A 72,089-nucleotide genomic window follows, 5' to 3' on the forward strand; every position below is an offset into this window, starting at 1 on the left:
AGCCATGGATGTAATTTTAAGTTTTCTAGTATCCATATTTTTTAAATGCAACTAGTTTTAATAAAACATTTTTTTCAACTCAACCTATCCAAAACATTGTCACTTCAACATATAGTCAATATAAAAATTTGAATGTTATATTTTATGTTCTTCTTTCTTTTGTACTAAGTCTTTGAAATATGGTGTTTATATTACACCTAAAGCACACTGCACTTGGGCTAGACATATATTGAATGCTCGGTAGTCACAAATGGCTAGTGGCTACCATATGGGACAGCACAGCTCTGGATAGCAGTTCCTTGAAGTTAAGATCTGTACCTTATTTATTTTGTTCTCTTTAACAAATAATTAATGAACATATCTCTAGTTCTGAGCAGAGACATATATTAAAAATGTCTTCCAGCTGAAGAGGTAGAAATGGATAGTTACATATTCTTTACTATCATTTGCTACTGCATGCCACATCTGCTGCATTTAGGGTTTGTTATAATGTTAAACGAGGAAGTTCTTTAGTTCTAATTGAAGATAGTATTACCAAAGGTATTCTTTGCTTTGAGAAAATAAGGAAGTGACCAGGCTAGTGATAGAGTAGGAAGTCTGTCATGAATTTAGGCAATAAATGTAATAAGAAAGTATTTTGAGGTAGGGGCAAAATTGAAATGATCCCAGAAAGAAGCCCTGAATAAAGTTTAAAAAAAAAAAAAAAAACCTGAATAACACCCAAACTGACAACTGGGAAGCTTTAAATCAAGTGACAAAAAAAATCTCACCATAGCAGAAAATGCTGATGCTTCATGCTTATCCCCTTGGCAATAACCATGTCTAGGCATACCTATCTAACTTCCAAAGAGAGGCACCTGTAACTCTTTGCCCGAGAGCTTCTCTCTGACTTCCAAAACCTGCTCTGCCCACACACTGGGCAGCCTGAACATGTCCAGGAATTAACACCCTTCCTGAGAGCAGCCCTCAACCAATGACTGACAGTAACAAAGGAGAAAGACCTTAACTCACATGTACCTCCACTAGGATAACTCAGAAATAGTCCACCCTGTCAACCCCAATCTCCCTGTAGGATTAAGAGCTAGATACCCTCAGTGACATTTTGCCTAACAATCTACCCATCACTGGCGTCTTCCCTCTCTGGTCTCAATTGCCTCTCCTCCGGCACACCGTGGCATTATATCACTAAGACTCTCACTGAGGGTTAACTGTGATGTACTGCGAGAGAAGGATGCATTGACTTACATGCCATCTAAGCAACTGAGAGATGGAAACCAAATGGCAATTATAAGGAATGTGGTTAGTTGTTGCTTTCCACTACCATCAAAGTAGTGGAAAGGGGAGAAAATGACAGAATCGAGTCAGCCAGCTATTGACTCGGGGCACAATGTGAAGTCAGAAGACCTCTTCGGTGCATTTGAGGAGACCCTTACCTCCTACAGGAGGGCAGCCCAGGATAAACTGTGCTGAACATCACATGAGTGAACATGCTCACTGTTAGCGGAGCAGAACAACAAGAAGCCCTAATTCACAGCTTGGTAGATACCCTTCCCTGAGAGGGAAGGTGTAGGACCCTGAGACTTGGGATGGGGACATTCTGTACATGGGATTGAAAACCTTGAACCCCCAGATGCCTCCCTCTCCTCCCCCCCCCCCCCATATTCCTATGATTCTGCTTTGCTGGAAGATAGCAACTCCCTTTGCCTGGAGCCCAGCTCAGGCCTTACATTGCAAGATGATGCTTGTCCTCTTAAGGATCTACATTTTTTAGTTACTTCTAGATTGATAACTAGGTTCAAGTATGTACTTGGGGAAAATATTTTCTTTCATTTAGAAAAGGAATTATTAACCAGGAAAATTACAGGATCTACCTAATATGTATGCCAACAACTGGGAAAACATGCCTGAGCACAAGGCTTGACTGGAGATGGTGGTATGGAACACGGAAGGCTGGATAAGAAAGAATCTATTTTAAGGGGGCACTGTCCCGCCGCTCAAATTTAAGATCCCAGCAAAGACCTAGAGCCAGTCTTAATAACACTGTTGAAATGGTTCATTGAAACCACAAAAAAAGATGCCTTGAAGTAAATAAAATGTATTTGCTACTTTACTTTGAGAAGCAGTAAAAGGAGGGAGAGGGTGGATTGTATGAGGTTAAAGGCATGCTCAAAAGAATATGACTAAAAAAAAAAAGAATATTACTATTATGATTGATTGAAGCAGTAAAGAATGTTCTAGTGATGAGGATACTGGCCTCATGGATAAGCTCAGAAGTAGTTGTATGCTAAAGGCCACGGATGGTGGTGGGGATGTAGTTTTGAGACAGGGCTTCCTAGTGCCAAGAAGTAGTGGAGCCTGGGAAAAAGCACTTAATTAGCATAGGCAGGGCATACGTGATTGCCATAATGGCAATTAAGTCAACATGGCAAATGGGAGCCAGGCAGGCAGGAATCTGAGACAGAGGCTAATAGATCCTTCTAGTTCCCTACAGCAAGAAAGACAGGTAGTGAGTGAAGATGTGTTTTACCTTTACCATCAAAAATGATCAAGAGTAAGTGATCCAAAGCAATCAGCTACTGCTGTGGGAGATCACAATCCACCACCTGGTTCCCAAACCTATATCTGGAATCTCAGACCCACATCCAATCATTCTAGAGGGAGGAAGTACCTGTAATGCCACAGCAAGCATATAAAATCATGATTTCCCTGACCCTTTCTCAAAGGGCCGGGTGGACATTTATCTCAGTTACTGCACATCAGAGGAATGGAAACATTCAGATCTCCTGATGACTGATGAATACAGTCTAAGCTGGCACAACCACAACACCCAAAGCACACTTGTGGCTCAACCTCTCTATAAATTTACTTATCAGGTCATCAAAGTTCATACTTTTTAACAACTTCATTTTCAATCTATATAATTGAAGCTTGTCGAGTCACTCTTACCAAATTCAGTATCACAAATAAGCTTTGATAATTTTAAGTTTTGAGACTTTTCTGCTGACACAACTATTACTAGAGTTGTGATATGTATTTTATAGGCCTTGACAGCATTGAACTAAATATGATAAATTATTCCATAATGTAAATTATAGTACACCTAGAACTGATAACTTGCAGAATAACGTTCTAAAAAAAAATTAACTCTTTGTACTAGTCAATTCTGTGTAAGTCCGAATTTGGTTTTAAATGTAAGGGTATGCAATGACCTTTTAATGGTTTGATAATACCCCTGATCCATCTCTGCAACAGCAGCCAGTTGCAACCATAGTGCAGGCCAGATGTCCCTTGGGAGCCCTTCTCAACCAATGACTGATAAGTAGATAAATGTCTTAACCTCCTCCTGCCTCAGGTGCAACAACTCCAAAGTATGTTTTATGCTGTCTGCAGCAACAAACTCCAGTTGCCTTCACTTTGTAACCCTGGATTTGTTTCCTGCCCCTATGGTCTACTTCTACTCCCTTACCAGTATTTCCTGGAATCACCTGGATTTGTTCTATCACAGGGTCTACTTTTGAGGAGATTCAACAACTTAAAGTCAGTCAACAACCTAAATCTGGCTCAAGTAATAAAAAGAATTCCTTGATTTTTCAAGTTCTCAATAAAAAACAGCTCAGCAAAAGCCTGGGGGGGAAACCCTCCTCCTCCCACACTAAGAAACTATTTCTCACAGCTTGTCACAGGCTTGTCACAGGTGTGACCACAGAGCTGAGGATGTTAAGAGAAAATGAAATATTATTTATTTGTACAGTGCATCAGCAAACAAAGTAGAGAGTAGAGCCATCATGCACCAACCAGATTGTTCATGATTTACCCAGTGTAGCAGCTGGGTTGGGGCCCACTGACTTTCCCAGACTTTCAGACCATCAGTCAGGAAACATTTTCTGTAAAGGGACTAATAATAATACTTCCAGCTTTGAGGGCCACACAGTCTCTGTCACAACTGCTCACCTCTGCCACTGCAGCTTGAAAGCAGCCACAGATATGAGCGTGGCTAGGTTCCCAAAAAGTTTTATTTATGGACATTGAAACTTGAACTTCATGTAATTTCCACAAGTCATGAAATATTGTTCTTCTTTAATTTTTATTCAACTATTTAAAAATGCAAAAACCCCTTGTGGCACTTTTGTACAAAAGCAAGTGATGATGAAAAAAAGAAAAAAAGCAAGTGATGGTCCAAATTTGGCCCCTGCTGTGGAACATTGACACATACTTTCAGTAATGCCGTTGATTATGGCTGCCCTCCAACCCCAACACACACACTACATTGTAAGCCCTTGTGAAGCTTGAGAGCTTCCCAGAACTTCTCACCATGATTTTTCATGAAGCCTATCCAGGGTATGGACAGAATTTCCCAACATTTCTCCCTGTTTATTTGCCTAGGCTCTCCTGTTCCCACCTCCCAACCTCAATCACCCTCTTCCAGGAGTGAAGAACTCTTTAATATGAGTGCTCTGAGCAAGGAATTCTTGGGCCACATTAACTCCTGAGTAAGGTTACCACATCACAAGGGTGATATCCTCAGGGGCCTGTCCACCTTAGCTTAGACAGGGGTGGCCCCTAGTGGGGAGCCTGACAATCTAGTGGTTAATAATGAAAGCTGATTTCCAGTTTGTGCTTACTCATCTAAGGCAGCCTTGTTTGGCAACTCCTTTGGAGAAGAGGGGACCAGCAGAGCCAAACTCGAAACAGTCTTGTGTCCTTGGATGTGAGACATCAATCACTACCTCTCCCAGACTCCTTTTTTTTTTTTTTTTAAAGATTTTATTTATTTAGGGATCTCTGGATGACTCAGAGGTTTAGCGTCTGCCTTCAGCCCAGGGTCTGATCCTGGAATCCCAGGATGGAGTCCCACACCAGGCTCCTTGCATGGAGCCTGCTTCTCCCTCTGCCTGTCTCTGCCTCTCTCTCTCTCTCTCTCTCTCTCTCTCTCTTTCTCTGTCTCATGAATAAATAAATAAAATATTAAAAAAAAAAAAAGAGAGAGACAGAGACAGAGACATAGACAGAGGGAAAAGCAGGCTCCCTGTAGGGACTCCATCCCAGGACCTCAGGATCATGACCTAAGCCAAAGGCAGATGCTCAACCACTAAGCCACCGAGGTGCCCTCCTCTCTAAGACTCCTAATCAAGATAGTTACTACTGACTGAGTATATAAATTTGTTAAGTAAACAAAGTGTAAACATTTAGGACAAACTCAGTAATTAAGGACATAAATCTTTGTATGTATCGGTCTCCCTACCTGGAAATATTTCCAACCCTCCTATGTCTCATTTAGCTAAATAACCCTTATCTTTCCCATCTCAATTTATAGATCACTTATCTGGGAAGTCTCTCTTCTCTGATACTAGACTAGATGAAGCCGTCCACCATGCAATCACAAAATACCCTGGGTCTCCATCATACACATAAAAATAGGGAGTGATTATTAGTTTAATCATCAGTTGGTGAGGGTCAGGAGAGTCTCTCTTTTCTCCTGCCCCAAACCCCTGCACCATGTCCCCTAAATTCTTTTAACAGCAGCAGTGACAAACAAGAACTTCATTCTGATTGTAATTCTATACAGATCATTGTTTCACACAGATTCCAAACAACTTTAATATGTTCCTCTGAGAGTTTTTAACTATGTGTTAGTTATTACCAAATAATAAAATTTTACAAGAATCATCTTAGAGTTAATCACGTCACATTTCTATAACAAAATCATGGCAGGAGGTATAAGCCAAATTAAACCCCTTCTGCTTCTGTACAAGGTAGAAATGCACATACTTCAAACAGCTTTTCAACATGCATTTTTCTCAAATAAATAAGTCACTTCAGTGAAAAGTTTGGGTAATCTCGACAGCTACCCTTTAATAGCTACATGATAATATGACTTTCAAAGGACAAAAATACCATAGCAATGAATAAATATGCTTTAGAGAACCTGCTGCAATCCATATCTTTTATAGAAAAAAATGACGATATTTCTGAAATACTAAGTAATTTAATAGATATACATCTCTTATTACAGGGATATATCTTTAGATAGACTCTACCAAGAAATTACAAAAACATAAGGCTTTAAGCAATGAATGATTGTATTGAAATAAGCAACATTCAGATTCTACAACCTGCTTCACTGGTTATTAATGTGAATATTCAGAAGCCCCGCCAGGTCTCAAAAGGCAGTTTCCCAGTTTCAACAATAGCTGTGCCCTGCTGGCCAGCACGGGCTTTCGGTATACCCTTTTCTTTGGTGCCAAATCCTCTGTGAAGTGTGAGGCTGGCCTTCGTGTTTCACAGGACTGTCAATTAGTTTCTAGCAACTGCAAAGTTTTCGATGAAGATGCATTTCTATGAGTTGCCCTCTCTGCACTGGGGAATTACAGACAAGACTAAATAAATAGAAGAATGAGCACTAGTTGCTGGATCAGCTCTGCTTTGAACTGCCCCATGTGGAGTAGGGTCACAAATACTTCTCAAATTGACACTCTCTATTCACTTATATCTACTTGATTCCCTTTGCAAACCTCAATTTTCACTATCTTGTGAAAGAAGGAGTCAAGAAAGATGGTTTTCACTTTAGCACATGTCTGCTTCTGCACTCTACTTTTGACATATTCATTAAATATTGGTTTGCTGGGGCCACCAAACAAAATATGAATTTTAGGCAGACACAGGTAGTCCATAACAATTGTGTTCAAGGTGAATTTCAAACATGTAACCTATCAGGAAACCAAGATGCGATCACTCCCTTCACGTCTTTGAAGACCATCAGAAAAGGGTCGTCATGCTTTTTTGATAGAAGAAAAAGAGCATTTATGAAAGTACTTAGCTCAGTGACTACTGCATAGTAATCTCTGGATCTAGAAAGTATTGTCTTCCTAGATAGTGTTTATTTGGATCACTATCATTACTCCTGTAGTAACTACAATAGTAGTTACTAATGCTTGGCACAGTGTTCACTTACCTGCCTGACACTACCCTGGGTTCTTCATGCACAGGAACTCATTTTATTCTGAGCCCTTATAATCCTTATTTACAATGAGACCTCAGAGACATACATGATCTACCCAGAGCCATGTGGCTAGCAAGTCATAAAGGCAAGATTTGGGCCAGATTGTGAAGCCCCAGAATCCATGCACTTAGCCACAATGTTGGGCTTCCACCCCACTTGCTTCCCCGGGCTATTGTGATTTATAGTAAGAAATATTTGGTCTTCCTCCCATTCCTGGCAAAAAGCTCCTAAAACCTTTGGAATTTCCTAAATGTTGAGAAGGGTTAGGTTGTCTTTTCTTACGTTAATGGGGTAACTTTTGAACCACACCTAATGGTTGCCCAGGGAAGCCAAATAAATAGTGCTTGGCAGGTTGAAACTTTCACTCCCATCCCTTGACACCCAGGGAGGGGAAAGGGGCTAGAGATTGAATCAATCACCAACGGCCAATGATCTAATCAATCATACCTACATAACGAGGCCTCCATAAAACCCCAAAAGGATGAAGTTTGGAGAACCTCCAGGGAAGTGAACATGTGGCACCATATGGGGAGAACAAGATTTGGAAAGGGCATGGAAGCTCCTCACCCCTTCCCTATACCTCAACCTAAGTGTCTCATCTAGCTGTTCCTGAGTTCTAGCCTTTGTATTAAACCATTGATTTAGTAACTAAATGGATTTTCTGCGTTCTGTGTACTGCTCTAGCCAATTCATTGAATCCAAGGAGAAAATCATGGGAACTCCTGCTCTACAGCTGGTTAGCCAAAAGCACATGTGACAACCTGGACTTATGACTGGTGTGAAGGGGGTTAGGGCATAGCCTTGTGGGATGAGCCCTTGACCTGTGGAATATGAATGTATCTCCAGGTGGATAGTGTCAGAATTCAGTTGAGTTGTAGGTCACCCAACTGGAGTCAGAAAACTGCTTGGTGTGGGAAAACAAACAAACAAACACGTATTTGGTGATTAGAATGCCAGAAGCGAAGTGTTGTACACAGGAGAAACACAGGAAGAGGAGTATGGGATTCTTCTTTCTATTTCTCAACCCTGATAATCTTTTAAGTGCAGTATCGATGCCTTCACATAGGAACTGCTCACTGGGTCTTGGCTGGTCAGGGTGAAGCACTGTGACAAACACAAAGACAAATGGATAAAGACTCTGTCCTCAAGAGAGACATAAAAACAAATGCATTTGAAACTGGAACAAACAAACATCAAGAAGGAGGTGAGCAAAGGTACAGGATCCGGAGGCTCTGGTTCAGAACGGGGAGCTGAGAGAAGGTACCTGGAGAGCATAGAGGGTCTCTGAAGACATGAGACTAGAAAGGCAGTTTGGGGTCAAGTAGAAAGATCTTGAATATTAGATTGTAAAACATGGGCTTTATCTTGTACTGATACTCAACTAGAACTGATGCCGTTCAGATCCTAGTTTATGGTGATTTCACAGAAACCCTGGGGATGCCTGGGTGGCTCAGTGGTTGAGCATCAGCCTTTGGCTCAGGTCCTGATCCCGGGGGTTTTAGGATCCAATCCCGCATCAGGCTCCCCACAGGGAGCCTGCTTCTCCCTCTGCCTGTGTCTCTGCCTCTGTGTGTGTGTGTGTGTGTGTGTGTGTGTGTGTGTGTGTGTCTCGAATAAATAAATAAAAGAAAAAAGAAAAAAAAAGAAAAAAAGAAAAAAAAAAGATGATTGCCCTGGCAATGTTATAGAAGTTAGGATGGAGGGATGCATCAGAAGCAGGGAGAGTGGTCAGAAGGCAACTCTATGTTTGAAATCAGCATTTTAATGTGGAAAAAGTTGAGAACCTATGATTTAATGATTCTGTTATTGATTGCATCCCTGATGTCAAACAAAACCTCATGTGCTTAAAAATATGAATATGTGTTTGAATATTGAGAAAGAGTCTGCTACTTTGCATGTTGTGTAACAGAGGGTAGCTAATGCCTTTTCCTAATTTGAAGGTATTGTTTAAGATTTCTCAAGTGAGGGGTGCCTAAGTGGCTCAGTCGGTTAAGCGTCTGCTTTGGGCTCAGGTCATGTTCCCACAGCCCTAGGATGGAGCCCTGAGTGGGCTCGCTGCTCAGCAGGGGGTCTGCTTCTCCCTTCACCCCTCCCCCCATTTGTGCTCCCTCTCTCTCTGAAATAAATAAATAAAATCTTTTTAAAAAATGAAATAAAAGTTCCCAAGTGAGTAGGTATTATTATTTTTATTCAGAAAAGTTTTTTTTTTTTTTAATCAAGCATTTTTTTTTCCACAGAAACCCATTTACTCACTAGATCACTGGCAGCATCTAAAGAAGTCACAGGCCAGTGTGCTGTGAGTAGTTGTGCAAGTTGACTGGTAACCCTGGCAACCCAAAGGCGGTGAACACTGTGTTCTTAAGCCTGGTTCCAGAGACGCCTTGGCTGGAGCTCCCATGGGATTAGCCTGAGTAGCCACTGGCCCTGAGACAGACTGTGGACTGGAAGTCAGTTGGGGCCTTTTCTCTTCTTTTTTAGGTACTCAAGGTCTTATGGCACTTGTCACCTTCCCCCCTGTTCCCTTAACCCACACTAGTAGTATATTGTACATTTCAGATGTTTTATTGACGTATAGCATAAATACAGAATCATGTGTTATATTTGAATTTTTTTAATGATGCTTTTAATCTCTTTTACCATCCTTGACCTCCTTCAACAAAACGTACATGGAAAGAAAAATAAAAGGCATCTGGCTGGCTCAGTCAGTAGAGCATGCAACTCGTGATCTCAGGGTTGGGAATTCAAGACCCACGTTGGGTGTAGAGTTTACTTAAAATAAATAACTTTTTAAAAATGTCATTAAAAGAAAATTAGGGATGCCTGGGTGGCTTAGGAGTTGAGCATCTGCCTTCGGCTCAGGTTGTGATCCTGGAGTCCTGGGATCAAGTCCCACATCAAGGTCGCTTCAGGGAGCCTGCTTCTCCTTCTGCCTCTCTCTCTCCGTGTCTCTCATGAATAAAAACATGAAAAAATCTTTTAAAAAAAGAAAATTAAAGAAAACTAAATAATCACCCACCCTGCATTTTCTTCTCTGAAGCCCAGTTCATCAGCATGTCCATCCTCTCATGAAGACCCATGTGGTGTGTTCACTTTGTCCCAGGCATGGCTGGGCCAGGGATGCAAAGATGGGTGATCTTTAATGAAACCACAGTCCCAAACAATGACAAGACAGTGGAGATGGACCATGTTAGGGGAATTCACAGGGGGGCTGGGGGATAAAGAAGTGAAGAACAACCAAGGCTCCATGGGAAAAGATGCCAGAGGATTCAGTGAGGAGGTGATTCTTGAGGTGGGTCTTTTTTTTTTTTTTTTAAAGATTTATTTATTTATTTAGAGAGAAAGAGAGGCAGAGACACAGGCAGAGGGAGAAGCAGGCTCCATGTAGGGAGCCCGACGTGGGACTCGATCCCGGGTCTCCAGGATCCCAACCCGGGCTGCAGGCAGCACTAAACCGCTGCGCCACCGGGGCTGCCCTTGAGGTGGGTCTTAAATATGGTCTCCCAAAGTACGGCAGAGCAGGAAGGGCAATCAACACAGAGAGACATGTTCAAGACCCCTAGGACTGGGAGAGTAGGGCACATCTGGGTAATGACAGCTACGCGGTTTGATGGTGCCCGGCTGGGTACAGCTTCTTTTAAGAAGCTAACAGACACCACACTTACAAACCATACCAGTGGCCATAGTAATGAACATCCCACCACATGCCAGATCTTCTCAGATTTCACTCCTCTCCATTCTTTCTCCCACTGTCCATTTACTTAAACTATTTGGAGCCACCCAGTTCCCAACCTCACCCACTCCCTGTGTAGCAGTACCCCCAGGGAGCCCCAGAGTGTCCTGGCTTGGAGGAAGGAATCTACTGTTCCAAGGTGCCTGAGTGTCTGCCGGGCACGGAAGGTGGAAAGTATGACATTAGCTTCAGGAAGCAAACCCAGCCGGTGTCCATATCCTAGGTAAGAGCCGTGCTAGGAAGTCTCAGATGGTCCAACATGTTAGGTCTAAGAAAGCCCCAGAGCAAAACTGGCATTTAAAGAGAAGAGTCAACACCAAACAGAAGTTCTGTTTCTTATCTGGCACTCAGGACTCAGCAGTTGAGTATCGGCCTTGGGCTCAGGTTGTGATTCTGGGGACCTGGGATAAAGGACTTATTCACTGGATATTTAGTAAGCATCTATTACGTGCCAAGCAGTGGGCCAGGAGCTGAAGATACAGCCTGTGCATCGCTGCCGCAGCTGCTGTTGGCAAGCACCCCACAGCCGGCCAAGTGTTAAAGCTAGTGGCCTTCCTGCCTAGTCCACTGGGTGTCTCCTCTGATTGGCCAGGCTGTGCCACAAAGGCTATGTTTTTAATGCCACCTTTGGTCCCTGGCCTTGTTTTTAACAAATGTATAATTACAAAGTGAAAAAAGGAAAGAAAAACAAACACACACACACTGAACCTGACCTATGTTGAGAAGTTGATCAGGGAAGGCTTTATGGAGGAAGAGAGACCCTTGAGCTGAGATCCAGATGATGAGACACCATCATTTACTGGGGGGAAATGGTAGACACAAAAAGTGGAGGTGGTGACTCAAAGCGCTATCTGCGGGCTGTGCAGCGCCTGATGCTCTGCACTGTACTGCTGTAGGTACAGAGGTTAGAAAGAACGTGCACAGCGAGGGGCCTCACAACCAGTGGGACAAGCCCAGGCAAGCGGCCATGCGGCCCTGCGCACACGGGCAGAAGCGGCCCTTCTGCATGGGGGATGCTCTCTTCACCAATGCAAAGCCGGATAAACTATCAAAACATGGACACATGGCTGAGCCAAGTCACCTCTTCCCTTGGCCTTTGGCTGGGGAGAATTTCAATTAGAATTGAAGGTTGATCAGTCCAGATGTGGAAGAGAATCCACTCCAGCCAGTTTAAGCAGAAAGCAAGCATAGAATCTCCAGGAGAGCCACGGAAAGAAACTTCCAGACTGTGAAACCCCAAGGCCAAATTAACTATCTGACTGCCCGGCAGAGATCCTGAGCCTGCCCCTGGGCATGGTTGCAGCAGCCATGGCAGCACTAAGACCCCACTGCCACTACCCTTCCCCCTGGACAGTCTGACTCCTTGGCCACATCTCCTTCTTACCTCTCCCCTGAAGGGAAGCCTCATAGGTGTACACCTGACCGGTGAGCTTTATGTCATGTGTCTGTGTCCCAGCTTCAAGGGCTACTGGGAAAGCAAGCTGTTAGTTTCTTTCTTGGGAAAGTGGACTTAGAAGGTAAGAAAGCCCCCAAGCATATGAAATGTGGTCCAGTGGAGCCAACAGGGGTGTTTTCACCTGTTGTGCTGGAGACCTATAGTCAACCCTGGAGGAATCCTTTTCTAGGATTGGGCACAGCTAGTGCCTCCATTGTTCTGTTTCTTATCTATGAAACAGAGCCACCTAACACTAAATAAAATGCCTTGTCTGGCACTCAGGACCAGCTACACAGTTTGCAGGACCCAGTGAAAAATATAATTGCTGGGCTCCTTGTTCAGAAATTTAGAATTTAGGGATGCCTGGGTGACACAGCAGTTGAGTATCGGCCTTGGGCTCAGGTTGTGATTCTGGGGTCCTGGGATAAAGTCCCAGGGACCTCCTGCAGGGAGCCTGCTTCTCCCTCTGCCTATGTCTCTCTCACTCTCACTCTCTCTCTCTCTCTCTGTCTCAGTCTCTCATGAATAAATACTTTTTTTTTTTTTTTAATTTAGAATTAAGGGGCACCTGGGTGGTTCAGTTAGTTAAGTGTCTGCCTTCGGCTTGGGTCATGATCTCAGGGTCCTGGGATCCAGCCCAGAGTCAGGCTCCCTGCTTAGTGGAGAGTCTGTTTCTCCCTCTCCTCTGTGCTTGTGCTCTCTCTCGCTATCTCTGTCTCTCTCTGTCTCTTTCTCTCTCTCTCAAATCAATAAATAAATAAAATCTTTTTAAAAATTTAGAATTTAAGGACAGAGACAGAAGAGCATGAGACCAAGCTGGACCCTTCTGAGCATGAGTCCTTGTGCACCTGCACAGATCACATGCCTTTGAGGCTGGTTCTGCTTCCTCCTTCCTCTGCAGCCAGTAATATAGTGTTGTGTGAACACTTGTCAAATCTAGTGTTGCTAGACACAACAGGAAGAGATCGGAACTTAAATGATGTTCTTTTTTTTTTTTTAAGATTTTATTTATTCATGAGACATACAGAGAGGGGCAGAGACATAGGCAGAGGGAGAAGCAGGCTCCCTGCAGAGAGCCTGATGCAGAACTCGATTCCAGGACCCCAGGATCACAACCTGACCCAAAGGTAGATGCTCAACCACTAAGTCACCCAAGCATCCCTCAAATGGTATTCTTTATAACACAATATCTAGTAAGGTCTGGATCCTTCTAGAAACCTATTAGAGTTCATTTGGGGGGCATCACGTTGCAACCTACATAATGAAGAACAAATGATAAAACTCCAAGGCTAAACTGAGAAAAAGAGTTGCTTTGGCAAGCTTGGTCATCCTGCCTGTCCTCATAACAATGCCCTCCTGCTTGTCATGGGATATGATTTGTCATAGTGGGTGAACTAAGGCAGGATTTTGAAATTACAAAGGTTTTCTTTCTCCTTTCTTTCCTTCCTTCCTCCCTCCTCCCACTTTCTTCCTTCTTTTCTTTCTTCCTCTCTTTCTTTCTTTCTCATATAAACTTTGGTCAGTTATATCCTTTGAAGCTAAAGTAAGACATCCATGGACTGATATTGCATGCCAACAGCTACAAGTAGTTACGACTTATGTAAAAAGAGAAAACGTCCCAAAATTCAGCCATTAAAATACCAGGGTTCTCGAAAACTCCATAGGGGGATGCCTGAGTGACTCAGTAGTTGAGTGTCTGCCTTTGGCTCATGGTTTGATCCCAGGGCCCTGAGATCATGATCTGAGCTGAAGGCAGATGCTTAGCCAACTGAGCCACCCAGGCACCCCTAATTGCCATGTAAGTGTAAGTCTAATTTCTGCCTGCAGTGCTCAGGTGGTTTGAGTAGGGGGTATAACAATGTCAGCCCTTGGAAGTGAGATGGAAAGCAGGATGTTACCCTGACAGGTGTCCTTAAACATGCTGAGACAAGGAGGAGAGATGCAAGATAGAAGGGAAGTCCAGTATGGGGACAAGAGAGACTGTCTTGTGTCAAAGTGCAAGAGAGAAGCAAAAGCAAAGATGGTATACGGATAGCAGGGTTGGAAATCTCACAAAGATTGAGAACACTGATAGAGGAAGGAGTCTGTTTAGATGGTTCTGGAACACATTCAAGGATTCTTAACATTTGTGGGGTCTTATTTAGGACAGCAGATTAGTAAAGCACTCCAACTCTGGTTGCAAAAACTCCCTTCCACTTACTAGCTTTGTGACCTTGAGGAAGTGATTTGTCAGGCCTGTTTCCTTGTCTACAAAATGAGGATAGTGATAGCGATAGTGATAATTCTATGGATGATTAAATCATTTATCAAACATTTGTAACACTGCCCAGTTGATGATAGGAACTCAATGAATACTATCTGTAGTCGTGATAGTGATGGTGATGGTGATGATAATGAAGGTGGCTGATGATAGTAGTCAAGGAGGTTCTCTGGTCTCTCCTGCCAGAGCACCAGGGTGCAGCCAATGAGCCTATGGATGCCACAAGGGTGGGGTAACAGTGGGAGAGGAGGAACCAGGGGAAAAGAGATGGAAGGCACAAGGAACTAGTCAAGAGGTCCTGGTGTCATTCCCAATGAGAGAGACTGAGGCCTGCCTAGGGCAGTGTCTGAGATACTCTAGATATTCATGGGGTTATGTTATGCGTGTGTATGTTATACACAGCGATCATCAAGCTGTGCAGTTTTCCAACTTTAGAGCAAATATTTGGTACTGTCAGGAGGGCCTGACAGAGAGACAAGGTCCGTTAGAATAAGAGAGAGCCCTGGACTCGGGACTGCATATTTGAGGAATGGCTCTGCTACCCTTGGGCAATCTCTTTGCCTCTAGGGAGACTTACAGGCTCTCCAGGAGGTGAAAAAGCTCCCACCCTCTGCCAGTTTCTGGCTGCTTGGGCATCAGAAGCAGTGAGTTTTCATATCTGAACTTCCCTCACTTGCTTTACATAAGGAAACAAATGAGAACAGAGAGGTGTCTGTGACAAGGTTTTTTTTTTTTTTTTTTAAGATTTTATTTATTTATTCATGAGAGAGAGAGAGAGAAGCAGAGACCCAGACAGAGGGAGAAGCAGGCTCCATGCAGGGAGCCCAATGTGGGACTCGATCCCAGGACTCCAGGATCACGCTCTGGGCCGAAGGCAGGCGCTAAACCACTGAGCCACCGAGGGATCCCCCTGTGACAAGCTTTGGGCTGGTTTTTGTCTTCTGGAAATGTTTTGTGTCAGTTCAAATGATCACACATATAATGATAGGTGCTTGTGTGTATGTGTGTGCATATTTCTCTTTTTCTTTTTTTTTAATTTTTTTTAATTTTTATTTATTATTTATGTATTATAGTCACAGAGAGAGAGAGAGAGAGAGAGGCAGAGACACAGGCAGAGGGAGAAGCAGGCTCATGCACCGGGAGCCCGATGTGGGATTCGATCCCGGGTCTCCAGGATCGCGCCCTGGGCCAAAGGCAGGCGCCAAACCGCTGCGCCACCCAGGGATCCCCTATTTCTCTTTTTCTGATTATAAATGTAATGCATGCTCATTAGAGAACATCTGGAAAATACAAAAAGCCAAAAGTCAAAAGTAGGAATCATTGATAAGATCACTACCCAGAGATAATTGCTCTATCTTTGGTTTATTGCTTTTCCTTTCTTTTTTTTTTTTTTTTTAAGAATTTATTTATTTATTCACGAGAGACACACACACACACACAGAGAGAGGCAGAGACACAAGCAGAGGGAGAAGCAGGCTCCACACAAGGAGCCCCATGTGGGACAGATCCCGGGTCTCCAGGATCACACCCTGGACTGAAGACGGCACTAAACCACTGAGCAACCCAGGCTGCCCTATTGCTTTTCCTTTCATCCATTTACAATATGTGTGTCATACAAACACACCTACCTAATAGAATGTAACATTTGTATTATATTTTAGGTCTTATATCTTATTTCTTGCATTATTTATTGTTGACATTTTCCTATGTGATTAAATGTTCTTTGAAAACATTTCAGTTACATACAGAGAAATTTATTCTTTTTGATGTACAGTTCTGAGTGTTGGCAAATACATAAATTCAGGTTACCACCACAATAAAGATACAGGTCAATTTCTTACTGCCCCAGAATTCCCTCACACTGCCCCGCTGTAGTTATTATTCCCCCTAGTCCTAATCCCTGGCAACCACTGATCTATTCTCCATTCCTACAGTTTTGCCTCTTCCAAAATGTCATATAAGTTGAATAATACAATACGTAGCCTATTGGTCTGGCTTCTTTTATTTGCACAGTGCATCTCAGCGTTACTCATGTTGCTGCATATACCAATAGCTGTTTACTTTCTATTGATAAATATATAGAGAGTGTTGCTGAGTACTGTTCAGATGTATCTCAGTTAGTTCATCCATTTACCAACTGAAGGATATTTGGGTTAGTAAACATGACTTTTACCAGTTGGATGATATTCCATGCTACGGATATACCAAACCATATGAAGACGGTTGTCTCTTATCAGACATTGTGAGTTTCTCCCCAGCCCCCACTCTATTATAAATAATCATTAAATGAACCATTTTTTAAAATTGAATTATTTATTTATTTGACAGAGAGAGCAGGGGGAGGGGCAGATGGAAAGGGAGAACGAGAAGCAGACTCCTTGCTGAGCAGGGAACCCGACACAGGGCTCGATCCTAGGACCTGAGGTCACAACCTGAGCCAAAGTCAGACACTTAATTGATCAAGCCACCCAGGTGCTCCTAAATGAACATCTTTATACATAAATCTTTGTATGCCAAATATATGCATATACACATTTATATAGCTCTATCAATAAGCATGCAGTGTGCCCTGCTGAGGATAAAGGAAAATACAGAAAAAATACAAAATTTAGTTCTATTAGAATTTCCTAAAAATACTTTTTATACAGCAATAATCTGGGTCTCAATGCTTTGTACTATTATGAAATAAGAAACTAATAACTTGATTTAATTCTAATCCAGCAATTTTAACCTATTAAATAGGACTAGATGAATTTCTTGTCTCTGAAATTTCGAGCATGTGTATCATTGAAAACCCCTCTCAGGATATTATTTTTCCAGTAGTAAGTCCCATCAGACAGCGGAATCACTTGGTATGCACAGAACAAGAAGGATGAATGTGCAAAGGGTAGGGTTCAGGGCTGGGGGATATTAGGGCAGCATAGCTGAATTTCTGGTTACAGTTGAATAGCTGAAGCCAGAGCCACTAAGAAAGGAGTGATAAGGCTGCCACCATATTCTGACCAGAGAGGTGGGACTTCTCTTTGAATAGATGCTGCTGCTCTACAAATCAAAAAGGAAATAAAGAAAATTTCAGTATTGGTGTGTGGCACCTACTGTCAAAAATATACATACACGCACACTGCAGAAAAGATGAAATAGTAGAGACAGCATAAAATGAAAAGTAAAAGTGCCTTAGACTCCCCATTCTTACTTTCCACAGAGAATCACTGTTGACAATTTGAGTTGTCTTCCAAGGAATGTGACATCTATGCATACATTGTGCAAGCACCTACACACACTTTCACATATCTTTTTATTTAAGCATAAATGGAATCTGCAACTTGTTTCACCTGACATCATATTTTGGATATACATCCATATTGTACATATTAATTACTTCATTCTTCCTCATGGATGAATTCTTACTGTATGAATATACCATAAAGCTACCAACTTCCCTATTGATGAACATTGCATCATTGGAGTTTAACCGACAAGGAAAAACCTATCTTGACATAAAGACACCAAGAGAGGACCCGGCCAAAAATGGACTCTGGTCATAGCAAACAGAGTCTGATAACTGACTGGATGTTTTAAAATGGAAATTACTGAATTTTTAAAAGACAAAAGATACATTTTTTAAAATCATGAAACAATCTAATGTTGGCTTGGCAATTTATCCCTCCAATCGAGGGCTGATCACCCATTTCTGTTCATGTTTATTGCAGCAGTATTTACAAAAGCGAAATATGGAAGCAACCTAAGTGTCCATCCATAGACAAATGAATAAGGAGGACATGGTGTGTACACACACACACACACACACACACACACACAGAGGAATATTACACAGCCATAAAAAGGTGAGATCTTATAATCTGCAACAACATAAAAGGACCTAGAGGGTATTATGGTAAATGAGGTAAGTCAGACAAAGAAAGACAAATACCATATGATTCACTCCTATGTGAAATCTAAAAGAAAAAATCAAATGAATAAAAAAAAATCAAAAAGCGGAGTCAAACGTGTGAACATAGAGAACCAACTGATGGTTACCAGATGGGAGGAGGATGGGAGGATGGGCAAAATGGTGGAAGATACAGGCTTCCAGTTATGCCACAAATAAGTCACGAGAAAAAAAGCTCAGCATAGGGAATACAGTCAATGATACTGTAATAAACTTACCTGGTAACAGGTGGCAGCTGCACTTGTGTGAGCACAGCATAGTGTATTAACTTGTTGAATGACTATATAATATGTCTGTAACTAATGTAATATTGTGTGTCATTTTATTTTATTTTTTTTTAAAGATTTTATTTATTTATTTATGATAGTCACACAGAGAGAGAGAGAGAGGCAGAGATATAGGCAGAGGGAGAAGCAGGCTCCATGCACCGGGAACCCGACGTGGGATTCGATCCCGGGTCTCCAGGATCGCGCCCTGGGCCAAAGGCAGGCGCTAAACCGCTGCGCCACCCAGGGATCCCTGTGTGTCATTTTAAAAATTAAGATTTTACTTATTCCTGAGAGACAGAGAGGCATAGGCAGAGGGAGAAGCAGGCTCCCTGTTCTGGAACTTCATCCCAGGACCCCAGGATCATGACCTGAGCCGAAGGCAGATGCCCAATGAACTGAGTCAACCAGGTGTCCCCAAGAAATTTTTAATAAAAATAAGATAATCTTAAGCAGCCCACAACTTTGTACTAGGGCTCCTCCTGCTGGACATTTTCTACAATTGCACTTCTGATTCAGTTACTATCTAACTCGATTTACTCAAAATTGATTTTTTTGTTGTTTTTAAAATAATACAAGGATATATTTATTTTATTCTTTTTGAAAAAAGATTTTTAGGGGCACCTGGGTGGCTCAGTCAGTTAAACGTATGTCTCTGGTTTAGGTCATGATCTCAGGATGCTGGGATCCAGCCCAGAGTCAGGCTTACTGCTCAGAGGGAATCTGCTTCTCCCTCTCCCTGCCAACGGGGCTCTTGTGTGTTCCTTCTCTCTCTCTCTCCTCTCTCTCTCTCTCTCAAATAAGTAAAAAACAAAACAAAACAAAAACCACAAAGAAAGAAAAATCCCTATTTAATTCAAAAAATTGAGAGAGAGAGAGCACACGCATGGAGGTGCAAAGGGAGAGGGAGAAGGAGAGCACACTACCTGCTGAGCACGGAGCCCAATGCAAGGCTCGATCTGGCAACACTGAGTTCATGACCTGAGCCAAAATTAAGAGTCGGATGCTTAACTGACTGGGCCATCCAGGCACCCCTCTGTTTATTCTTTTAGAAAAATAAAATATTACAGAACAAAACACAGTTATAATGAGGACCTCCATTCTTTTCCAGTTCTCACTCCCTTTCCTAGAAGGAATCACTGATAACAATTTGAGTTCATCTCCTTAGATCTATTCCATCATTGATGTCCATTATCATGGACAAATAGAAACATACGGTTTTGTTTTCCTTTGCTTTTCATGACTGGATTCATGTTCTGGGCATTGATCTGTCACATTTTAACTTAAACTTTACCTATCCACATGCTTGAGGGTAGCTTTCATGCAAAGAAAAAACACTACTTGCAGTTACTTTGGTTTAAAATTTTTCTAGCTATTAAACTTATAAATCCAAAACCCTGATTTCCTCATACATTTATTTCATTTATGAATCATATTTTTCTATTTAAAACCTGGGGGTGGGTGGCATCTGATTGGCTCAATTGGTAGAGCATACAACTCTGGATGTTGGTGTTATGAGTTCAAGTCCCACACTGGGGCTAAAGCTTACTTTATTATTTTTTTTAAGATTTTATTTATGTATTTGAGAGAGAAAGAGAGAGAGAGAGAGAAAGAAAGAGAGTGAGCATGAATGGAGGGTGAGGCACAGGGGAAGCAGACGCCCCAGCTGAGCAGGAAGCCCTACTTGAGCTCCATCTCAGGACCCTGGGATCATGACCTGAATCAAAGACAGACACATAACCAACCGAGCCATCCAGGCACCCCTAAAGCTTACTTAAAAAAATAGGGACTTCTGATAACTTTTTTTAAAAGATTTTATTTATTTATTCATGAGAGACACAGAGAGAGAGGCAGAGACATAGGCAGAGGGAGAAGCAGGCTCCCTGTGGGGAACCTGATGTAGGACTCAATCCCAGGACCCCAGGATCCCAGGATCACGCCCTGGGCGAAAGCAGATGTTCAACTGTTGTGCACCTAGGTGTCCCTGATAACTTTTTTAAAAAAGTAATCTCTGTGCCCAGCATGGGGTTTGAACTCAAGAGCCCAAGATCCAGCTCCAGCTACAGACTGAACCAGCCAGGTGCTCCTGAAAATAACTTTTAAGGGGACTTCATTCTTACTCAAATTTCCTTGCATATTTTTAACTCGGGTTATTTTAGGCTAAGTTATTTTAAATTTATCTTTTTAAACATTACATTTTCTTTTTTAAATACTTCAAATTACTTTCAATGAGCAACATCTCAAATACTTGATTCTAGTAAATCTATTAAGTGGACAAGATTTCATCTTAATTCTCTTAAACATTACATTTCTGGCTAAAAACTTAGTAAAATCTCATAACTTTCAACTAAAAATCCAAGTCTGAAACAGTTATTTAATGGTTACATATACATTTGGAATCATAGGGCTATTCCAATAGCTATTTTTATATGCTCAATCCTATAAAATGTTGCAACTAAAATAAATACTAAAAAATGCAAGTCATTCCTAAATTTACCACATAAACTATTAATAACATGAGTTGAATTTATATAAGCAGTTGTTTTCCATTCTAAACTTTTGCAGATTAAAAGTCTTTTACTCCACTATTCCTAAACAAGCTGAGCTTGGGATGCCCACTTCTGTGTCTTGAAGTGTATTGGGAGAGGAGGGACAACTCATTTTGGACAGAGAATTCAGGCCAAGATGAGAGATTTGATGTTTCTCCTTGACCCTGACTGACACAGTGAGTCCTATTTCAATAACATAAGTACATCTATTTTTCTCATATCATCACCAATCCCATAGATTACCCTTGTACTGAATTTTTGGCCAAAACTTTAGCCTATTAGCCTTTAAGGTTGTTTCCTACATATTTTTTCATTTTAATTGTTCATGAGAATTTCTCCATATTGCTGTATGATTATCCCACCACTGTTCTTCCCAACTCAGTTTTATGGAGATATACTCTACATACAATATTTACATTCTATTCCATCCAGTAAATGTAATCCTTTGATGTAACCACTCATTTCTCATTGGATATTTAGGTCCAGCTTCCAATGCTTGAACTTTGGATTCAGAATTATAAACAATGCTTTCATGAACATCTTTGAGCATATAGGTTGCGCCCACATTCTGAATCGTTTCTTTAGAAGAGGGTACCAAGGGCACCTGGGTGGCTCAGTCAGTTAAGTATCTGCCTTTGGCTTGGGTCATGATCTGGGGTCCTGGGATCTAGCCCCACATCCAGCTCCCAGCTCAGTGGGGAGCCTGCTTCTCCCTCTCCTGCTCCCCCTGCTTGTGCACTCTCTCTCTGTCAAATAAATAAATAAAATCCTAGAAAACAACAAGAACAACAAAAGAGAGTATCAGAAGTATCCTAAGGTCTGACTTTAGGTCAAAGATCATGAATATTTTTAAAATTCCTGATATATATTGTCAAATTGTTCTCCCAAAGCAATTTACAAACTTACAATGGCATCAAGCATTAAATAACACTCTTAAAATATTTTTTCACTATTTTTGGCTAAGGTACATCCAAGATGTTGAGGTGAAAATTGTACCTCATTAAATTTGCATCTCATTATATAAGAAAGATGAAATAATTCTCCATATTTGCCATTTGGGGGATCATCTGCAAATCATGCATCAATATTCTTAGTTAAGTTGTTTAAAAAAGAGATCAGTGTTATGGGCATTAAGGAGGGCATGTGATATGATGAGCACTGGGTGTTACATGTGATTGATGAATTACTTATCTCTACATCCTACATCTGAAACTAATAATGTACTATATGTTGGCTAATGGAATTTAAAAAAAAGTTTTTTAAGTAAATGAAAAGAAAAGAAAGAGAGAGAAAGATAAGTAAAATTCCTTCCAGGATAAAGAAAGTGGAAGAAAATCTGGCAGAGTGAAAGAGGGTTTTATTCTTGACATTCAATGGAATTGGGAAAGAACTGTCATGAATAAATCTACTCAACAATTGCTAGAAGAATGCCCAAAGTAAAGAGTAGATTGGGTACTTTAAATCCCTTCCTTATCTGCTGTGGTATGAACCACAATGACATCTTGAGGCAATGTGGTTTGGTGGGAAAAACAAGGACTTGACATACAGACTTGGGCTATATTTCTGGCTCTAGCCAGTCCTGAATGACTTTAAGAGATTACTTAACCCATGGGATCACATTGCACACCTTCCAGGAATGTGGTTGGAAGGAAACAAGATGATGACTTCAGACTGCCAGCCTGGAAGCCTGACATGTCCAAAGTCCTCAGAAATTCCTGAGGACAGGTAGGGAGAGCCACCCTCATTCACCTGACACGTTCTGCACTAGAGGAGGTAAACTGAAGCACAGTGTGCCAGGGTGGCACCACCTGCCTGTTTCAGCAATGGCCGTGTAGGGTGCCATGGTTTCACAAAAAGAAACTTTGCATGATCTGTATCTGTAGAAAGCTGACAGTCTACTTAAGGAGACAAGGAATAAAACCATAAAGACCTAAGTTACAAAAAAAAAAAAAAAGACCTAAGTTACACTGTAACACTAAGGATATCTACCTCCCCAGGCCTTTTGAAGAAGTCCTCAGCTCACTGGATTGCCTATCCTATTAAATCCCTCCAACAACCTTTTTCCTCTTCTCTCCACCTAAGTGAGCTATTAGTTTCTGTTTCTTGCAATCAAAATCTGCAATTTATATATACAATACTAACCAGATGTGTCTCCAAGTCTTATAGGACATTTGTTATTCCTTTCAACTGCCTGGCTGAATTGAGACATTCTTTGTCTCAAATCCATGCCTCCTCAGAGTTAAAACCAATCATTTGTTCATTTACTCATTCATTTCTAAGTGCCTACCTGGTTACAGGCTACGTGCTAATCTCTTGGGGCATATCCATCAGTGAACAAAACAGGTAAAAGTCCCTGTTCCTTCTGGGGCTTACGTTCTAACATGTGGGAGACAGGCAGTAAAGAATAAACTTAATGAGCAGGTATGTCGGAAGATGATAAACACTACAGAAAGAAAAATAGAGCATCATAAAGGGTTTCACAGAACAATCTATGGTGCAGGCTGTAATTTCAAGTACCGGGGTCAACATAACTTCATGGAGGCAAGATAGGAGCTAATAAAGTAGGTGAGAGACCCACATGGACAGAGAGGGGAAGGATTTCCAGGCAGAATGGACACTGTAGGCAAAGGCCCTAGGGCAAGAATGTGCCTGGCATGTTCCAGGATACCACTGTGGCTGAGGGGCAGAAAGCAGAAGGGAGCAGGAAAGAAGTCTGAGTGAAATGGGCCAGGGCAGGATGCTCTGCTCTGACTCAGCGAAGGAACAACTGCAGAGTTGTGAGCAGATGAATCACATGACTAAATTGTTAAAGAACTACACTCTATGTGTATGTTTGGAAGTTTCCCTAATAAACAATTAAAATAAAGGCTAGGGGCACCCGGGTTGTTCAGTGGTTGAGCATTTCCCTTTGACTCAGGTCATGATCACGAGGTCTTCGGATCGGGTCTTGCATCAGGCTCCCTATCGGGAGCCTGTTTTTCCCTCTACCTATGTCTCTGCCTCTCTCTCTGTCTCTCGTGAATAAATAAAGTATTTTAAAAAATAAAATAAAAGGCCAACTCTAGCAGCTGGGTTTAAAAGAAGCCATGAGGGATGGGACAAAGTGGAAGCATGGAGACTCATTAGGGTCTACTCAGTAATCCAGGTAGGTGATGGCCGGGCTGGTCCCAGTAGGTGACTGTATATTTCTTCCTTTTCTCTCTGCATCTGTCTCTCTCTTTCCAATGGCTAGTTATAAAAATGAACAAAATATTCTATGTAATGCACACTACACAGTGTCTCGCATGCAGCCCTGATTAATACTCTTCCTCTTGTAGATGACAGAATGGGTCCTATGGACATGAGGGAGCACCCACAATCTGTAACTGCTGCATCAGGGCAGGCTCTGCTCTGCCAACATGGCAGGAGTTCAGCTCACTTGGGCACATGTTCATTTAAACCTGCACTGATCCAATGGCTCAGAGAGACTGCAAAGTGCAGTGCAGAAGCACAAAACTTACTCTGCAGCCAGGTTATTATAGGGCATGGGTGTGAAGTCATGCTGCAGTTCATCCGTGTTCTGTAGAAGGAAAGGCCTAGTTATCTGGAGGAAGCAAGGAAGTTGGGTCAGACATCTACTTACGATTTCAAGGCACAGTCAGGATGAGTGCTGTGGTCTACACACTTCAAGAGCTTCACTGGTCTGCAGAATGAAAAGAAATAGCTAAGGGATTATTTAAGTGACTTTCACTCACTAAACATTTATGGTGGGCCTGCCAAGTACTAGGGATACAAAGTATCAAGGGATACCTTGAAGAACACACAAACCATTTCTTCCTAAAAATATTAGCCAGCATTGACTGAGCACTTATTATGTACCAAGAAACCTGATTATAGATTTTACACAGACTATGTCATTGAATCCTCACGACAACCAAATGGAGCAGGTATTACCATTCCCAATTTACAGCTGAGAAAGCTGATCAGAGTAACTTGCCCAAGTATACACAGTAGCAGTTGTGGAGATGAACTTGAACCTTGAAGCTCACGCCAGAGTCCAAGCATGGAACCACTTCTGTAAGGATGTAAAATCTCTCTTGGAAGATCCTCCTTTTTTTTTTTTAAGATTTTATTTATTTATTCATAAGAGACACAGAGAGAAAGAGTGGCAGAGACACAGGCAGAGGGAGAAGCAGGCTCCATGCAGGAAGCCTGATGTGGGACTCGACTCCAGGTCTCCAGGATCACACCCTGGGCTGAAGGCAGGGGCTAAGCCACTGAGCCACCCGGGCTGCCCTTGGAAGATCCTCCTGATGAGGTCTTTGGCCAGAAGGTTGAACTTGAAGCCCACGGGTGATGACTGGTGCCCAGGCTTCAGCAAAGAAGCTGCTCAGCGTGGAGTCTGCTTGAGATTCTCCCTCCCCTCCCTTTCTGCCCCTTCCCACTTGTGCTTGCTCTTTCTTCCTCTCTCTCTTCAAAATAAATAAATAAAATCTTAAATTTCCAAGAACCAGGAAAACCCTCAGGCAACACCTGATTATAAGTACATAATGTGTTTAGTTCATAAAGAGCTCGATCAAGGTTAGCTGTTATTATTTTCCTACTGGTCTACCAGTAAGATGTCTCTCTCTGTAAAAACCTCAAGCAAACCCACCGTAAGCACCTATATTGGGCAAGGATTCATGGCATCCAAAGATGCAGGGACCCCAGTGCTTCTTCTTAGGTTACTCACCTGCCATAAGCAAGGGTGGGGAAACAGGACATGCATGCATGAAAGGAGGTTGCTATTTGTCCTTGAAGCATCTTTACAAAGGCCTCTGGACAAAAGTGGGTGGGACCCAGGCAGAGCCCTGGCCAGAAGGGACTCCCAGCCCTCACACCCACTGACAGCCCAGACCACACAGTCCCATGGTCCTCAGAGCTGATCCCATTCAACAGCCCCTTGTCCTCCAAAATCACTGCTCCACCTTTGAAATTGCACACTGATTATGATATACCACCTACAGGTGATCATTAATACAGCTGTACTGAAAACCCATTTCCTTCAGTCTCTCTTCCAGGATTTTCACACTGCCTTCTCCACAGGATTCCCTAAAATAGAAAAACATATAAGTAAAATTCAAGGAGAAAAAAGGAAGCTGTTTCTAGACGAATTAAAATTTCCTATGACCACAGGCCTCCCCGGTTATTTTACTCTCTGAGGAAACACAGGAAAGTGACCTGAAAACTGCCTCTTGTGTGGAAACCCCTGGCATCCCAGGAGGCGGGATGCTGAGGACCAAGGTTTGCGGATGCAGCGCACTGGGAGGTCCCAAGTTGGCGCATGCACAGTGCGCCACAAGGTGCATCACAACCCCACCCATGAACACAGTTCAGGGACGCCCCAGGGCAGCACTGTGCTGCCTACTGGCAGTGTGAGATTAGGCTTTAAGTGAAAACAAGAACATACAAATCAAAAATTATCAAAAAATGCAAATAAACACAAGGAAAAAAATCACCCCAAATTCGCACATCAGTAGAGCTAACTGCTAACATTTTGATGTGTATTATTCTAAACTTTTGAAATACATTCATTCCCACAAGACTTTGGAAATATAACAATAGACTTCTGCTGTCCAATACATTTTGTATTCTGCTTTGGCCCGTGTGTGTGTGTGTGTGTGTGTGTGTGTGTGTGTGTAGTTCTCTGCCATTATTTTTAATTCCTGCATGGTCTCCCTTACATAATCAGAACATGATTCATAAAACCAGTCCCCTCTTGTTGAGGATTAAGGTTGAGTCCTATATATATATTTTTTAAGAATTTATTTATTAATTCATGAGAGGCAGAGACAGAGACAAAGGGAGAAGCAGGCACCATGCAGGGAGCCCGACGTGGGACTCGATTCTGGGACCACGGGATCGTGACCTAAGCCGAAGGCAGATGCTCAACCGCTGAGCCACCCAGGCTTCCTGAGTCCTATATTTTGATGTCACACTAAAACTAACCTTTTTACAGTTTCACTTTCAAACACATCCTTAATTATTTGCTTCCTTAGCATAAATTCATGGAAGTAGGTTTTCTGGCACCAAGGTTTTGAAAGCAATTTAAGGCTCCTTGATAGTGTTAAAGCACAAAAGTTCAACTAAATAAATTTGAAAATCTAATTAGCTTCATTCAATGAATCAGGAATAGAGCACATCCCTTCTAGTAAACAGACAAGCACTCAGAGAAGTCCTTTGGAAATGGAAGGTTTTGTGCAGTCAGGAGGGTGTGACAAGGAAGTTATTAGTAAAAGAAAAGAAAGGATTGTTTCAGGACAGGTCATATTCTCTTGGGGGGAGCGGGGGAAGGGAAAGGCAAGGACGCAGTATGTAGACAACCTCACTGCTGCTGATCAGAATATTTTAGATTGACTGGGTAAAGGTCACATTTTTGGGAGAGGTTGAAACTTGGTTTGCTATTGTGGGGACGAATGACTCCATTTGGGGCCTATCGTTATTTTGTTGTTGTTATTTAAATACAGTTGATACACGAGGTCACATTAATTGGGCTTGTTGTTTCTTTTCCAAACATAGGCAGTGCCAAATTGCACCCTATGCTGCCCACCCTATGAGAGCAGAGTGTGAGTGTTCATTTCCCCACATTCTCATTCACTGACAGTCCTGCCCTCCTGGTGGCCATAATTGAGCATGGGCAAATAGCACAGATATGATACTCCCAGCTGTGGCTAGTAGGCATGGCATTCATAGCACAAGCAAGGCCCTCCCTCAGTTTACCTGGAATGAAAGGAAAACACCCTCCCCACTATAACACTAATAGAGAGGGAGTATACAGAGAGTTGAGATGAATGTTTGGAGGAAGTTTTCACAAAAGAAGTTGGAATTCTAGGTATTACAGGAATGATGAGGGCAAGATGTTGAGTGTACATCATGTTTGAGAACATAACCAAAATCTGGGATGAAGTCCTTCTCCAGGACAAGCTCACTACTGAGAATTTTTTAGAAAGCAATGACATGGAGGTTTCAAGACACCTGGACATAGAGGTCAATGGATTATTTTACTATTTATTTCAAATAATGGCAGCTAAAACAATACTAACCATAAGTAAGTAGCAGGTATCAGCCATATTGTTTTTAGCTCTTTGTCCACAAGTTGGTTTTTTGTTGTTGTTTTTTTCCGCTAAAATCTGAGCAGTTCAGGACCCTCACTTCCTTAGCTCATAACCCATAACTCTACTCTGTGGCACAAACATACAATGGCCAATCACGTGCTCTGGGCCCTTTTATAATCTCGCCTGTAGCAGAGATGTTGGCCCAAAATAATGTTGAATTGCAATTTCCTTATCTCACTAAACATAGGTTCAAAGGGCAAGCTTTCTCTGATAGAAACGTTAAAACAATAAGGAAGCATAATTTCTAGACAAAGAGCAACTTCCCACAGAAATAAGAAAAATAACATGCACTGTTTTTTATGCAACATAAAAAATAATTTGTCTTCTGGGAAGAGAATGCAGATCCTGGTACTACTATGTAGTAAGTCATTTGCAAATTTAATCTCTTGTCTAAGAGACAGGAAAAAATAACTACTCATTATATCATGAGTTTTAGAGGGTTCTAGGGGCCTGAAATGGGGAAGTTGCTAAGATTCTCCCAGAGGATACTCATTGGGGTTGGAAATGCTTTTCATCAATGCTCTGAAGAACAATGCTCTGGCCCCTGAAACTCCATCATGCTGCACAGCTTAAACCAGGCTTGGCCTCCTTGGCTTTTCTCTGAATCATCTGGGCTTACATTTCTTAACCTCAGTTTTTCCAGCAATGCTCCTCACTGATGAGAAGAATGACTTCAGGCTTACCTTTATAAAAACTCAAGTGGTTTTCCAGAAAATATGGACCTCACGGTTTCCTTGGCCAGTTATCAGAGGTCCAGTTGTAGAAATGGTTGTTCTCTAAGAGTAAAATCTTTACATAGTCCTTGGGTCAATTCTGAGAATTCCTGGTGGGAGCTTTCAAACAATCAGGAGGAGAAACTGGCTTTGACCCAAAGGAATGCAAAACAAACTCCTATCCAGCACTGCCCAGGTAGATCAGAAAGGAACACCCATTTTCCTTGGTTGAGAATAGTAACTGAATAAAGGAGGTCTTCTCTCTGGGCTCAGGACTGATTAGGGGCATTTCCAAAAAGTCAAAACCTTGTCTTTCTTTACCCATTACCAACTAGAGAACACAATTGTTTCCCAAAAAAATGAAAATGTAAAATGGACTTGACTGTATCATATTCAAGAGAAGCATGTCTGCAAAATTGCCATCATCATAACACCTTGACTTACACTTTTGGTCTTCCGATTTCATGCATAACCCAGATCTCAATTCGTGTGATTTTATCCTTTTGGAAGTAGGGAATTTCAAAATCTGCAAAAAAACTGAGAAACAGGAAAGACATCTTTTAAAAAGATATCTATTTAGAGAAAGCGAGAGAGAGAGAGAGAGAGAGAGAATGCAAGGAGGGGGAGGGAGAGAGAGAATCTCAAGTAGACTCTGCAGAATGCAGAGCCAGATGCCAGACTCCATCTCATGACCCTGAGATCATGAGACAATCAGCTGAGCCAAAATCGAGAGTCAGGGATGCTTAACTGACTGAGTTACCCAGGCTATCTGACATTTCTTAAACTCCTAAAGCAATAGGATACTTTTCCCATTTCATTGTTAGTTGATTTACACATTACTTTTGTTGGAAAGCTTTCAGGGTGTTCTGTGGGGGTATTTTTAGCTATAAAATTTTAGGTTATTTATTTCATTCATGCATTCATCCGCTACTAGTAGCAGAAATATATAGACATGGCTCTGACTTCCAGGTCATTCAATTGTTCTGTTTTACCTAAATTTACAAAAGCAAGCATTATGTTGGTGATTAAGACAGTTTTCTTAAGCTTTTATTTGAAAAAACAAAATAAACATTTTGACATTCTTTGTTGTATTTGTTTTTTTTTTTTAATTTTTATTTATTTATGATAGTCACAGAGAGAGAGAGAGAGAGAGAGAAGAGAGAGAGAGGCAGAGACACAGGCAGAGGGAGAAGCAGGCTCCATGCACCGGGAGCCCGACATGGGATTCGATCTCGGGTCTCCAGGATCACGCCCTGGGCCAAAGGCAGGTGCTAAACCTCTGCGCCACCCAGGGATCCCTCTTTGTTGTATTTGTTGATGTTGGTGTTCTTACCCTTTAACAGGATAGGCTCCTGTTGGCTCTGAACCATTCAGCATGACATAGATGACCCCAGAACTATCCCTTGAATACTGTAAGAAGAAACAAGTATTATGAATAAATTAATGCATCATTTTTTAGCCATGAAGTGAGCAATTATTTTAAATTGACAATCCTCAATATTAGCAAAGATATACTAAATTTGATATTTCATACAGCTGATAGGGATGCAACTGGCATATGTTGGAAAGCAAATTGCTTTGAAATGTCAAAAAGTCATAGACTCTGTGATTACATGGCTGGGAATCCCCTCATGTGGGAAAACCACATGAAATTATCAGCTCCCAGACGCCCAGACACCTGGGTGTCTCAGTGGTTGAGCGTCTGCCTTTGACTCAGGTCATGATCCCAGGGTCCTGGGATCAAGTCCCACACTGGACTTAAAATCTTAAAAAAAAAAAAAAAAAGAGAAAAAAGAAATGATCAGTTCCCAGCACTATATCAGCTGGAATTGACTAAAGTATGCTGCTGTCACAAACAACCTCAAAATCACAATGGCTTTAAACAACAAAGATTTATGTCATGCTCACCCTACTTCTTTATCACAAGTCTACTGGGGTTTTGCTCCACATGTCCTTGCTCTAGGACTTCAGCTGATGAAGAGTCCATATCTACAAAGTCACTGATTGTCAAGGAAGGAAGAAGGGGACAGTGGCAAATCACAGACCAAGTTTTAAGCATTTCCACCTGGAAATCACACACACTCCCTTTCACATCTCATTGGTCAGTGCAAGTCACAAACAAGTAAGTTCAACAGGCAGGGGAATACAAACCATGTATAAGCTGAGCCAGACATATTTTGTAAACAGTTCTAAGGATCATCACAAGTATTGTGCACAAAGGTGTGTACTGCACCATTGTTTGTAAGCAATCTAAAATAGTCAACAACAAAGGAATGACAAATAACCCATAGTACTTAAATGTCTGAAATATCAGCTAGCCGTTACTAAAAGTCTGCAAAAGACTTGCAAAAGCATATGAAGTACTTACATGTAAAGTAAAAAGCAATATTAGGAAGACAGAGCGTGAGCTCTCCTATGCCAAAAATAAATGGGCAAAAGTGAGTCAACTCCCCTCAAAATTCTCAAGGAAGAGAGAGGTACAGAGAAGTTCCCAAATCTCCACTTCAAAATACTACCGGAACATACAATTTCCCTAATAAAATGTTTATACTGGAGAGAGGTGGGGGGCTGGGAAGGCAGGTAACACCAAGATAGCCATGACTGGACTTAACTATCTAGCAAAGTGATGCCCAATACCAGCAGCAGCGGAGCAACAATACACCTCATGTCACACACCTCAACAGTACACATTCATAACTCTGCGTGCTTCCAAATAGTGAGTGCTAGTGGTCATGGTCAAATCCACAAATGCCAAGGTCTGAAAACCATAATGCTGACAGGGTTGCCTTTAGGCAATAAGTATATACATAATTAATTCTCTTATCTGTATTTTCTATTATTGCCCTTTTTCTATCCTGAGCAGCTATTACATTGATAAGAAAAAAATGCATACAGATACCATAAGGCTATATGATGTAGTGGTTGAAAATTTGCTCTCTGGCTTCTCCACTTATTAGCTCTGGAATAAGTCTGCTTGATAAACTGAATAGAGGGACAACTGGGTGGCTCAGCAGTTGAGCATCTGCCTTTAGCTCAGGGCATGATCCTAGTTCTGGGGATGGAGTCCCACATTGAGCTCCCTGTGAGGAGCCTGCTTCTCCCTCCATGTCTCTCTCTGTGTCTCACATGAATAAATAAACAAAATAAAAAAAATAAGCTGAATAGAAAGATAATAAACAAACAAACAAACAAATAAATAAAATAAGTCAGCTTAAGTTTCTTGATGTCTTTATGCCTCATTTTTCCTATCTATAAAATAGGGGTCATAAGGGTCCCTAACCTCATAGGATTGTTGTAAAGATTAAAACATTTAAAATAATAATTATTGGAACACCTGGGTGGCCCAAGCATCTGACTCTTGGTTTCAGCTCAGGTCATGATCTCAGGGTTGTGAGATGGAACCCTGTGCCAGGCTCTGAGCTCAATACAGAGTCTGCTTGATATTCTCTCTATCTGTGTCCCCCTACTCATGTGTATGCTCTCTAAAATAAGTAAATTTTAAAAATCTTAAAAAAAAATACAATAAAAATAAGAATTATTAACATGTATTGAATACTTCTCTGCTACAGTTCAGACCCTCTCCTCATCACTAAACTACTTGCACTCCTTGTACATAGACAATCCAGCACATTCTAAGGGCTCATAAGATGTGAGCATGATTCTTAGATTCCCATTCTAAAGTTGGAGAAAGTCTAGAATGGTGCTTTGGAGCTCACACTTTGTTTTTCTTTTTAAATATTTTATTTATTTATTAATGAGTGACACGCAGAGAGAGGCAGAGACACAGGCAGAGGGAGAAGCAGGCTCCATGCAGGGAGCCCGATGTGGAACTTGACCCCAGGACCCTGGGATCATGACCTCAGCCAAAGGCAGATGCTCAATCACTGAGCCATCCAGGCATCCCTGGAGCACACACTTTGAAGTCAGGCAGATCAGCTGAGAAGATATATGGTTATTTTATGAGAATATTGACATTGCCCCCGAATTGCTATTATGATCCCACAATCAGCTGATGATGCCCCTGTAGCCTCCATGAGGAACTCTGGCAGTCCAGAGCTCACTGAGAAGTGTGCGCTGGAAATGGAGTCTAGGGGTAGTGAGCCAAACAGGGTGTTCTCACTGGAGCAGAAGAGCACAGGAATGAACAGTGTGCCTTTTGCCTGGAGCCTGCCCTCTGCCCTGTTCCAAACCACAGCGTGGAGGAGGATTTCACCAAAGTCACCTCACTCTGATGAACAATGGACTCAGTGGACCCCCAGAGATCCAGAATAGGACAAAAAGGGACATGGACAGCCCTGAAAGGGAGCTGCTAGTGGTGGGTGGCAGGACCCCGAGATCCACTGGCCTCCTAGTCAACAGAGCTAACATTTAATAGGCTATCATCATCTCTGGTGGCAGGATGCTCTGGGGAATAGACCTTCAGTAACGGGCCATTTCTGTGTCTCCAGGTTATCCTCCACTCACCTGTTACCTATCACCTCCTATCACCTCCTCTCATGAATAGCAGTCCTGAGGACATTTCTGACCCCCACATCTGGATCTCAGGTATCCCAGGGCCTCACATAAAACAGGGGCCACCCCATTTACATAGCAGTCAAACTCACATTGATTGAAAATACTAAGAGCAGCCACAACATGATAGTACCAGTAGTCACCATGCCCTCATCTATACCAACACTCACTGTGTTGGCTCTGCTGGGTGTTGCACTAAGTATTCAAGCTCCTTAAGCCCTCCCACCTTTATGGAGCAGATGGAGTGAATCAAAATGTGGTGAACGTGGACGGAAAGAGAGGCTTGGAGAAGTGAAATCATGACCTGATGGCCCAGTCTCTGAACCCCTCTGTCCCATGTTCAAGGGTCCCAGGTTTATTTGCTCAGTCCCCCAGCCATCCTTCCCAAGCTAACCTGCATAGATGCCCTTTTCCAGAAAGAATCCACAGGGTTGTTTTCACAATCTTCTGATGTAGGGCAGGACGTGTAATCGAGTCCTAAGGGAAAAATAGATAAACATGTTTCATATCAAACATTATATCAGAGGGGCACCTGGGTGGCTCAGTTGGTTAAGCATCTGCCTTGAGCTCAGGTCATGATCTCAGGGTCCTGGGACTGAGCTCTGTGTTGGGCTCCCTGCTCAGCTGGGAGTCTGCTTCTGCCCCTCCCTCTGCTCATGCTCTCTCTCATGCTCACTCACTCAAACAAACAAACAAATAAATAAATAAATAAATAAATAAATAAATAAATAAATAAAATCTTTAAAAAGATTTTATCACAGAATAATTAATTTAAAATATTTGCTGGCATTATAAAATCTATTAGGCCTGTGTTTACAAGTTTGACATTCACAGTTCTGCTGACCCAATCCACAAAGAACCCAATCTGTGATAGGAAGACAGGTGTCATTTTGCTCAGCACAGATGTGAGGAAGGCAGAGACCCAAGCAGCTGGCTAATGAGTGAGACTGCTGACTACCAAGCATCAGCATCTTAGCTTGGCTATTTCTTTACTGATGATCTAGTGAAGTGATTTAAAAACAAACAAACAAAAAAAATTTTTTTTGCTCTGTTGGATGAAGCACCTTCTCCAGTTAGCCCTGGTTTTGGAAGTAAATCCAACAAAAGTACACCAAGAAAGTGATAGTCCTTAGCCAGAAAACAGAAATTTTATAACATTTAAACTTCAGTGTCCCCTTCTGGTAAATGAGAGTCCTGAGGCCGGCTTGGGCAGGGATGGGAGCATGTGCTCTGGAGCCAATCTACTGCTGCTTCCTAGCTGTTCATTCCTCAGTAAGTTTCCTAACCTTGCTGTGCCTCAGGTTCCTTATTTATCACAACAGGGATTAGGAGAGGATCTATCTCTTGGGGCTGTGGCAGCGATTAAATTAGCTAATATATGTCAGGTGCTGAGAGAGTACCCAGCAAAAGATAAGTGCTTTCTCTCTGTTATTGTTATTATTAATCATTATTACTGCCTACCTCAGAGGATTTGGAGGAAATCAAATGAGACAAATGCATAGGAAAGCATTTAGCAGAAATGCTTAACCAGAAGCTTGGACTTTGCTTCTGATTTGTCTGGAGTCTTACCAGAGGCATTTTCCTGTCGACACCAGCTCAGAAAGTCACCCATCCTGCCGTAGAGAACACTGCACAGAGGCACAAAGCGACGGGCATTCTCTGCATAACTAGTGACAAGAAGGTGGTTGTTTTCCCAGAACAGGGACTAAGGAAAAACAAACACAAAATTAACATGAAAATGAAATCAAAGTACATCTTTTTTTCAGTCAGGCAGTGCGTTTCTTTTCTTTTTTTTTTTTTTCTCAAAGATTTTATTTATTTATTCATGAGAGACACAGAGACGGAGGCAGAGCGAGAAGCAGGCTCCCTATGGGGAGCCTGACACAGGACTCGATCCCAGGACCCTGGGAACACGTCCTGAGCCCTGAGCTAAAGGTAGACCCTCAACCCCTGAATCACCCAGGTGTCCCCAGGCAGTCCATTTCTTATTCGACTCCACCTTGCCTGACAACTGCACTTTCTTTTTCTTTCTCTTTGTTTACCCATTCAGAGTGCCATGATCTCTCCCACCCTTGCGACCACATCATGCACACATTAACAAAGTACTTTCTCAGTAGTAAATATATATATTTATCCCTGACTTTAAAAAAGACCAAAGGACCTGGGTTTGAATCCTGACTCCGTCATACACTACATGTGTGATCTTGAACAAGACATGTCGTAGCCCTGTGCCTGAGTTTCCACATTGGGAAAATGGGGAGCAAAGCCCTTTCTCTTCTTCCACAGCTGTGTTCAGGATGATATGTCACCACAAAAAGCACTTCAGAAATATGCTTTTATATTGTATTTTACAGTTTCTGCTATAAAGCTACAGTGTCTTCCCACAATGGTAATACAAATAACAATATCCCTCTAATGATCTCATCAAACCCTTAGTTGTCCAACTGTTCTATGCCCGAGGGCAGGGGTTATTTTGTTCCCTATTGCAAGCATCCTCAAACCTTAGCACAAGGCCCAATACATGAAAGGAGCTCAATAACTATTTACTGAGTTCAACAACTTACACCAAAATCTATGAAAGAAGAGGGGCACCCGGGTAGCTCAGTAAGTTAAGTGTGTCTTGGGCTCAGGTCGTTATCCCAGAGTACTGGATCCTTGCTCAGCAGGGAACCTGCTTCTCCCTCTCCCTCTGCCTGCCACTCCTCCTGCTTGTGTTCTCTTTCTGTCAAATAAATAAATAAAATCTTAAAAAATAAATCTACTAAAGAAGGCAACACAATTTAAGGTTCCTGTTTTCACTGGCAGGGAGGCAATAAAGTTCAAAATGCAACATATTCTTAAAAATCTTTATTTTTAACCTATTATATCTCTGAACCTTCCAGCTCCATTTACAAAATTTTTAAAATGCTGTTAAGATTTGTTCACTCATAAACATCAATGTTACCTGATTTTACAATGAAAAATCAGCTTGAGAATTATGTCATCAAAGAAACAGAAAACAAAAGCTATCTATTTTTTTTAACTCAAGGTATTGTTCTATGCAAGCATTTTATGTAGATTTTCTCATTTATTTTCATTTTATTAGAACTCAGAACACAGACATGTGTTTGTTTGTTTGTTTTTCAAGATTTTTTATTTATCTATTCATGAGAGAGGCAGAGACAGAGGCAGAGGGAGAAGCAGGCTCCCTGTAGGGAGCCTGATATGGGACTGGATCCCAGAACCCTGGGATCACAATCTGAGCTAAAGGAAGACACTCAACCACTGAGCCATCCAGGTGTCCCCAACATGTGGTTTTCTTAAAGAAACGGGTACTATGGGGAGCCTGGGTGGCTCAGTAGTTGAACATCTGCCTTTGGCTCACGTTGTGATCCCAGAGTTCCCGGATCGAGTCCCACATCAGGCTCCCCACAGCAAGCCTGCTTCTCCTTCTGCCTGTGTCTCTGCCTCTCTGTGTCTCTCATGAACAAATAAATAAAATCTTAAAAAAAAAAAAAAAAAAGAAAGAAACTGGTACTGAATAGATAGAATCTTAAGGTCCCTTAAAAGGAGGGACTGGCCTTCTGGGAAGATACTGAGGTTAATCCAAGGTCTTCTGAGTCACTCAAAAGTTCGGCCCTTGGGGCCAGTTAGGACACAAGTTATTCCGAATTGGCTAAGAGCAGAGCCCCAGCAAAAGGTGTGGCAAGGTCCTAAAGTAGTGATTCCTGCAGACTTGTTGACTTAGGAGACTTCCTTCTGCCTAGACAGGCAGCAGACCCAGGATTGACCCTCAAGATAAAGATACCTCCCCATCAGAGAGTTCGAGTTTACTGCTTGACTTTTTGGCAATACTGAAACAGGGTCTCCCAGGGTCGTAGACACCTGGCCCATGTACCATCTATCTCTATAGAGGCAGAGATTAATGTTTTACCTTGTCTGTGGGAATGGAATGTCTGGAGAGGTTAATAAAAAGGTCATAGTCTGAGGGAAATACGGAACAGGGATCCTTATCCAGCACCACTTTAAAGGCTTCCCAGATAGCTGTGCAGTTCTTTTCCCTGTGCAGCAGTACGAGTTAAAAAGAAAAAGAAAAAAAAAAAACCACATCATGATGTGTTGTGAAGTATTGCCATTTCTCTCTAAGTACTCCATTCAACAGCTTTATGAGTAATTTTACCATTTATCATCTGTGAACTAGGCACAAAAAAGACAGCAAATTGTCATGGCTGAGGCCTTAACCCCAATTCAGGAGAGGAGAAGAAAACCGAGGTGATGGATTTAGAAACCTGCCAGTGAAAGTGGCTCTCAGAAGGTATTACATATTTCAGAGCTAAGGAATAAAGTCTTGTCCCGGGCTCCCAGAGATGAGCAGAAAAGGCACTTGGCTGGAGGATGACAATTCCAATAAACCACACAGGCTTCCAATTTCAGGTGCCTCTCTATTCAGACTTAAGGTCCATTGCTCCCTGGGACCTGGTGTGGTCAGGCAGGTGGTGGACTGGACCTTGTAAAATCATGAGCACCGAGTGTTGAGAAAAGCTGTTTCGCCTTCTGCTGGTGTTAGGGATGACGTGAGAAGATAAAGGCAACTAAGTAAAGTTGGGGACCACAGTGAGGACAGATAAACTGTCTCCTTCTCCAGCACCTATTTTGTTTGTCAGTTTCACAATCCTTTGGAACTGCCCCAATCCTGGGAAACGCCCAAAGTTACTCAAGAGAGCAGCAGATGTTCTTGGGAAATTACCGAGTCAAGCAAACCCCTTGAATGCCCTTCTCAAAAGATCACAAAGGTTTTAGGAAGTTCCTGAGACCCGCTTCCTATTTGTAGGGAATAACAGCCTCAGATGTTGCTGGCTGGGAGCATAAAGCAAGCCTGAAGTTTGTGTTACGGGAGACAGTGCTTTGAGAACTATCTCCCTGTCTCCTTACTTGCTGGAAGTAATAAAAACTATTTGCTTAAGCCAAAAGATTTGAGTTGATCTCTTGGCTGACGCATCCGATGCTGTCACCCTTTGTGTTAGGTGACACTAACTTCAAGTCCATCCCAGCTTTCCAAAAACATTTCCCAAGGCATTTGTAACTTTTTATTTCTTGTGTTAGGCAAGGGTAATTTTATTCTTTGCTTTTTTTTTTTTTTTTTTTGTCTGAGTCAGAAAAAAAAAAAAACTGGCACAAGAAAAAGACATTATGAAAACAGAAAAAGTGGATCCAAAGAAGGAACAAAAATATGAATAGGAAGGACTGTGCTGGCAAGAGACACTCAAACTCATAAAGTCCTCTAGGTTAGAGGATCTGAAATTTGAATTCCCCAAGTCCCTGGATTCACGAATTTCCAGCTGAAGGCCATCTTCCTGGGTCCGACCGTTCTGGCTAAGCATGTGCTGGCTGTCACCCAAACTCACCTCAACCTAACCGCCTCGCCTCTAGACAGACAGCCCACAGCCTCCTTGGCTTACGCACTCCCGCACGCAGGCTCACACCCCACCCCCAGACTTCCCATCTTCCCGTCCTCTGCGCTTGGCTCCCCGGACCTTTGGAACTCCTGTTCACACAGTCCCGCGCACATCTCTCTGGTCAAGACCCTCCACTCACCCTCCTCACCTCTAGACCTCCCCGCTCCCCCCGCCACGCTCACCCCTGCTCCGGGTTCAGCAGGGCGACGTGCTCCGCGCAGCGGCCCAGGATGATGCTCTGCAGGTGCGGGGTGGTGCCCTCCCCGCGCCATCGGGCGCCCCCAGCGCCCGCGATCACCAGCAGCAGCAGCGGTAGCGAGGACGCGAGCCCCAGGGCTGCCATCGCGGGCGACTGTCCCTCCAGCTCCCGGCCTTCTGACTCACTTCTCAGCCCGCCCTAGGGTGACTTCCTTCAGCTGCGAGGCTCTCAGGCACTCCAACACCACCCTGTGGCTTTCTGCCTCTACTAGCTGCTTCAGTTCCAAGACTGACTTGGGGCTTCAATGGGGACAGGACTCTTGCTCTTGGTTATTTATTTATTTATTTATTTACTATTTATTTTTGGTAAGATTTTATTTTTAAGTAATCTCCAGAGATTACTTGGGTGTACCAAGGTGGGGCTCCAACTCAAGCCTGAGATCAACAGTCGCTTGCTTTAAGAAGCGACTGGCCCATGCACCATGAGGTTTTTTTGTTTTCGTTTTAATTGAAGAATAATGAACTACTAGAATAATGAAGAATAATGAAGAATAATTAACTACTAGAATAATGTCATACTAGTTTCAGATGTACAACATAGTGATTCAACAACTCTACATATTACTCAATGCTTACCACACGTCACCATCTGTCACCATAGGTTATATTATTATATATTCTCTATGCTGTACTTCTCATCCCTGTGACTTATTTTATAATTTTTTATGTATCTTTCCGCTTCACTTACTTTACCCATCCCCCATTCACCTCCACCTGGCAACCACCAGTTTGACAAACAAACAAAAATAGGGCCCTTGGCTAATATTGGCCAGAGTCCAGAAGGAAGGAGCTCCCACAGAAGCAAAGTTGCAGAACAGGTGAGGAAAGTTTAATCATCAAAAGAAAGATTTTTCTGGCCCCACACTCTGACACCTTTGACAGATGCTCTCTTTTCCTCCAAAGATGAATGGGTTTTGTTCTCAGGAAGTAATAACCACAGAAACTAGTATTTATTGAGCTGCTATTATGTGCCAAGTACTCCACAAGCAGTTTTCAATTACTTTTCATAATAACATCCTCCCAGTTAGGATTATCCCCATTTTACAAATGAGGAAACTCAGGGAAGCTAAGTAACTTGTCAGAGGACATAATCTCCCTTCCAGATAGATGCAAGATCCTAGAGAGACAGTCAGTTCAGAGAACCAGGACTGCTGGACTTTCACTTGGAATTCTGGGGTCTCTAACCCTCAATTCTTACAGTAATGATAGCTGTGAGCTAAGGGCCCTATGGCAGGCATTTCGTAAACATGAGCAGCTGGCGGGGAAGGGGAGGGGTGGTTCTATAACATTTTCTGTGAGTCTTTTTCTCTCTTTTTTAAAGTTTATAACCAAACCCCACATTCTCCTGTCCAGCCCTCCCTGACTCGGCCCACTTTCCAGAAATAAGCATTTTTAATTATTTCAATAGTGTTTTTGTATTTACTTCCACATTTCTAACTAACATGCCTATATGCTGTTTCTGGTTGTTTCCACCTTGGATTCTACTCTTTGACTTCCTAGGACGAAAAAGAAAATTTTATCTTTAACACCACACATCCTCAAAAGGAATCCTTTTGTGTCTTTCATCATCCTGAGTGTTTTATCTCAAGCTTTAAATCAGTAATCAACATTTACACTATTATGGTCTGTGAATATTATTCATGCCCGAGCTTGTATTATTCTATGATTATGTTTCCTTTCTTGTAAACTTCTTGCTTACCCTAGAGATAATAACTAATCTCCCTTATGCCTCTCCTCCCATTCTTCACCCCTACCCAGTCTTATTTGTTCATGTGCTTTATTATATGCACACTTATGATTATGGTCAAATTCTTTGCAACACATGTGAATTCCCCAATGCATTCAAAAGCATCAGCTTGTATTTTAGTTGGTGTGTTTCTCTTTCTAAATGTTTTTCTTCTCCCTCTTTCTTTTTCTTTCTTCCCTCCCTCCCTCCTTACTTTTTCTTTCTTTCATTTCTTGGAAACATCCTTCCTAGAGCTGTTACCAAAATGAATGGAAACTGAATAGAATACCAAGCACACAAAGAGAGGGGTAAGCACACAAATAGGTGGGGGAGACAAGTATTACCTCTGGAATAAGCAAGAAGTTTACAAGAAAGGAAACAATCATAGAATACTGTAAGCTCAGCCATGAATAATATTCACAGGTCACTATAATATGAATGCTGATTACTGATTTAAAACTTGTATCTAGGGGAGCTTGGGTGGCCTAGTTAAGCATAGGCATGGGGCTCAGATCATGATCTCAGGGTCCTGGAGTCAAGCCCTGCTTAGGGCTCTGTGCTCAGTGGGGAGTCTGCTCCTCCTTCTCCCTCTATCTCTCCCCTTCGCCCCTGCTCGTGCTCTCTCTCTTTAATAAATCTTAAAAAAAAAAAAAGCTTATAGAAGAAAAGCAACTAATTTTCAAATGGACAAAACAGGGGATCCCTGGGTGGCTCAGCAGTTTAGTGCCTGCCTTTGGCCCAGGGCGTGATCCTGGAGACCCGGGATCGAGTCCCACGTCAGGCTCCCTGCATGGAGCCTGCTTCTCCCTCTGCCTGTGTCTCTGCCTCTCTCTCCCTCTCTCTGTGTATCGCATGAATAAATAAATAAAATCTTTAAAAATAAAAAAAAAATGGACAAAACAGTTGACCAGATACCTCACCGAAGATACGTTCATTACAGGGTATTTACTAAGAAAAAGATGAAAACATGTCTACCCAAAGACTTATACATGAAATATTCATTGAACTTAATCCATAATTGCCCCTAAACAATTGTAAATGTCCAACAAGAAAAGAATAAACAAATTGCAGTCTAGTCATACAATGGAAAACCACTCAGCAATACAAAGGCATGAACTACTGATACATGTAAGCATCTAAAAGTATATATACTGAGTGAAAGCAGCTACATGTAAAAAAACAGATATTTTATTATTCTCCTTATAGGAAGTTCTAGCAGAAGGCATAGGATGCTGAAATATACAGAAAGTTGGCGGAAATGGATTTTAGATAGTACCAATTGCCCAAGCAAAGACAAAATAATGGGAAAGCATGGGGTTCTCCTGGAAAAATAAATTAGTTTGGTAAACAGAGTGCAGATTGAAACAACAGGAAAGCTAGGGTCACATTTCAAAGACCTTGAACTCAGCTCTAATCTGGATGTTGTTTTCTTGAACATTAAGAGCCTTCAATAATCCTGGACATTATTAAAAATTTTGTCCTAAAAAATAAGTAGGGGACTTGGGTGGCTCAATTAAGCATCTTCCTTTATTTTTATATATTTTTTATTGGAGTTCGATTTGCCAACATATAACACCTAGTGCTCATCCTGTCTGCCTTTAGCTCAGGTCATGATCCTGGGGTTCTGGGATTGAGTCTCTCCATCATGCAGCAGGTCACAACACAGAAGACTCTAGGGTTTTATGGGGTCGCTGGTATTATTTTCCCATCCTCCTCTCCAGGGACATTATCCATTACTCTGCTGCTGTGCGAGTAAACATCTCTGAAGAGGGGAAGAAGGCTTTATCTTTAGTTCCCTGGGGTGTCTCTAGCTTCATGACCCTAAACTGTCTCCCTTAACCATTCTTAACTTGGATGCAAATACCTTTACTCAGAAGATCCACATTGAGCAGACAAGTGAGATGTTCATGGAGAATTGTCTTCCAATACTTTATTTCAAGCACAAAACAACAAAAAAAAGCGTTGGGGGGAAAAAGAAGTACCTTTAACAGAATACAAAATATGAAAAATCAGTATTACAATAATGCTTAGTGTGCTAGGTGATGGAAAGGAATTGCTTAACTTTTTTTAGAGGAAGCCCTTGCCCAAAGAAACATAACTCACTGGAGTCAGCTAATACATAAAAGAAGTTGGATGTGAGGAATCCATTATCAATCAGTGTCATTTTTGGATGCTTATAGAGGTTATCTGACAAAACCAGATTTTCAAATGCAAAAAAGGCTTTGCCACATATTTAATAATTATTCCTGATAGTATGACCTCAAGTTCAGATGTTAGAGACCATTATTTGTTAATCAAATGTATACTGAACGCCCACTATGTATCATACAAAATGGACATGAACTCTTCTGGAGCATTCATTCTAAGGTGGCAGATTGACAATAATATACTACAAAGAAAAGAAATAAAGGGAATAATGGAACAAAAGCTATGGTGGTTAGGAAAATCCTTTAGGGAAGTAACATTTAATCCAATATATTCTCAAAATACTGGGCACTGTGCGTCATTTATTTCAGTAACCTCTTCACCTAACAAGGGTTGGTTCAAACTCATGACCCTGAGGTCAAGAGTTTAGATGCTTCACTGACTGGGCCAGCCAGGCACCTCTGAAGTGAGTCTTTATTTATTTGAGAGGAGATAAGTGGATAGGAGGAACAGAGGAGAGGGAGCAGCTGACCCCCAGCTGAACAGGGAGCCCAATGTAGGGCCCAATTCCAGGACCCTGGGATCATGACCTGAACAAATGATAGATGCTTCATCAACTGAGCCACCCAGGTGACCCTGGAATGTCTTTTAAAACTTAATTCAGATAATCTTTTTCCTCAAAATAATCCTTCAATTGTTCTCCATTTCACTGACAAAAACCCAGAAGCCCTATAATGGACTAGAGTCCTTCATGATTTTGTCCCCAAATAGTTCCCTGACCTTTCTTATTATTCTTTCCATAGCACTTATCTTTAAGATATCACAAGCCTTACTCATTGTCTCTCTCCTCCACAGAACATAAGTTCCACTATAGAATGATCTTTGCTTTCTTCATTTTGTATCCCAAGTATCTCTAGAACAGTTTCTGAACACTTAACAGTTCACTAAGTTTTCGTTCAAGAATGTAAAGTTACATTATGATTTTATTAGTATTTAAATAGTTATCACATACAATGCTATGTTAACATCTAAATACAACACAGAAAAATACCACAAAATAAGAAACACAAAAACAAAAATCAGGTAAGATTTATTTAATGTGATGGGTGTGCTTGCCTGTTCATAAGTTCATTCCAGTCTGGAACACAGGAGGACAATGCTACCCGCATATCTGCTGCACCATTCAATCCATTTCTTTCCTTTGCTTTTAACTGGGTTAAGACTGAAAACCCTAGCTCACACAAACTAGTTGTTGTGAATGGCAATAATAGTGGGACACTCTTTCTACTTAGCAGAGGAAAGTCTTCCTTTACCTTAATCCAAAATGCTGATAAACTTAGTGTTTCATAATCACTCTTCAATGTATATGACGAACTAAGCTGCAATAATTCACTCTCTTCTTCAGGCACCAAGTTTAATTCAATTACTGATTCTGGGTTTCGAAAAGCAAATGGATCTTTTACCCAGCAATTTTCTCTTAATGTTTCAAATTTCTCTTCTGGAAAGAAATGGTTAAAAGTTTGAGACAGAGAAGTGAGATGCAACAATATCTCTAATTTTATTTCTTTCAAAATGTTTTCACTAATAATATTCTCTTCAATATGTTGCAAAAATCTTGGAAACATGTAGTAGCTAGGACAGTTGCTTTTAAGCCTCACTTGCCATAACAATAATGTCTTTTGAAATCCCTGAATACGTTCAACATGTTGGAATATATCACTATTTTTCCCCTGTAGTTTTAAACTCAGTTCATTAAGAATGCCAAAAATATCAGTTAAATATGCCAATTTCATTACCCAAGTATCATCTTCAAAAATACTTGCCAAATGAGATTTTTTTTCAATAAGAAAAATGTGAATCTCATTCCTGAGTTCATAAACCCTGCTTAGTATTTTCCCATGAGACAACCAACGAACTTTGGTATGATATAGTAAGTGGGTATGATTAGTTCCAATCTCTGAACAAAATGTTTCAAGAAGCTGGTTATTTAGTGTGCTTCCTTTAATAAAGTTAACAACTTTCACTGCATTTTTCAATACTTCCATGAGATTCTGTGGGATTTCCCTAGATGCTAAAGCTTCACGATGTATAAAACAATGATTCCATACAGCACCATTATTAGTAACTTCCAGCAATTTTTTAATTACTCTGCTATGTTTTCCCGTTAGGCTTGCTGCTCCGTCACTTGTAATTCCTTTGCAGTTTTTCCAGTTTAATTTATATTGACCAACAATGCATTTTTCTAATTCTGTAAAAATATCTAATCCACTTAGGTGTGAGGCTATATTTAAACAACACAAAAAATCCTCCATAAAATCATCTTGCCACACATATCTGACATACACTAAGAGTGTTGGGCAGCTCCCCACATCACTGCTTTCATCAAGTTGGATTGCAAAATCTATACCAGACTGCAACCGAGCAAGAAGCATGGTTTCTAAATGTTCCGCAATAGTACAAATGCGAAGAGATACTATATTATCACTAGATATAGTTTTTAATTTATCAGCTGATTTGTCATCAAAAATTGTACGTACCATATCCAAACATGCCGGAAGAATTATTTTTTCAGCAGCTGTGTGAGCCATTTTCTCTTTTGCTACTCGATATGCAACCAAGTATGATGATAATAAGGCTTTCTCACTAATGGTGGTAGAACCACCAAGAAATTGTGTTGACAACTTTACATCTTTTTTCTTTCTTTGAAAATATTCAAGAGGCTTATCAATAAGTTCAGAATGCTGAGTTTCTAAGTGTCTTTTTAATTTTGAAGGTTTTAAGCTTTCATTTGCAAGAATATTATTACAAATAACACACTGAGGTCTGTCATTTTCAAAGGGTTTTTCACATTTGATAAAACCATATTTTAAATAATCTTCATTATAACGTCTTGCACTTACTTTTTTCTTTTTGAAATGTGGCTCAAACGAAGTTGAAGTTTGCAAATTAGAGTCAATATTTTTCTCAATATTGTCACTATTCACATTTCCAGGTCCAGCAGTTGAACTTGAACATGCTTCTGCATATTTCACTTCACTTTTCCTCTTTCTTTTATAAAAGATATGATCCATTTTAAAGTAATTGATTAAAATGTTTTAACTGCCACTAACCAAAATAATAATAATAATAATCATATATACATATATCCTAGATAACATCTTTCAAAAAAATGCAGTTTGCAAAATGCATCTCAGTTGAACATTTCAGACTTCACATCTAGTTGCAAGTCATGGTAACATAAAACTAGACTGTTCACCAACTTTATTCTTATGAAAACTGAAGAAGACACAAGTGGACAAAGGACTGAAAAACCGTTTCTTAGCCAGTATATGCTCTATTCATTATATGCCCTCCATTAACTATCTTTTCACATATTGAAATTGATCTCAGTATTCCACAGAGGATTCTGTGGAGCACAATTCTGACAGAGGATTTACTTGATACTTTATATTTTATTTTGTTTCAAAATTTTTTTCACTGTGACTCATAAAACTGATTTCATGACCTATTAATGAGCCACATACAGAATGTGAAAAATACTGATACAGACACATTTTCCTCTGCTGTGCTGAGCTTGAGTATGTCAGCTTGATGATCAAATCAGCAAGCTAATGTGCTAGACTGTTGGCCGGTACAGGAACTTCCTTGAAGTGGTAGGTATATATCTTATATTTTCACTCTTGATACTTTTTGATAGGAAGAGTTTTTAAGAATGCCAGTATGGTCTGACCCAGTGAGGATTCAAGGAGGCTTTCCATAGCTAGGTCAACTACCAGGTTGGACCTGATGATATATTTTTATAACTTTCTTGGACTGCATCTTTGACCTGGGAATAAGAGCAGAGATACGACATTAATGCTTTACAATGCAGAGAATATTACTGCCAGCTATGGCAACCTTCATGATATCCAAGATCATGGGTGCTGAAGCAAAAAGCCTGAAGCTCTTTTCATCACTATGCTGTATCAGCTAAGGATTATTTCTGTAAGGCAAATCACCTAAACCATGACTGGTAAATAGAAAAAATAATGTCAAGGGGCACCTGGGTGGCTCAGTTGGTTAAGCATCTGCCTTTGGCTCAGGTCACGATTCCAGGGTCCTGGAATCAAGCCCTGCATCAGGTTCCCTGCTCAGTGGGAGTCTGCTTCTCCCTCTCCCCTTGCCCCTCCCCTGCTCACGTTCACACGCACTGTCTCAAAAAAATAAAATCTTAAAAAAAAAAAAAAAAGAATGTCAGTAAAACCTGGAAGTCAGCATCAGGAGTTACAAAGTCTACTTACAAAGCGGAATACAGCAAGCATGAAGGAAGATAGTTCATTTGCCATTATATACTTCCTCTTAGCTCAGTTTGGTTATGTCCATCTTAGAAATACAGGTATTCCCCACTTTCTAAAAGTTCGTGTTATACCATTTCACTTTTAGGACAGACCTACATTAATACCTATTTTTGCTAACTGAAAGAAATCCAAAGAGGATTTTCACTTTTACAAATAAAGCTGTTACCATACTAATGTCTTTGGTAAAAGCAAAGAGGCATAATAGGAACGTTCAGAGAGATTTCATAGGAATGCTCTACTTTGGAAGGGAAACCTGTACTTAATGCACTGCTTTCTTTGATCTTAGTGTATGTGGGTCTTAGCACCATAACACAGCACTTCTTTACACACCCTTCCATCAAGTTGTTTCATCTTTCTGGGAGAGGGAGGGCAAGGTCTTATGTTTACTGTGTTTATTAGAAAGTCAATGTTTTGGGCTGCCGGGGTGGCTCAGTTGTTGAGCACCTGACTCTTGGTTTCCGGCTTTTCTGGCATATTCCCTTTGCCCCTAATTATCCCAGGTCCAGGTACCTGGCCCCTGGGGGGCAGCCCTTATGCCCTATGGCTTGTTAAAATTAATAAAAATGCCAATTCTAAACCTGATTGGCCTGCTTATCCTCCCTCACTCATTCCTCTACTACACGAGGTGCAGGTGTCAGGAATACCAGGCACCCCTTAAAAATGTGCTGCACATTGTTTGAACGCCATGAATGTTCATCAGCCTGTTGCCACCGTATTTATGTGGGAGCCTAATCTTTTAATAATAAAGCCAGCTTTGAATGAGACATCACACAGAAGGGTAACCTTGAGACAAAAAAGATGTTCCCAGAGGGAGGCCATAGCCTTGGTGATATTCTTCTGTGGGACTTCATTAATTATATCTACATGTACTTTACTATTAACAGTAATTTGACAATTGACAAATGTAGGACGTGTATCCATCACTGTGGGATTATACAGTGTGTTCACGGCCCCAGAAATCTTCTTTGTTCTGCCTATTCATCCCTACCTCCTTCCAATCTCTGATAATCACTGATTTTTTTTTTAATGTAATACAGTTGAAATTATACAGTACATAGACTTTTTGGTTGACTTCTTTTACTTAGTAATATGCATTTAAGTTCCTTCATGTCTTTTCATGGCTTGATAGCTCATTTTTTTTCAGTAAAGAGTAATATTTCCATTGTCTGGACACAAAAGTTTATTTATCCATTCACCTACTAATAAAAACATCTTGGTTGCTTCTAAATTTTGGCAATTATGAATAAAGCTGCTATAAAAATTAGTTGGTTTTTGTGTGAACATAACTTTTCAACTCCTTTGGGTAAATAATAAGGAATCTGATTGCTAGATTGTACATACAGTGCATTTTTAAGGAGGATCCATCAAAAGCTGTATATTTTTTCTTGCTGGAGCATACTAAAATGGGGACACAGATTATGCATTATAGTTGTTGAATGATTTTTTGGCAATGGTGTCAACGTTTGTTAACACATTCATACTGGCTGATTTCAAATAATGCCAAAGGGACTACTCTAGGATCTCATGAGTCATGAAGGCCTAGCATGCTACTCAGTTACCCTGCTGGTGTCTCTAATATGAACTGTCAGAAAACAATGAAATTAGAAGTGAAGGGTATAGATGTGAAGGTATAGGCAGGGGTAAAGGTGGCTGATGAGATGGGTCACATGATTTAGCATAATTCAGTGAAAAGCAGTTATGTGGAGAGCTAGTCAAGAGAAATCTCTATTTGGTCAGTGAAGTATTGGATAAATGTTAAATCTTAAATTTAAGGACTGAAACATTATGAGAGGGAAAGCTTCAATGAGCATCCTGGAACAATGCTGGAAGGTGCCAGGAAGCCATCTGAGAAAAAAGCTGTTGCTATAAGAGTAGGGTTGAACTGTAATATGCAATAGCACAAAATGCATCACCTTTTCTCTAGGCTAGTACTGTCTTGGCATAGTTAACTGTTTATAGTAATACAAAGGGTCAGTGCCATCAGGAAGACCTACAAATGGGAACAGAGGTCAGGGCTTATTAGAGTGGTAGCAATTTTAGGTGTTGGTTGCCTTAGAAGGCGCTTAGTATATCAATTTGGCTAGTTATTATAAGTGCTTTAATAGGCTAATAAGTAGCCTAAGGAGCTAGAAGTCTACTGTATACAGTACCTGCCTAACTTAAAAAGATGTGCATCTTGGACAGAATTCAGTGACCGGTAGAAGCCTTCGACTTAATCTTGGTTAGATGTTTCTTTGAAAGATGGTATCTTCCAAATATTTCACATTGGTCTGAAAAAGGCAAAGTTTTTTTTTTTTTTTTGGATGTCTTATGTCCTATCTTCCAAGGTAGGTAGTAGGACTAAAGAGTTTACTTCTCTTGGATGTCAGAGCATGGTGTACATCATCAATGTTTTATTTTTTTTAATTTTATGTATTTATTCATGAAAGACACAGGGACATAGGCAGAGGGAGAAGCAGGCTCCACGCACGGAGCCTGATATGGGACTCGATCCAGGGACCTCAGGATCATGCCCTGAGCCGAAGGCAGACGCTCAACCACTGAGCCACCCAGGCGTCCCCATCATCAATGTTTTAAACCAGAACTAAACTGTTGAAAAAAACAACTGCATCTAGATTCCTTTTTAATGAATAAAAAGAGTTGGAGGGAAATGCACAGAAGCCTTGAAGCAATCAGACTCATATACAGCTGCCCTTAAGAGCTAAAAGAGAACAATTATTGACTCTCTTGCTCTTATAGTTAAAAGTTCCAGTAAGGATGCTCATTTGTTTTTAATATTTCTTTCCCTCCAAGATATCTCAAACCACTAGACCTTTTTTTTTTTTTTAAGATTTTATTTTTAAGTAATCTCTACAGTCAATATGAGGCTTGAACTTACAACCACAAGGCGAAGAGTCACATGCTCTACCAACTGAGCCAGCTAGATGCCCCTGAAACCACTACAATTTTAAGGATAAAATATGCTGTGTCTCCCCAGATATGTTATATTTACCTTATAATGTTAAGAAAAACAGAGCTAAACATGCTCCAAAGTCTTCTGTTTGCCCTCCCTTTTGTCTCTGAAAGGTGCCTTAATGGGAAGTCACAGCAGTTTTGGGGGACAGGTTCAAATCTGAAGTTTTTGGTTGAATCATAAGTTTTGGAATTTTAATTTGAAGAGATACATCCTTAATTAGAACTCAATGTAAATCAGAGCATATACACATAAGATGAGTAAGTACATCAGTGTAATTCCACAGCCCAGATGGGCTCTGATGGGATAAATCCCGTCTGGCCGAAACTTAAAAGATCATAATAAATGTATGCAGTGATGCTTAAGATACACGACTGAGGTTATCTGCTGTGGATAAACCACATTTCTGAGCAATAATGCATTTTAATTAGCTGTTTCAATTAGCTGTTCATACATTTAGCCATCCTTTAGGACAGAATTTCAATTAAGATGACCAACTACTCACACTTGAAGGTTACATTTAATATAGTCTTGTGATATGGTTTCAGATTACTGGTTTTGCACTAATGAATCTTATCTACCTATTCCTATAAGGTGTTTGTCATATGGTAGGTCAATAAATTTGAAAGAATAAATGAGAGAATGAATTACACTATTTTTGCTATTTTTTAGTGTTTTTACTATTACTATTACTTTATTTGAAAAATAAGTTACAAACTATATTTGAACAATTCAGTAACATGTAAGACAAAGGCTAGTAAAACATATTCTCTAAAATAGGATAATCAAAGATATCCTAATTCACCATAAACTACTTATGTTAAGTAGTAGAAAAATTGGTCCTATAAAAACATAAATGTAAACTATGTACATAAATGTAAACTATGTATGTAAACTATGTTTACATTTAGCTTACAAAGCTTAACACCTAAATCTACCTAAAAATAACTCACATAAAAATACTAATGTCTCATTTATATTATTAAGGGTATGAATTATTTTTTTAGAGAAAAACAACTGCCATTTAATCATTCTGGTCTTTTTTTTTTTTTTTTTTTTAAAGATTTTATTTATTTATTCATGATAGACATAGAGAGAGAGAGGCAGAGACACAGGCAGAGGAAGAAGCAGGCTCCATGCATGGAGCCCAACGCGGGACTCAATCCCGGGACTCCAGGACTGCGCCCTGGGCCAAAGGCAGGCGCCAAACCACTGAGCCACCCAGGGATCCCCTCATTCTGGTCTTTTATATTTTTACTATTCCTATTTCAACCCAAGCCTCGAGAGTTTATAATTGGCAATGCTTCAGACTCTTGTATTCAAAAAGTAGTCTTCAAGAGCTTACTCCCTCTCCTAAATCAGATAATTCACTTACAGTAATTGTAGAGGTAATGTATTAGGGTATAGACCTGGTAGATGTAGTAATGAAAGCATGGGGAAGTCCTTTTCTTTCTTTTTATCTTTTTTTTTTTTTTGAAGTTTATGTATTTTCTTATTAAGTAATCTCTACCCTCAATGTGGCGCTTGAACTCATCACCCTGAGATCATGCTCCACCCTGAGATCACCCCTCTTTTGACTCAGCCAGACAGCTGGGTTAGTCTTTTTCTAACTGAAATAGGATGCAAGATATCAGCTTAATGAGACATGTAAGAAAATATTACAGGTTTGGGGCACCTGGGGGGCTCAGTGGGTTAAGCATCTGCCTTTGGCTCAAGTCATGATCCCAGGGTCCTGGGATAGAGCCCCACATTGGACTAACTGCTCAGTGAGGAGCCTGCTTCTCCCTGTCCCTCTGCTGCTCCCCCTGCTTGTGCTCTGTCAAATAAATAAATAAATAAATAAATAAATAAATAAATAAATAAAATCTTTAAAAAGAGAGAGAGGAAAAAATGCTGCTGCTGCTGCAAGTTTGACAGAGAAGGTATGAAATAGTTGTGTAGGAAAGTGGTACTATGAACGGTCTAGGAAAATGCTTCAGGATTTTAAGCAGTTTGCATGAGTATCTTACTTAATGCAATGATCATTATTGCTATAAGCTTAATAGGTGGTCTTTAATTCCCTGCCACTAACTCTTACCTCCTAGTCCTATCTCCATGGTGTTATATTATCTTCTAAAAATACAGCTTGCTTATTTATTTATTTATTTATTTATTTATTTAATTTATTTATAAGTAAACCTTATCCACATGAGAACTGAACCAATCAGGTGTTCTTAAAAATACAGTTTTGATTTGGTTTCCTCCTAATTCAAAAACCTCTCAGGGTCCTGAGCTTGTGCATTCTCCTCAGGACAATATCCTCGAAATCTAAACCTTATCTTTCTAGGTGTCTCCTTCATCACAAATCTTCATACAATTCTACATTTTAAGCTCTAAGACGTTCCAAGTTCTGAAATACATCATGCACATCCACGATTCTGCTTCTGACTAGTATTCTGTTTTAATGGAATACTCTTTAAGCCATTTGAAATCCTATTTATTCTTGAAGTGATTTAGCTCAAATGCAACGGCATTCATCCATTCAACTTAACAGTTAAGTACTTAAAATGTATCAGGCACCGGCCATACAAAGCTAAATAAATAAATAAACAAACAAACAAATAAATAAATAGTGGAAAATTAATATGAGGAAATACCTGTTGGCCTGTTACAATGAATGAACCAGAGTTACATCACACTGACAAATCTTAATTCAAACAACATTAAGTAAACAAGCAAACTGCAAAAGGATATTTATTACACTATGCAAAACAGTGCCGTGTACCTAATTAAAATTACAACATAAAGGTGCTTGGGAGGGTGGTGATCTTGGGCCAGAGGGAACAGGATGAGATTGCGTGGGGCCGACAAAGGATTTCAATTCATATTATCAAACAACTTATGTCACTGATTTCTCCAGTTAGGTGGCGGGTACACAGTGCGTTCTACTTTTGTCTCTATATTTTGTCTAAGATATTCTACTTTTTAAAAGGGATATACAAAGCGTGATTCCCTCCTGGAGGCACTGCAGACTGTCTCACAACCAGTAACCTCAAATCACCTTCCGTTTGCTTCCCTTTAAGCGCAACTAGACCTTAGGGGCAGGAACTTCCTTCAAGGTGTCCTATCACCTCCGGGTGTATTCGCACGCTCTGCTCTTCCCGGCAGATTCCTGTTCCCTCCGGTCCTCTCGGGCCCAACGAGGCCTTCTAAGAATTTCACCCTGACCCTCTCAGCCGACCCTACAACAGCTCCCCCCAAACCCCGGACTGCCATCCCCCTTCCCCCGGGAGACCTCACTGCGTCCCCTGAGCAAACCCAGAATGTGCCTACCCCCAGGAACCCCAGAATGTCTCCCGTTTGCAGCCTCTGGTCCACTCCTGTCACAGGCTGCCTTTCTCCTCACCTCCAGCCAAGCGCCGCAAGCCTCTCCTCTCGCCCGTGGAGCGGCGGTTCAGGGCGTCCCCCCATTCCCTACGCAACACCACTTCCGGCCTCGCCCCAGCACCCACAGGCATCCCACTTCCAGCCGCGAGTGGGCCGGCTCGGCCTTCTGCGCACGCGCAAGACCGGACAGCGGGGCCGCATTTTCCCGTCACAGAGCTCGGGCGGCGGTCTCGCGGTATTGCCTTCTCCCGCGGGAGTTATTTAAACGCTCGGGCGGTAACGCCATTCTGCGCGCTCCGCTGCAGGCTGACTTCCCTGAGGCGGTTTTGGAGACTGGACGTCCGGTTCCTGAGCCCAGCTGTAGCCCAGCGCAGACGAGGCTCGTTCCGACCGGGTCCCGGCGCCATGGGGGCGGAGAAAATGCTGCTGCCGGCTAAAGAGGCATTGCGGCTGCCGTGGCAGCCGCAGTACAACCAAGCGAAGCTGCTGGTGGCGCTGAACCGCGTCTACCGCACGGTACGCGCCGCCCCGGGCCTCGGCCGCCGCCCCTCCCCCCTTCCCCGGGCCTCGACCGCCGCCCCTCCCCCCCCTCCCCGGGCCAGCCTCCCCAGGGGCTTCCGGGGACCCTCTGGACTCCAACCTTCTCAGCTTTCCCGACCCGGTTCGAAGAGGTCAAGAGATCTGCCCGAAGTCGCCCCCCCCCCCCCCCGCCACCCCAGCGACTTCCGGCCGCGGACCCCCGAGTGACCCGCGAGCGCTGGCCTGTCCTGTCAGTCTTTTTTTTTTTTTTTTTCCTGTCAGTCTTTATAAGAGGATTGTAGGGAATTTTGAATTTTAGTACGTTTTACCTGGCTTAGAGACTCCTACTGTACTTAATAATCACAGTCTTGTGTCTCTTAAGGTTAACAGTTCACTGATTTTTAACATGAATCTGCGTTTCATTAAGTTTAAAATAGATACGTAAATATACGTTTATATTTCTGCCCAGTAATGATTTTAGCGAAACACAATTCTTACTGACAAAAATCAATCAGCACAATTACAAATAAGTGCATCTTTGTCACCAACCAGCTGTTTTTCAGCTTGATAAACTTACTGCTTTTCGTTACCAGAAATAGAAAAAGAAAAGAAAAAAGCATTTATTTTCCTCAAGTTAATTTTTTTCATTTGGCAGGATCACACAATGACAGATTTTTTTTTAAAGATTTTATTTATTTATTCATGAGAGACACACAGAGAGGCAGAGACACAGGCAGAGGGAGAAGCAGGCTCCATGCAGGGAGCCCGACCTGGGACTGATCCTGGATCCCCAGGATCACCCCCTGGGCCGAAGGCGGCGCTAAACCGCTGAGCCACCGGGGCTGCCCTAAAAAAAGGAACAACTATTTTTTTTTCAGTAGATTTTTAAACCTCTTTGATTAGTAAATATTTTACATGCTCAAACTACCTAGGAAGAAATGCACTGAGAAGACTCGCTCCTTTCCTAATCCCCATCCAGTACAGTCCCCCATAGTCTTTTACAAATAACCATTTTTAACTAGTTTCTTGTGTATCCTTCAGGGTTTTGTGCAAATACAAGCAAATGAGAATATGTATAGGTTCTTATTTCCCTTCATTCCTCCTTCAGTGTTTTCTGTGTTGTTCTGCACTTTTTTCACTTAATAGTATATTCTGGAAAAAAAAAAGTATATTCTGTATACTCCTTATCATTGTCTAGTTACATCTCCTCATTCTTTTTTTTTTTTTTTTTTTTAAGATTTTGTTTATTTATCTGAGAGAGAGAGAACGAGTCCGAGGAAGATTAGAGGGAGAGAGAGAAGCACACTCCCCACCAAGCAGGGATCCCAGGACCCCTGACTCAGGACCTGAGCTGAAGAAGGTAGACACTTAACTGAATAAGACACCTAGGCACCCCTTTCTTTTTCTTTTTTCTTTTTTTTTTAAAGTTGTCACACATTCCATTTTGTGGACATACCCCATTTTACAGTCAATGCACTATAGGCTCACACTTGTGTTGTTTCCAGTCTTTACATATTACAAACGATGTTTTTTTGTTTAAGTAATATCTGTGCCCAGTGTTGGGGACTCACACCCTGAGATCAAGAGACATGCTCTACCAACTGAACCATGTTTTATTGAATACGTATTTCCTACATTTGCAGGGGTAACTAATTGTCAGATTGTCTGAAGAGAATTGCTGGGTCAAAGAGAAAATATATTTGTAAATATGGTAATTAAAGTTGCCCTTCATAGAGTGGTCCATTTTATCCTCCCAGCAGCCAAATATGTGAGGTATTGCTTTTTTTTTTTCCCTTGCTCTTTTTTTTTTTTTCTTTAAGGGTGTGTGGGAACCATTGAAATATAATTAGGGGGATGTTTTTGATAGTAAAATTTGTACGTAAAATCCTGAACAGTGTGAGAACAGGAGTTGCAATGATACACAGTACATCAAAGGGAAATTATAAAAGGCAGTGTTGAATTGACACCAGTGTGCTTGTTGTTTTTAAACTGAAGTGTGTGTATCTTGGTACATTTTTCTAAATAGACTGAAGGATGTGTAGAAGAATCAAAATCTTTTGTAATCAAAATCTTTTTTTAGGGTTTTATTTATTCATGAGAGACACAGAGAGACATAGGCTGAGGGAGGAGCAGGCTCCCTCTGAGGAGCCTAATGTGAGACTCAATCCTAGGACCTTGGGATCCCAATCTCAGCTGAAGGCAGATGCTCCACCACTGAGCTACCCAGGTGTCCCTATAATCAAAATCTTATGCTGCCTTCCTCCATAACAGAAGTAACTCAAAAATAGGGACATAAGAAATTATTACTCGAGTCTATTTTCCTTAATCTGTTTCTGCTGGATGGACAACTAAAAGTTAAGGAATAAAGATTTTAGTTTGATAAGAAAATATTAATATAGCTTGGAGAGTCTTGGATCAGTGCTAGAGATAAAGACTTATCAGTGTAGTTTGTGGATGATTGGTTTTTATATTTCTGATTATCAGTAAAACATTTTTACAGGAGGCATTTGTTCATACCTTAAAAACATGATAATCTGTAAATAGGAAATCTGCAGTTGAGCAGGAAATGGAATTTGCAGTTTATTACTTGATTTAGGCAAATAGAAGGAAGATAAGACAGTGACATTTCAAGTTATATTATTTTAGTTTCTTTTGAACATACTCTAGAATAATTTTGTCAGTTTGTATTAACATTTACAGTGAATGTATGTATCATTTAAAAATTTACTGGGTTGAAAACTTTAAGAGCTTTTATAATTTAGAGAAAAGACATCTAAGAGTCTAAATTTATATATGATGATAAATAGGGGTGCCTGGGTGGCTCAGTCATTTAAGCATCCGACTCTTGATGTCTCTACTCAGTTCATGATCTCAGGGTTGTGAGATGGAGCCCAATAGTGGGCTTCGTGTTGCCCAATCTGCTTGTGTGTATGTGTGTGTGTCAAATAAAATATTTAAAAAATATATTTGATGATAAATAAGTTTATGGTATGTGTACATACATAGACAAATTCATGTTACATAAAAGTCACCTTATACATTTTTTTCTGCAGAATAAAATATGACAAGCTAATTCACTATATAATTTTTTATAAAGGTTTATTTTATAATGCTAGCTTTAATTTTAAAAACTTAAGAACCAGTTTAAGGTAATTATATTTAAATGAGCACTCAGGAAAGAAAGATTATTTTTTGGGTTCAAAATTACTGCATTCTAGCTTTGTTCTTTTTTTTTTTTGCATGAATTGTACCTTCCTCATCAGTTATTAAATTGTAGAATTCTGAACTTGGGGAAAAACAAATGGTTGTCATTATAATGCTACCTGGGAATAATTTATTTTATTTTTTTTTTTTCTTTTCAGGACTGAGGCAAATAGCAATGAAGTTCAGTGTTTAGTGCACCAGATTCTAAATAAGTTCTTGGGAAATATGCTGGAAAAAGGCCAGATTGATGATGTTTTGTGCATAAAATGGATGAAGGTCTTATTAGACTAAAAGATAAAATTCCATATGTGATGATACAGGCAATCCTGGCTCTTTCAAGGCTTAAGACCTATGGGTAATGATTGCCCCATGGTTAAAGATAGTGCTACTTCATAGTTCTTGTTTGGTTTTGTGTGTAGTAAAGTTTTCCTTATTAAATATATAATGAGAGTGGAGAGTGTGTGATACATACACACACCTCATTTAAAGATAACATTATTTCAGTAGCATCCATTGATACCAAATGGGTATGCTATAATTTACCCAGAATTAGGGCGGACCCACAGGTCAACCAAGGGCTCAGTCGCACAAGATTGCCCCTACTTCAGACCCCAGTCACAAGTCTCAGGTATCCCCAAATTACTTGCACTTATACTTAACTAACTACAAATTTTGGAGATTCCTGTGACTGCCACACACCCCCCTCAAGGTATGAAAATTCCAGGAATGATTGACAGAATTCAAGTAAGTGCTGTACTTACTATTAGAGTTTGTTGTAAAGAATACAGCTGAAACAGCCAAATGGAAAAGATGCATACGGCAAAGTATGGGGGACAGGGAGTGCAGAGCTTCCATGACCTGTGTGGGTATCCCACCTTCCCATGACATTGATGTGTTCACCAACCTGGGAAGCTTGAGCCTAGTTGTTTCAGGATTTTTTTTATGAGATTGCACTGAGTAGGTATGTTTGATTAAATCATTGGCTTCTTTGAACTCAATCTCTAGTTCCTCTGAAAATTCCATCCTTGTAATCACCTAATTGGCTTTTCAGGTGACTAGTTTCCATCCTAAAGTTATCTAGGGACCTTTCACCCCCACCTTGAATCACCTCATTGCTATAAATTACCATAAAGTTGAAAGGGATTCCAGAATAACAAGACATTCGTATCACTCAGGACTTGCTGAGGCTTTTTGAGCTCTGAACCAGGGATAAAGATCAAATACATTTTTTATTATGCCATAAAAGAATATACCCACTATCTAAGTTGAGAAATGGAATGCTGAGATAACTTTTTAAGGGTCTTGTGGCTTTCTCTAAATGTATTTCCCCTTCCTTTCCAGAGGAAAACACTATCCTAAATGTTAACCATTACCTCGCTTTTCTTTAGAGTTTACTTTATTAGAGTTTTAAGGCTACCTAGATGTATCCCCAAAATATGTACTGTATCTTTGCCTTTTTTCACCTTAATATAATAGAGTTACATTACATATACACTTTGATTACTACTTTTTCCATGTAGTACTGTTTCTAAGAATCTAAAATCCAAACTTATGGATGTAGCTGTAGTCCATTCCTTTTCACTACTAGACAGTATTTTGTTTTAGAAGTATAACAACTTGATTTATCCAGTCTCTTGTGTACTATTAGGAACTAAACTTCTATCAGCATTCCCAAACATGTGGAAGCATTTCTCTGGCTAATAATGCCTAGAGGAGGCAGTATTACAGACTGAATTGTGTGTCCCCAAAATTCATATGTTGAAGCCCTTACTCCCAGTAAATGCCTCAGAATGTGACTGTATGTGGAGATCAGGTCTTTAAAGAGGCAATTAAGTTAAAATATGGCCTTTGAAAGGTAGCCCTCATCCAACCTGATGTGTTTTATAAGAAAAGGAAATTAGAACATACAGAGAAAACACTGGATGTGTGCACTGCCAGAAAAGAGGCCTCGTGAACCCAAACCTGCTGACACTTTGATCTTTGGACTCAGAGCTTGTAAAACCAAGAAAATAAATTTCTGTTGTTTAAGCCACCTAGTCTATACTATTTTTGTTATGGTAACCCTAGTAAATTAATACAGTTAGAATTGTTAAATGGTAGAATTATGTACATGTTCAGCTTAATTAGTAATCCTGATATATTTTTTAAAGTAATGGGATTAATTTGCAGTCCTACTAGCAGTGTCCTGAGAATTCTTGTTCTACATTCTTGGCCAAACCTGGTATTGTCAGACTTTACTTTTTCGAGTCTGGTAGGGGAAAAAATGAAAACTGTCATTTTAATTGCATTTTCCTGACAACTAAGAGTTGAATATCTTCATAGGTTTCTTGTTTCTTTATCAATAAAATGTCTTTAAATTTGTGTCCACTTTTCTGTTGTGCTGTGTTTGTTACTGATGGATAGAAGTTAACTTTTTTTTAAAAAGATTTTATTTATTTATTCATGAGAGACAGAGAGAGGAAGAGACATAGGCAGAGGGAGAAGCAGGCTCCCTGTAGGGAGCCCAATGTGGGACTCAGTCCCAGGACCAGGATCACACCCTGAGCCAAAGGCAGATATTCAACCAACTGAGCCACCCAGGTGTCCCTAGAAGTTAATTTTAATGGAAGTAAGATCCTTCGGTGACCTGTCCTCTTTATTTTTTTTTCTGAATGTTGTGCTTTTACATTTGAATCCTCCTATCTGGAATTTTTTTTAATGTTTAATTTGAGGGAAGTACATCATTTTTTCTCATATTAATAACAATTGGCCAGACCTATTGAATAGTCTTTTCTCCTCAGCTGGTCAACAGTGGCAGCTTTGTTGTCAGAAGTCTACATGGAATGTGGTCCTTTTTTCTGGTCTCTATTCAGTTATAAGTTTTGTCCAACACTAGACCATCCTGTTGTGGGTTTGTTTTTTTTTTTGGTTTTTTTTTTCTTTTTGGTTTTTAGAGTATGTGTGAGGCGATGAGGGGCAGGCAGAAGGATAGTTAGAAACGGAGAGAATCTCAAGCAGGCTCCACACTCCGCGCAGAGCCCAACGTGAGGCTCAATCTCACCACCCTGAGATCATGACTTGTGCCAAAGTCAAGTCTGATGCCTAACCCAACTGAGCCACCCAGGCACCACAAAGTAGTCTTCATAGGTTTTTGTAATCTCTATATCTAGTAGTAGTTTAAAATTTTTGTTTTAAATGATATATGATATATAATTATTTAACAGTACAACTGTACATGATCCTGAAACTGTCAAATGTAAGAGTAGAGCTGCATATTTAAACATAGAAAATGGGTTTTGCTCCAAAAATTAAAAATTCTTTTCAAGACCACATAATTCAGATCAAACTAATGAGTCTTAAAAGCCATTTCTAATAAGGGACTCAAGTTTGGGGTATTTTGGATGAGGTTTTAGGTGAAAAAGCTGATGGGCCATGAGTTGATAAATTGTTGAAGCTGATTTAGTGTATTTTATACATTTCAAGTGGTTTATTAGTACATACAGAGTATCACTTGTTAGATAATTATATTAGGTCCTTACTACTTTTTCTGTCTTTATGTTAATATTTTATACTTCAAGAATTCCATTTTTTCAACAGGCTAGTGATAATATCAGGTGACATGTACATAATAGATTTGTAAGTCATACTTCTTTTATACTATTATGAAAAATTTCAAAGAGATTAATAAAATTAACCATTATCAGTATTTGTCCAATTTTGTTTCTGTTCCTTGCCCCTTAAATACCTGCCGCCATACCTACACATATACACACTGCCTGTATCCTACTCTTAGCTAGAATTATTCTAAATCTTGGCCATCGTAGCATTTCATCTAATATCCAGTGTTTTCTAATTTTCTAAAAAGAGTCTTCACCCTGTTTTATTTAATTAGGCTCTAAACCATGTCTGTATGTTTCATTTGATTAATATTTTTTACCATGTCTTTTAATACATAATGGCTGTCCTTCCCTCCTTGAATTTATTTGTTGTAGCAGTTAGGTCATTTGTCCAGTTGAATTTAAGTTTAAATGATGGCTACATTAAAGTTTTGAGGGAGGTGGGAACGTTTAAAAATACGTAATGGCTCATAAACATTCTGTTATGAAGAGATGAAAGACTGATAACATTTTTTAATCCATGTCCTAATATATATGAATTACGGATTATAAAGCAATGATATAATTTCATAAACCAGGTTTCTCATATCTTATTTCCTCTAACCTCCCTATTTATATAAATGGGGAAACTAAGGCTCAGAGAGTTAAGTATTTGCCGAAGGCCAAACATCTCATTTCATAGAAGTAGGGTTCTTGGGTGTCTGGGTGGTGCAATCCATTGAGTGTCTGACTCAGGTGATCTTGGGGTCGTCATGTCAGGCTCCGTGCTTAGCAAGGAATCTGGGGTTCTCTCCCTTTGTCCTGCTTGCTTGTTTCCTCTCTCTCTCTCTCTCTCTCTGGAATAATTTTTTTTTTTTTTTTAAAGGCAGAGGGGTGGGCACCTGGATGGCTCAGTCAGTTCAGAGGCTGACTCCTGATTTCTGCTCAGGTCATGATCTCAATGTTGTGAGATCCAGCCCTGAACCAGGCTCCACGCTCTGTGGAGATCCAGCCCTGCACCAGGCTCCACGCTCAGTCAGTTTGAAATTCTCTCCTCTCTCTGCCCACCCCCCCACCCTGCTCGAACGCTCTTGCACCTTCTCCCCTCCCCGCCAATCTTTAAAAAAAAAAAATAGGACTCTTCAACCTATTTCTTTTAAAATTTCCTTCAGTTGTAAATAATTCCATCTAAAGGCGTTTGTGCATCAGAAAAGAGGTGGTCAGCCTAGCATTACTGCCCACCCAACTGGTTTTTGTAACTGAGAAGGTAAGACATGGTATGTTTGTAAACTTCTAATTCCCTTGAGTGGTTCTCTGTTTTGCACTGCCAGTGTTGTAACTAAGACCTGACTTTGAAAGTAGTGGGGAAGGGCCTTAGGACTTTGGGCTGAAGCCTGGTATATCTAGGTTAGGAAGAATGCAGGACAATCTTTTTTTTCCTTAAAAATGTATTTATTTTAGAGAGCCCGGGCAAGGGGTTGGACAGACAGCAAAGGGGCATAAACTCACTGAGCATAGAGCCCATTGAGAGACTCAGTCCCGTGACCCTGAGATCATGATCTGAATGGAAATCAAGAGTCAGACACTTAACCAACTGTGCCACCCAGGTGCTCCTGCAATAAAATCTATAGGCCACAATAGTAGTCTGTTATTTGGTCCTAAGTAATTTTTTGAAAAGATTTTATTTATTTGAGACAAAGCAAGCATGAGCAGAGTGAGAAAGGGAGAAGCAGATTCTCTACTGAGCAGGGATCCCAACGCAGGGCTGGATCCCAGGCCCCTGCGATCATGACCTGAGCTGAAGGCAGCCACTCAACTGAGCCACCCAGAAGCCCACTAAATAATTTTTCACTTAGGAATTTGTTCACCTCATTTCTTTTTGTACTAGTATGCTTTGTTTCCCTTTTTGGTTTCTATTTGTCCTATAAATATTAGCTCTAAGTTAATTTGAAGAAAATGAGTTATGTAACAAGATACAGGAAAACTAGAGGGAAGTTACATTTCTCTACAGCTTATGTAACTGAACAGATGCTTTGTAATCAGTGATGCGAAAAAATCTTCTATAAGCCTGGTTACACTTCACTGAAATATCTTAGAGTTGCTTCATCTGTTTGATATGTAAAAGTGGCCTGCAGTGGCAGGCTGTTTTCCTTTCTATGACTCCCAGTAAACTGTTAGGAATTTGCAAAAACAATGGTTGTAGGTAATGACATTAAAAGCCATTATTACTTTGATTATTTTCCAACAATAGAAATATGTTAGCTGATAGGGAGAACGGAAGGTTATATAACCAAAAACTTTAATGAAGTGATACCTTTGTAGGAAAAAAAAATCACATATAAATTCACTTAATATATAAATGCGACAAAGAATCCCAAGTAAACGCAATGCAAATAAAAATTGGGGAGCATTTTATTTAATATGACAAATGTGCTGTCTTTATAAGTTCATTCCAGTGTGGGATACAGGAAGGCAATTCCCACATGTCTGATACATTATTAACACCTGTTTCTTGTGTTTTTATTTGGATTAAGTGTTAAAAGTACTAATAGTACTACAGTAATTCTGTTTTGTAATGTACAATCTTACTCATCCAAAAGAATGATAAAGTTAATGTCTCATAAGCACTGTTTAGTGTTTATGAAAAGTAAATGAATGTTTTTATGTTCTTTAATTCTCAAGTATAACTCAATTTTTGATTCAAGATGATAGAGAGCAAGTGACTATCCAGACATTTTTCTTGAATGCTTCAATTTTTTTTTCCTGGGACATAATGGTTAAAAGGTTGAGATAGGACAGTAATAGTAAAAAAAATTTACAATATGAAACACTGCTTTTTAAGACATAGGGCAATGAAGGATGTAAGCCCTCATGGGGTGGAAGCAAACAAGGTGAGTTCTATGATTGCTCCAGCTCACTGCTTTGAGAGAGTTTCTGTTCTAAACCACAGCACAGGGAGAGGGAGATGGAGAGCCTGGTGGAATGTTTGACAAGACAAGGCTGAGAGTCTGGTGAAACCAAGATGGCTAGAGTTTGTAGCACAGAGTAGTAGAGAGAAAATAGCTGCACAGAAAGAGAACTCAAAATTTGAAAGGACTCTCCTTGACATTTCAGGTGAGCACTAATCAGTGCATGTAGCTGAGGAAAGGAAAAGACCATGCAAAGTAATAGAGCATCTCAAAGAGGGCTGGGAATAATGGCTGTCCCCACACAACTGGAAAATTTCATCAATCTCAGACATTGGGTAGAGTACATAGAAGGGTTTAACCACAGTTGGTAATGATTGGTCCTAGGCTGAGCATCGTTCTGTCCTGCCTTGTGTTTAAATCAAGACCTGAAAGCATCAAATTGTTTCCAAGTAACTGTACTAGAACAAAAACTATCAAAGATGTAAATAAGTAGGGAAATAGGACATAATGAAACATATCAATTGAAACTGACATAGATGTTAGAATTTGCAGACATACTGTTATACATACAACTATTCCAATTGTTGAAAAGTAGAGACATGGATGATGGAAAGACAAACTTTTAGAGATAAATGTGTGAAATATAAAACACCATTGGGACTACTGGCAGACTTGACATTGAAGCAGCAAAGATTCATGAGTCTGAAGACCTATCAATGGAAACTCCAAAATCAGAAAAAGTTTTTTAAAAGCATCTAAGGTAACAGACTAAGGAGTGGAGAAGAAATATGAAGAACCTTTGAAGAGGTGATAGCTAACAAGTGTCTGATTATGATGAAAATTATAAACCCACAGATCCAAGAAGATCAATGAGTCCCAAGTACAAGAAGCATGAGAACAAAGTACATCAAGGCACACAATTGTTTCATACCAATGAGAGATTAAAAAAAAAAAGGAATTTCTGGGTGGCTCAGTGGTTGAGCATCTGCCAGCAGCTCAGGTCGTGATCCTGGTCCAGGGATCAAGTCCTGCATCAGGATCCCTGCAGGGAGCCTGCTTCTCCCTCTGCCTATGTCTCTGCCTCTCTCTCTCTCATGAATAAATAAATAAAATCTTTAAAAAACAAAAATATCAGAGGATAAAGGCACTATCCAAGTAATTTAGAAACAAGGTTAAAATAGAATGACATCAGATTTCTTTTAGAAAGCAAATTGTTGAAGTCAGTATATATGATATACTACAAAGAATGCTGTCAACCTAAAATTCTATGCCCAGTGAAAATATATTTTAAAAACAAAGGCAAAGGGCACCTGGGTGGCTCAGTCAGTTAAGCCTCTGCCTTTGGCTGAAATCATGATCCCTGGGTCCTGGGATGGAGCCTGGTGTCAGGCTCCCTGCTCAGTGAGGAGTCTGCTTGTCCCTCTCTCTCTGCTCCTGCCCACCCTACTTGGGTGCTCTCGTGCTCGCTCTCAAAAATCTTAAAAAAAAAACAAAGGCAAAATGCTTTTTTCAGACTAAAGGTGAAAGAATTCATCACCAGCAGATCTATTACATAAGAAATGTTAAAGGAAGTCAAATCTTTTCAAGCAGATAGAAATACACTAGAGACCAAAAAACTGTGGTCTGCAACTTGTTATTTAACTGCCCATAAGCTAAGAATAGTTTGTACTTTTTAAGAAAAGATATTTATTTATTTATTTATTTATTTGCTTGCTTGAGCCAGGAGCATTCACATAAGAGGGGAGGAGGAGTGGAAGAGGCAGAAGCAGACTCCTCACTGAGCAGGGAGCCCTATGCATGGGCTTGATCCCAGGACCCTGAGATCATGACCTGAGCAGAGGGCAGCTCACCCAACTGAGCCATAAAATCTAAGATTTTATTTATTTATTCATGAGAGGCAGAGGGCCTGGGAGCAGAGACACAGGCAGAGGGAGAAGCAGGATCTTTGCAGGGAGCCTGATGCAGGACTCGATCCTGGATCCCCAGATCACACCCTAAGCCAAAGGCGGATGCTTAACCGTTGAGCCACCCAGGTGTCTCCCCCCCCCAAAAAAAATCTTAAAAAAAAAGTATAATTTTAGCTTATTTCCAAGTAGTTTTTATTTTATTTTATTTTTTTAAGGATTATTTATTTATTTATTCATGAGAGATACACAGAGAGAGAGAGAGAGAGAGAGAGGCAGAGATGCAGGCAGAGGGAGAAGCAGGCTCCATGCAGGGAGCCCGATGTGGGACTCGATTCTGGGTCTCCAGGATCACGCCCTGGGCCAAAGGCAGACACCAAACCGCTGAGCCACCCAGGCTGCCCTATTTCCAAGTAGCTTTTAAATTTTGAGATCTTATGCTTTTATTTTTAAAATGCCAACAATTTGATAAACCCACATATTAAATCATCTTTATTATAATCTTTTGTATTTTTTCTTTTTACAATGTGGCTAGAATAACAGGGTGCTTGGCTGGCTCAGTCCTTGGAGCATATGACTCTTGATCTTGGGGTTGTGAGTTTGAGCCTCCCACTCTGGGTGTAGATATTACTTAAAAATCAATTTTTAAAAAGATTTTATTTATTCATGAGAGACACAGAGAGAGAGAGGCAGAGACACAGGCAGAGGGAGAGGCAGTCTCCCTGTGGGGAGCCTAACATGGGACTCGATTCTGGATCATGACCTGAGCCAAAGGCAGACGCTCAACCGCTGAACTACCCAGGCATCCCCAAAATAAAATCTTTAAAGAAAAAAAAATACATAGCTTGAATGAAATAAAGATTTGCTATTTAAAATAAACATTTTTTCTCCATATTTCCATTATTTTACCTTCCAGCTCTTGAGAGTTGAGCTGATTTGAGAGAAAAATACTGTTCTCACTTCATACTTTAAAAAAATTGGTTTTTTAATAAACTTTTTCTTAAAGTAATCTCTACATCCAACATGGAACTTGAACTCATGACCTTGAAATCAAGAGTCACATGCTCTACCAACTGAGTCAGCAAGGCACTCCTTCACTTCATACTTAATTATTTTTAAAAATATGGTTTATGTCCAATTTGTATTAGTTTGATGAAAGTGTAACAAGCTACAGATTAGAATGGGGAAGGAGATAGGGTGACTGGGTGATAGGCACTGAAGGGGGCACTTGACGGGATGAGCACTGGGTGATATGCTATATGTTGGCAAATTGAACTCCAATAAAAAAGTTTAAATAAATAAAAATAAATATAAATAAAATAAATAATCTAAAATTAAAAATATATACATATAAAAAATAAAATAAAAAATAAATAAATTAGAAAACGTCACACTGCACATGGGCTGAACATCTACAGCTGAAAATCTTGATACTTTCTGTCTGCAGTAGATGAAATGCCTTCACACGCTAAGCCACAAATAATTGGATTATATTAACCAAACATTTAATTGTACAATTATGAGCCTTCTCAATAAAACAATAGTTAAATTGGCCATCTTATACCAGGAAAGGGAATGAGAAGGCAGCCATCAAACTATCCTAGCAATTCATATATTATTTATTACCTCCTTTCCATTATTTGATTCTCATAACAGTTACCAAGGTTGATCCTGGTATTTGTGGCAATAGACATAGTCCTTGCTCAGACTTTAGGCAAGTTGCTCTGGCATTTTCTATTAAAAAGATTTGTTGGTTTCAATTCACAATTGTCTTGTGGCCTGTTGTTTTAAAAAAGCACTATACTATGCCATTTAATTTGCATTTAGAGGCAATATAAGGCTTTGCTTGGACTCATTTGAATGTAATGATGGATGAGTCTTCCCCAATCTGCCTGTCAAATAGGATACTGCTACTTAGTCTGAAACTCATAAAGAATACAAGTTGTTTAATATGTGTTAAATAAAACTTCCATTTTAACAAATATTAAATTCCCGTAGAAAATGCCAAGTGTTATGCTAGGCACTTATTTTTTTAATGAAGATCTTATTTATTTATTTATTTACTTACTTATTTATTGAGCATGAGTTGGGGGAGGGGCAGAAGGAGAGAGAGAGTCTCGAGCAGACTTGACATGCAGCCTAGAGCCCAATGTGGGGCTCAAGCCCAGGACCTTGAGATCATGACCTGAGCAGAAGTCAAGAGTCAGATGCTTAACCAACTGACCCACCCAGGCCTAGCCACTGCTAGACACTTTATGATGTTTTATAATGGATTGCCATAAACGTTAAAAACCTTGCTTATGACCATGTGGTGGTTTAGTGAAAGAGCCAAAGAATCTAAGTACTGTGACGTGCATTTAAGCTCCTTTAATGAGCTTAATGCTCAAATCATTAAGCATGGGATAAAATTTCTTGATTAGTAGTTTGAAATTGTAATAATACTAATATAATTTATAACTTCACTTAATTTTTAAAAAAAATTTATATAGTTTTTGAGAGAGAGGGGGAGAACATGGATGGGAACAGAGAGGAAGAGGGAGAAGCAGACTCCTGGCTGAGCAGAGAGCCCAATGCAGGGCTTGACCCCAGGACCTAAGACCATGACCAGACACCTAACCGCTTAACCAAATGAACCACCCAGGTACTCCTATAATTTCACTTTAAACTCAACAACTAGTGATTTCTTTTTAAATGAGTCTTATTTAATACCAATGAACTGGAAACACTACCAATGTTTAAAACCCTGATCTAGTTAGCAATTTGGGTGAATTTTCTCCACTAATACCACATTGTGTAAACAGGCTGCAGTTTCATCAGAATTACAACAAACAACAAATACCTCATATTTAAAACAGGGAAGTCAAATCAGCCTAAAAGATTTACATTACATATGAACAAGACAACAAAATGGTTTTTATTGTTTGTTTAATCCAAAATGTGTTTAAAGGAATGGTTTCTCATCTTGATTCAGGGTGCTTTTAGTGCTGCTTCCATCTGTAGGAGCGTTCTTCCCTAAGCCTTGCTTTTCCTCCTATAGGCTGGCAAAGGACATTGGAGCAACCAACACACAAAACTACTGTTTATGCATGGTTAACGATGGTGGTGATTTTGTAGCATTCTGGGCACTTCCTACCCATGAAATAGGATTTGGGGCTCTGCCCCAGGCACGTCTTCTTGTGCTTCCTCTTCTCTCTGGAGACTCATGGAAGAGGTCCCTCACAAGGATTTATGTTCTCATGGGGAGGTCATCACCACCAGGTATGCAGTCTTTTTAAAAGGAGTGTGTCAACAGGAACTTGAGGCAATTTTGTCTGCAGTGGGCCTCCAGAAATGTGACCTAGCTTTCTCTCACTTCAACCAAAGGGTTTGGCTTGCAGTCATGAACACTTGTGACCCAGATTCCTTTGGAGGAGTCCTTTGGAGAACATAGATGCACATATACTGTAGTCTTTAGAATCCTGGCAACAGTCAAATGCATCTCAGGTGACAGCCCATGTTTTTTGCTTTTCTCCTTGAATGCCAGAATTTCTTTGTAATTTTGGATTGAGGGCCAGAGAGTCTCATCCTAAATTTGTGTTCCTTCCCTCAGATAAAATTTAGCTCTTCTCAAATGGCATAAAATCATTTTTATTATGTTTAAAAACATTTATTGAGACTTTAGTATGCACAAAGCTCCATGTTAGGCAGTGGAATTGGTGAGGGGTGTGGGAAGGGGGAGACAGTTGTAGCTTAGATCATATCCTTTGAGTGTTCTCTGCAGGCACTCTGGACTCAAATAATATTAAATATACTTGGCATACTGGTAGGGTGGCCCCATAAAAGTTTCACCAAATTTTCTTTTATCTTTCTTTTTTTGTGTGTGTGTGTGTGTGTGTGTGTGTGTGTGTGTGTTGGCTTGGTGGATTCTCCAGCAACCTTCCGCCAAATTTTCTGTGATGACTTGAGCAAGGCAGATCATCCTAAGGGAAAAAGAAATGAGTTGGACCGGTACTAAAACCATTGTTGGAGTAAAGGAGGGATTCTGAATATGATGGCATGGCTGTACCTCAAATTTGTCCTAGCTCAGATTCCTGAGAGTATATCTGATGCCCAGGGAGCTAGAGGCAACCCTACTTTAACAGTATTTCACAAGGAAGAAAGCTATTCTTTTAGTACTTGTGGCACATAGCTCATTCTGACAATCAGAATACAGGGCTCAAAGGAAGAACGGGAGAACCACAGTGGCTCACTTGTCATGTGGGGTAGCAGCCTAGCTACCATGGGAGAGAATCTGCTCTGAGTATGTGGGAAACGTTCCTAGGGAGTCAGGAGTACTTTGTAGTATGATGGATTTTGCTGAAGCTACATGTCCTGCACTTGCTAGAGGAGCAATGAATAAGATTCATATATTGATAATATTGTGACCTCATCTGTACCTGTGGGCTCTTGGAGCCTGGGGCACTATGGTTATGTAAGGATAAACAAAAGTATCCCTACTTTGAAAGAGAGCCCACTTTAGTGAGGAAAAAGACACATTGATATCAATAAAAATAAGATGCAATGTATTCGTCATTGTAAGGGAGATACTGCACTGGTTGCCTTATTGAACAGCACATAGAAGTATTATGTAGAATCCTGGGTCCTATTCTGTAGAAATCGAGGTGCCATTACATGTTTTTAACTAAGAGTCATTTAGCATATCTGTGTTTTAGATATACTTCTGACCAGTTCGTTTGGTGGAACAATTGAATGAGAAGCAGCCAAAATTAAGGAGACTGATAGTTCAATCAGAACATCAATTGGCCCTAACTTAGGTCTGTATTAGTGTGAATAGAGAAGAGGGGGTGGATCAGAGATGTTTAAAAGGACTATGTATCTTATTAGATATTGAAGTGATGGAGAGTGAGAGCTTTTAAAATAACTCAAAAATCTTTAGAGGCAGTCTTTCTTTTTAAGACTTTAAAAAAATAATTGCTACACCCAGTGTGGTGCTTGAACTCACAACCCCAAGATCAAGAGTCACATGCTCCAGCCATTGAGTCAGCAAAGCACCCCTAGAGGCAATATTATGTACACTAAAAGATATAGGTTCTGAGACTATACTGTGTAGATTTGAAACTTGACTCTGCTGTTCCAGGATTGTCTTGGGCAAATCATGTATCCTGTCCATCTCAGTTCTTTCATCTGTAAAATGCAGATGATAGTAGTATCTACACTTCATACAGTCATTCTGTGTGAATAGATATAATTTAATACCAAAGGAGTCCTTAGAAGAGTGCCTGGTACTCAAGTTTGTTTGCTATCATTATTTTAGCTAGGGTACACAGCTCATCTAACTAGATGAGCAGCAATAATAGTCACTGAAATGAAAATACAGAGGATTGACAAACTCAGAGGTCAGAGAAAATGGTGAGTTCATTCTTGGATATACTGAATCTGGAGTTCCTGACCCATTGTACTCACACAGTGTTCGTTGAAAAGTAATAGAAATGAGCAGATTTTTCCTTTTTTTTTTTTTAAGAGTCTAAGCCTCCTTTTTTTTAAATTTTTATTTATTTATGATAGTCACACAGAGAGAGAGAGAGAGAGAGGCAGAGACACAGGCAGAGGGAGAAGCAGGCTCCATGCACCGGGAGCCCGATGTGGGATTCGATCCCGGGTCTCCAGGATTGCGCCCTGGGCCAAAGGCAGGCGCCAAACCGCTGCGCCACCCAGGGATCCCCAGATTTTTCCTTTTAAAAGCTCTTTGATCATATACCAGACATGGTCATAAACTCTTTACCCATATAATCTCACTTCATTCTCACACAATTGTGTCAGATAGGTAGTATTATTTCCATTTTACAGTTTATTTAGCAGAATAATGAACAGGTTTGTGGCTTAACAATATTAACAAAATCCTCATTTCCAGAAGGCAAAAGAAGTTCTGATTTACTGTGCTAGTGGTGAGAAAGTAGACCAGCTGAGATTTGAACCCAGGCTGACTCCGATTCCAAAGCTGGTGTTCTGGATCACTATAATGGATTGAACCATTTTGAAACCTCTGGTCTCTAATCTCTCTGTCTCTCTTTGTTAAAGATTTTGTATATTTATTTTAGAGAGAGAGTATATGTGTACAAGTGGGGGTAGGAGCAGAGGAAGAGGGAGAGAGAATCCCAAGCAAACTGCACTGAGCATGGAGCCCATGATGGAGCTCGATCTCAGAATCCTGAGATCATCACCTGAGCTGAAA

At 40.5% G+C, this 72,089-nt stretch overlaps 1 protein-coding gene and 1 long non-coding RNA gene across 5 annotated transcripts; one reads left to right on the top strand and one right to left on the bottom strand.

Moving 5' to 3' along the window:
• Positions 1-7,865: 7,865 nt before the first annotated feature.
• On the bottom strand, positions 7,866-53,925 carry BST1 (bone marrow stromal cell antigen 1). 4 transcript variants are annotated; one of them, XM_041752099.1, is made up of 10 exons: positions 53,787-53,925; positions 46,008-46,159; positions 44,425-44,609; positions 35,117-35,252; positions 33,942-34,024; positions 30,369-30,445; positions 29,480-29,572; positions 26,173-26,259; positions 24,812-24,871; positions 7,866-8,104 (listed from the first exon to the last, which is right to left on the bottom strand). In XM_041752099.1, the coding sequence occupies exons 1-10, from the start codon at positions 53,849-53,851 to the stop codon at positions 8,092-8,094; spliced, it is 951 nt and encodes a 316-aa protein (XP_041608033.1). In that variant the 5' UTR covers positions 53,852-53,925; the 3' UTR covers positions 7,866-8,091. The 4 variants fall into 4 exon arrangements, with proteins under 4 accessions (XP_041608033.1, XP_041608032.1, XP_041608035.1 ...); XM_041752098.1 differs by lacking the exon at positions 7,866-8,104 and adding an exon at positions 16,758-17,467; XM_041752101.1 differs by lacking the exons at positions 7,866-8,104; positions 44,425-44,609; positions 46,008-46,159 and adding exons at positions 16,758-17,467; positions 37,461-37,587.
• Positions 53,926-55,584: 1,659 nt separating this feature from the next.
• LOC121489284 lies at positions 55,585-59,851 on the top strand. The gene is made up of 2 exons (XR_005987316.1): positions 55,585-55,646; positions 57,649-59,851. It is a non-coding gene; the product is annotated as an uncharacterized LOC121489284 (long non-coding RNA).
• Positions 59,852-72,089: the final 12,238 nt, after the last annotated feature.

This window comes from Vulpes lagopus, chromosome 4, assembly GCF_018345385.1.
Source record: "Vulpes lagopus strain Blue_001 chromosome 4, ASM1834538v1, whole genome shotgun sequence".
In the NCBI taxonomy this organism is placed as follows: domain Eukaryota; kingdom Metazoa; phylum Chordata; class Mammalia; order Carnivora; family Canidae; genus Vulpes; species Vulpes lagopus.

What these genes read in the sequence shown, in the direction of transcription:
- BST1 (XM_041752098.1), bottom strand. Translation starts at nt 53,851, where the DNA reads ATGGGGGGACGCCCTGAACCGCCGCTCCACGGGCGAGAGGAGAGGCTT. An exon ending in TTTCAAAAAGAAAAAAGTAA is followed by an intron (nt 44,610 to 46,007) that starts GTGCAAGACGTT and finishes ATTTCTTTCCAG; the next exon opens with AAGAGAAATTTGAAACATTA. An exon ending in AGCTGTATTAATGATCACCT is followed by an intron (nt 24,872 to 26,172) that starts GTAGGTGGTATA and finishes TTCATTCTGCAG; the next exon opens with ACCAGTGAAGCTCTTGAAGT.